At 43.4% G+C, this 72089-nt stretch overlaps 3 protein-coding genes across 6 annotated transcripts; all 3 read right to left on the reverse strand.

Annotated features, from left to right (window-relative positions):
• Positions 1–15778: 15778 nt before the first annotated feature.
• Positions 15779–17795, reverse strand: LOC127317747 (putative fucosyltransferase 10). Its single transcript, XM_051348348.2, has 2 exons — positions 17514–17795; positions 15779–17385 (listed from the first exon to the last, which is right to left on the reverse strand). Exons 1-2 carry the CDS (start codon positions 17695–17697, stop codon positions 15914–15916), a joined length of 1656 nt encoding a protein of 551 aa, XP_051204308.1. The 5' UTR covers positions 17698–17795; the 3' UTR covers positions 15779–15913.
• A 3291-nt stretch (positions 17796–21086) lies between these two features.
• LOC127317745 (protein TIC 22, chloroplastic) lies at positions 21087–28628 on the reverse strand. Of its 4 annotated transcripts, none has more exons than XM_051348345.2 (9): positions 28088–28628; positions 27933–27995; positions 27526–27600; positions 26822–26866; positions 23562–23621; positions 23418–23489; positions 23312–23347; positions 23150–23227; positions 21087–21394 (listed from the first exon to the last, which is right to left on the reverse strand). In XM_051348345.2, the coding sequence occupies exons 1-9, from the start codon at positions 28490–28492 to the stop codon at positions 21278–21280; spliced, it is 951 nt and encodes a 316-aa protein (XP_051204305.1). In that variant the 5' UTR covers positions 28493–28628; the 3' UTR covers positions 21087–21277. The 4 variants fall into 4 exon arrangements, with proteins under 4 accessions (XP_051204305.1, XP_051204306.1, XP_051204307.1 ...); XM_051348346.2 differs by lacking the exon at positions 21087–21394 and adding an exon at positions 22087–22381; XM_051348347.2 differs by lacking the exon at positions 21087–21394 and adding an exon at positions 22087–22404 and having other exon boundaries at positions 28088–28627.
• A 40433-nt stretch (positions 28629–69061) lies between these two features.
• Positions 69062–70930, reverse strand: LOC127317744 (trimethyltridecatetraene synthase). Its single transcript, XM_051348344.2, has 2 exons — positions 69919–70930; positions 69062–69827 (listed from the first exon to the last, which is right to left on the reverse strand). Exons 1-2 carry the CDS (start codon positions 70846–70848, stop codon positions 69195–69197), a joined length of 1563 nt encoding a protein of 520 aa, XP_051204304.1. The 5' UTR covers positions 70849–70930; the 3' UTR covers positions 69062–69194.
• Positions 70931–72089: the final 1159 nt, after the last annotated feature.

Raw genomic sequence — 72089 nt, forward strand, 5'->3', positions numbered from 1 at the left:
AAAAAGAGAAATAAAAAAGGAAAAGAAAAAAAGGGGGCAACATTACTATCTTTTATCCACACTTGTGCTCATGTTTTAGCACCTGCAGTATTCATAGTCATCATTTGTGCTCGTGTTTAGCACCTACACTCCATATGAGAGAGTTTTCATGTTTTACTAGTATAACTATGTGGGGAATTTACACTATAAAACTTGGGTTGTATATTCCAATGATGAGCTTCCTCAAAAGTGCTCTAGGTCTTCGTGAGCAACCAAGTTGGATGCACCCCCACTAGTTCCATTGGAGAGCTTTCATACACATATAGCTCTATGTGCATCCGTTGCATGGCAATCACTACTCCTCGCATAGCTTCGATTATAAGACTTCCTCTTGTCTAATGATCACTTATAGCTTTGTGAGACTTTCTTTCATTGGCCTTCCAAACCCCCATTAACGTTCTTTTTGCCATAACATCCTGGTGCCAATACCAAATGCTTGCGCTCACCGGTTGAGTAGGCTTCGAAACAGTTGATTCATGACGTTCATGTTTAATTTTACTTGACTGAATCCTTCTTTGTTGTGAAAATTTACTTGATGCTTGGAATGAAGGATAGAACTTCTATGCTGGATACTCAAAACATCTCTAATGAACTTTGTTCGGTTTCATGTCTTTGAAGCAATAGTTCATGAAAACTTTTAGCTTGTTTAACTCTTGCATTATCATCTCTTATATCAATTATAGATACTTGCTTTGAATAATTTGATCTCAGCTCATATGCTTTACAATAGTATTGATCAAGATTATGATAGCATGTCACTTCAGAAATTATCCTTGTTATCGTTTACCTACTCGAGGGCGAGTAGGAACTAAGCTTGGGGATGCTTGATACGTCTCAAACGTATCTATAATTTCATATGTTTCATGCTACTTTTATGATGATACTCACATGATTTATACACACTTTATGTCATTATTATGCATTTTCCAGCACTAACCTATTGACGAGATGCCGAAGAGCCAGTTGCTGTTTTCTGCTGTTTTTGGTTTCAGAAATCCTACAAAGGAAATATTCTCGGAATTGGACGAAATCAACGCCCAGGGTCTTATTTTTCCACGAAGCTTCCAGAAGACCGAAGGAGATATGAAGTGGGGCCACGAGGTGGCGACACACCAAGGCGGCGCGGCCAAGGAGGGGCCCGCGCTGCCCTAGTGTGTGGGCCCCTCGTGACGCCCCCAAACCTACCCTTCCGCCTACTTAAAGCCTTCGTCGCGAAAACCCCAGTACCGAGAGCCACGATACGAAAAACCTTACTGAGGCGCCGCCGCCGCCAATCCCATCTCGGGGGATTCAGGAGATCGCCTCCGGCACCCTGCCGGAGAGGGGAATCATCTCCCGGAGGACTCTTCATCGCCATGATCGCCTCCGGATCGATGAGTGAGTAGTTCACCCCTGGACTATGGGTCCATAGCAGTAGCTAGATGGTTGTCTTCTCCTCTTGTGCTATCATGTTAGATCTTGTGAGTTGCCTATCATGATCAAGATCATCTATTTGTAATGCTACATGTTGTGTTTGTTGGGATCCGATGAATATGGAATACTATGTTATGTTGATTATCAATCTATCATATATGTGTTGTTTATGATCTTGCATGCTCTCCGTTGCTAGTAGAGGCTCTGGCCAAGTTGATACTTGTAACTCCAAGAGGGAGTATTTATGCTCGATAGTGGGTTCATGCCTCCATTAAATCTGGGACAGTGACAGAAAGTTCTAAGGTGTGGATGTGCTGTTGCCACTAGGGATAAAACATCAATACTTTGTCTAAGGATATTTGTGTTGATTACATTACGCACCATACTTAATGCAATTGTCTGTTGTTTGCAACTTAATACTGGAAGGGGTGCGGATGCTAACCCGAAGGTGGACTTTTTAGGCATAGATGCATGCTGGATAGCGGTCTATGTACTTTGTCGTAATGCCCGATTGAATCTCACATTACTCATCATGATATGTATGTGCATTGTTATGCCCTCTCTATTTGTCAATTGCCCAACTGTAATTTGTTCACCCAACATGCTATTTCTTATTGGAGAGACACCACTAGTGAACTGTGGACCCCGGTCCAATTCTTTACATCGAATACAATCTACTGCAAATATTATTCTTTACTGTTCTTCGCATACAAACATCATCTTCCACACCATACATTTAATCCTTTGTTACAGCAAGCCGGTGAGATTGACAACCTCACTGTTAAGTTGGGGCAAAGTATTTGGATTGTGTTGTGCAGGTTCCACGTTGGCGCCGGAATCCCTGGTGTTGCGCCGCACTACACTCCGTCACCAACAACCTTCATGTGCTCCTTGACTCCTACTGGTTCGATAACCTTGGTTTCTTACTGAGGGAAAACTTGCCGCTGCACGCATCACACCTTCCTCTTGGGGTTCCCAACGGGCGTGTGCTTTACGCGTCATCAGCTATCCTTGGAATCAGAGCTGAAACCAATTTTTGCTACAAGCTAGTATTTGTGCTGGGAGAGGAGACACAATGCGCATGGCGAAAAGGTACATGAACCATCCATATCGGTAATGTCTATTAATTCACTCATCTCAAACATAATGTCTTAAATTCTCCCAAAGCAAAGGCGAAAAGGGGAGAATGATGCAAACCACCTCCTAATCATGTGAAGGTGAACGTTGATGCTTCGTTAGAAGAAGATTCTTTGATCTATGGGTGAAATAATGCGAGATTGTAATGGGAATTACATTGCAGCAAGTATTACGAAACCAAGCTTTGTCCAAGGAACTTTTAAGCCCAAAGCTTGTGCTTGGAAGCAGGATGTTTTGCTGGCGCAATCGATGAAACACAACATGATTTTTCTTAGTTAAGATTGTATGGACGTGGTGTCAGGCATGCAACTGCACTTCAGTTAATGTACGGTTACATATGTTCTTCTCCAGCTAACATAGATCCAACGATCACAATGTAATAGGGTTCTCATATAGTATTAGCACCAGATACCCACAAGTGTAGGGTTTGTTGAAATATGTGATTTGTAAGTATTAGTACTTGATAGCTCCAAATATTGATGTTTTTTATTGAGGATCCTTCACTACTTATCACTTGGTTGTATTGGGTTTTTATTGGATTTTGTATTTTAACTAATTTTAATATCGCAATTCAGGCGAAAGCTTGTTTTGAATTATGTATTTCAGAAAACCATCACTTATGGAGAATCCCATGGCATTTATGAGCTGATTGCAACAAAATATGAAGATTTACTATTGAAGCTAAATTGTCTTGTGGTGTTTAGCAGACATCCGTACAGGCGGGGCCGACCGTACCACCCGCCCGTACTGTGCGCCGCTGCCTTCCTCATATCAATACAAGCCTCTTTCGTGAAGGGACGACAACAGAAACAGAGAGCAATATCCACCATTCACACCAGAACAGAGGAGATCATATCTGAATAAGGAGAGGACGATCATCGACTCTCGCGAAGATCTGCCCCCACTAGATCATCCACTCATCCATCACACCCCACTTGTACTAAGAGAGAGAGAGATGCATACTTGTATTTGATTTGATCTTCAACTATTGTGGCTTGCTACGGTAATATCAAGATGAACTCCATTTACATTGCTATGATATCATTGTGCTTTTCTCCTCTCATGTGTGAGTAGATCCCATAGTCGTGGGAGATGTAAGGGATTGGTGAGATGTGTTGTGCCTACTCTATACCATCTATTTGTGAATTATGATTAAGATGATTAGATATGAGAATGAATGTTCATGTGCACCTAATGATGTTATATAATTTAAGGCCTCAGGTAACATGATTTCAAGAACTCATAGATAGGAACTTGTTTGCTAGTGAATCGCGCCCCCCCCCCCCCCCCGAGTGACACAACCGATATCAAAGAGGATTTAGAAATACTCGAGGAACAACAAGGAACCACCAAGCTTAAATCTTTGATCTGGTTTAACCACCTTAATAGATGCACTGACCATGGCTTTATTAACAGGCAAAATGATCATTGGAGAAAGATGAAAATCTACCAAGAGGAGTCTTTCTTTCTTTTAAGTTGCTTGCCTACTCAAATATAAATAGGAAGAATCATATTAACTTATCATATTTATTCCACCAAGCACATTTCATATCACCATGAATTGAGTCTCCCCGCGCCTACTCTTTCATATGGAAACTCATTTTATTTCCTAATAATTGTTTACTTTCATGCACCTTCAATACTCAAAACTCCCATATTTATATTCACCATTTTCCATTTCAATCCTTGCAGTCAATTCACCTAAGACTTGTGACACCTTGGGTGCGACAGAAACACTGCAGATAACTATCCTACTAAGCTCCTCGTTAGGATACAATATAAAAACCCGAAATAATAATTTCACAAAAACATGCATGAATGACCATGTGTTCTTGCAGGCCATCAGTATTGCTCCCACGAGGAGCTGAAGGCTTAGTATTTTATTCTTTGAAGTTAGAGTGTCACAAATCTAATTATCTATGCACTAAACAAATTAGGAGTTTTTTGCTTGGTCTTGTCCTATACTCCTTTCTTATGACACCATGTTCATATCAAACATATACATATTTTCATCTCCATGATACTTTTAGTTCCTACAAAATGGTTAGTGCTCCAAACATATGATATAATAATTTCAACCAAGATGCAAGATTGTAATTATAAGGAAACCATACAAGAATCAAATATATACAACAGAACACTCCTTTTATTTTGTTTTGTTATGGGAAAAGTTTAAATGATATGGATTTTGCAATGGTTTCATTGGCTTGAACAACACACACTCAAGATCGACCCTGACTTCTTCATTGCTCATCCTTATCATTTAATTTCCAAATTTTTATTTAAACCGAGGCTCCTTATTTTATTTGTTTAATACCAGTAGGTAAACTTAGTTCCAATATATCGGGGTCCCATGGTGTGATCAAACTAATAAAACCATTTAACACCCATCACAATGAAACACACCACAAAACATAATTAAAATGACAACAAAGTCTAACTTTCTTTCTATGCATTGGTATTTTGTATACGAATGAATCACATCAAATAGAAGTAAAACAATGTGTATTATCATTAGGTACTTTAAATTTATAATTATTAGAAACATAAATATGGCACATATTACCTCCTCTTTCGTAATAGCTACACGTAGTAGAAGCAAATATGACATCATAACTATTAGATTGGTACAAGTTTGTAATCTTTGGGACATGTAGAGGATCTTTAAAATAATCATGAAAGTTTTTAACATACTTCCCTCTCTCAAAATAGTTTCAAGAATTCACACCAATCTCAAAAGCATGGTTGCAAGAAGATTTTTCATAAGATAATTCAAAGCTATGCACATATTTCTCACATAAAGCAAATTTATCATCTATGATGTAAATAGGAGAGGTCAAGAATGATATAGGACTCTCATGAATGAGAGTATCATTACAACCAACAAGAATATAATTTTCATTTTTATCCTCACATAGGCTAGCAATTATTGTTTCACAAGGAGGATCATCAAGAATAATTGGATCTTTACTTGGAACTATAGTTTTATCCGCCCATGGCATAGTTAGTATTGTCACACAAGGCGGGTCATATAAGGCTTTATCATAAAACATATCTAAACCATATTACTAATTATCTAAAATTATTATCAACAATAATCTCATTGGGCATATGTTGATAATCATCATCAGAATGAGAGTCATAAAACCAAAGTCTACCATCAACATAAATAGGTTCATGATTAAGAATGGCTTGACCTTGAGTATCAACCTCATCTATGGATGGTTAAGGTGGAGGTTCCCACTCTTCCTTCTCAGGTTGTTCATCATTTTCCTCTTCTTGTGGTTGCATGTGCATCCCCAAAGTTATACTTTATCACCCTCTTTATGCAAAACATTAGTGCTTTCTTGGGCAGCAGTGCCCCTCTTATTGAAGTCAACAACATATATATTTTCCATGAAGTTGTTTATACAATAAGTAATAATAAGAGTGATTACACCTATAAACTTATTAGCTATAGGAAAAGTTTCATAATTTCATAAATGAAGATTTCCAATTGATATAACGTCGAGTAATCCCTCGCAGATCAAGAGAACATGAGATTCAAAATCCACAATGGCTTGTTCACTGGGATAGCATGCCAGCTGAAGGAGCTACATGAGAAGATGCATATGACATCTAGTCGGCGTTTCCAGAGTTCCAACCTTGAAGTCTGGTCCCGTAGAGGGGAGCAATGCCAGGCCTGCAACGATGCTTCAGTTAATGTATGGTAATAAATGTTCATCTCAAGCTAAGATATATCCAACAGTCATGGATGTTATAGGGTTATCGGACTGTATTAGCGCCATAATGGCAAACCTTGTAATAATTATGAACATCACGTGGCTCTGGGATGGTTATATAAATCCTAGAGAGGGGTGGTAGGGTGGCAAATGATATATCAACCCCTAATTTATCCTTGCACTTTCATTTTCGTGTTGTGTTCTTATGTCCCACTTGCATCCTTGCTTCCAAACATTACTTTGTTAGTCAGGTCTTACTACTTTGCTACCTCTGTTGTTCTACCTATCCTAGCAGTATCCTGACACGTGGTAGATACAAGGATGAATGGTGCACAATCTCACAGTTGGTGTGATACTATATGACAACTTTTACCAATTACCAACTTAATTTTTGGGAATTTAGTTTATTTTTTAGCCGAGGGAAGCAAATGTTATCGCATATAATATTGCTACATTGGAAATTGGGCCTGATGCTTCATTTGGCTAGATTATGCCTAGGCTTCCAATCTACCAGTTTTTTTTTTGAAGCTGTACAGTGAGTGATAAGGGGTGGCCCGATCTTCTCAGTAAGCAACGGTGGTGGTGATGATCACGGGGTGATGGCAGCGGAGAAACACGACGATGTAGTGGATGATAACTTGTATGACGCAACGAGATCTCTCGATTGGTCCCTGTCGCCAATGCAACAGCTCTCAACCCTGCAAGATATTCGCAACTCCACACACTTGCGCACGTAGCCGCCGACCACGAAGCGGTAAGTTGCAACCGTCTAATTCCCAATGGAACAGCAGATCACACAAGACTTTTTCAGGATCTACACAATATCAAGCAATATGGTGTAGGGATTCAATAGTTTTGCATAAGCAAACAACTAAGAACTAGGGTTTATCTTAAACGTGGTCTAAAGCAGCTATGGGGGCGTCCTGGACACTTATATAGGCGTCCGGGACAAGTTCTGGTCGAAAAGATACAAAGAAAACCGACCCAGAATAGATCTGGTCGAGACAGACTCGGACGCGTCCGGTCTGGAATCCGGTCGACCGGGTTGTGGACCGGGCGGGCCGGTCGGTGGTCCGGTCAACCGGGCGGAGACCGGAAACTTCGCAACTTTCCGGTTTTTGCCCGGTACGATAAATCATATCCGGTTGGCGGCCGGTTGCCGCCCGGTCGACCGGGCCAGGGACCGGGCGGTCCGGTCTGGCGGCCGGTCTGACCGGGTTCTGGACCGGCCTGGACGTCGTCTTCTCCTCTCGCGCATGCCTCCCGCTCCTCCCTCGCGCGTTCATGAGATATCTTCATGTCCAGCTTCACGGCCATCTTGACGTCCGTCTTCATGTCCAGCTGCTCATCTCCTCCTCGTGCGATGCTCGTCTCTTCTAGATACCTGATGATACATAAGTAATAGGACTTAGGCAGTATAAAGTTCTCATCAATCAAAGTACCGTTTAGAAACAAGTTCACCTGTTGTTTAAGTAGCTTCGCACGAGCCCTTGTAATTTGTCCAATCCGAACTTCATCGGACTTGAGCTTCACAGCAGGTTCATCTTCAACTTGCAATGACGGAGGTAGTAGTGAGGTAGGGATGTCCTCATCATCTCCCCCCCCCTTCAAAAGGCGTCGACCCCGACGCTCCAAGGTCTTCTCCGTCATATGGTGTCAAATCAGCCACATTGAAAGAATTACTGACACCAAACTCATCAACTGGAAGATCTATCGAGTATGCATTATCATTGATCTTGGCAAGCACTTTGTAAGGACCAGCACCACGAGGCTTCAACTTAGACTTCCGCAGCTTCGGGAACCTATCCTTGCGAAAATGTACCCAGACCATATCACCAGGCTTGAACAACATCTCCTTACGCTTCTTGTTCATCCTTGCAGCATTGCTCTTGCCTTTCTTCTCTATCAACTCTTTAGTCTTCACATGGATCTTTCGCACAAAATCTGCCCTCTTGGATGCCTCCATATTAACTCTCTCATGTATGGGTAAAGGCAACAAGTCAAGTGGAGTAATGGGTTTGAAACCATACACCACCTCAAAAGGACACAGCTCCGTGGTAGAGTGTACCGCCCTGTTGTAAGCAAACTCCACATGCGGCAAACACTCTTCCCACTCCTTCAGGTTCTTCTTGATCATGGATCTCAACAGTTGTGACAAAGTTCGATTCACCACCTCAGTTTGACCATCAGTTTGGGGATGACAAGTAGTACTGAACAGTAGCTTTGTCCCCAGCTTTCCCCACAGCGTCTTCCAGAAGTAGCTCATAAACTTCACATCACGATCAGCAACAATAGTCTTCGGGACTCCATGTAGTCGAACAATCTCCCTGAAAAATAGATCAGCAACATGCGACGCATCGTCGCTTTTGTGGCAGGCAATAAAGTGTGACATTTTAGAAAATCTGTCCACTACCACAAATATAGAATCATGGCCTCTTTTAGTACGCGGCAAACCCAACACAAAATCCATACTAATATCTTCCCAAGGTGTAGTAGGTGCCGGTAACGGAGTATACAAACCGTGAGGCTTCAGCTTGGACTTGGACTTGTTGCAAGTAATACACCTCTTCACATACCTGTCCACGTCCCGCCTCATCTTTGGCCAATAAAAGTGGTCAGCTAGCATGAGTAGCGTCTTCTCACGCCCAAAGTGACCCATCAAACCTCCAGCATGTGATTCCTGCAATAAGAGCAAACGCACAGACGATTCTGGAACACATAGTTTGTTAGCTCTAAACAAAAACCCATCATGTATGTGATATTTTTCCCATGCTTTACCAAGAGCACATAAGCGATATGGTTCAGCAAAATCATGATCAGTAGCATATAAATCACATAGCACTTCTAATCCAGGAATTTTAACATCAAGTTGAGTTAATAGCATATTCTTCCTAGATAGAGCATCAGCAACAATATTATCTTTTCCCTTCTTATGTTTAATAATGTATGGAAAAGACTCAATGAACTCAACCCACTTAGCAAGATGCTTATGAAAAGTAGACTGAGCTTTCAGGTATTTCAAAGCTTCATGATCAGAATGTATGATAAATTCTTTTGGCCACAAGTAATGTTGCCAAACCTCAAGAACTCTAATTAAAGCATACAATTCTTTATCATAGATAGGATAGTTCAACTTAGCACCAGACAGTTTCTCAGAAAAATATGCAATTGGGCGACCCTCTTGCATCAACACACCACCAATTCCAATACCACTAGCATCACATTCAATCTCAAATTGCTTATTGAAATCAGGAAGTACAAGCAACGGTGCAGAAGTTAACAATCTCTTAAGTTCATCAAAAGCATGATCTTGGGCTGCGCCCCACTCAAATATAACACCATTTTTAGTCAAGTCATTCAAAGGTGCAGCGATAGTACTAAAGTTGGGCACAAATCGTCTATAAAACCCAGCTAGACCATGAAAACTTCTTACTTGACTCACATTCATGGGAGTAGGCCAATTTTGAATAGCTTCAATTTTAGACACATCTACTTCTACTCCATGCTTAGAGACAACATAACCCAGAAATATGACCTTATCTTTGCAAAACGTGCACTTCTCAAGATTACCATAGAGTTTATTATCACGCAACACTTGCAAAACATGTCGAATATGTACAGTATGATCAGATTCATTGCGGCTGTAGATTAATATGTCATCAAAGTACACAACCACAAACTTGCCAATAAATTCACGCAAAACATGGTTCATCAGTCTCATGAAGGTGCTAGGTGCATTAGTTAGACCAAAAGGCATTACTAACCACTCATATAAACCAAATTTTGTTTTAAAAGCAGTTTTCCACTCATCCCCTTCTTTCATCCTAATCTGATGATAACCACTACGCAAATCAATTTTAGAGAACACAGCAGCACCACTCAATTCATCTAGCATATCCTCTAAACGGGGAATAGGGTGACGATATCGAATAGTGATATTGTTTATAGCTCTACAATCTACGCACATACGCCATGTACCATCTTTCTTAGGAACTAGAATAACAGGAACAGCACAAGGACTAAGGCTTATGCGGATATAACCTTTGTCGAGTAGCGCTTGTACTTGCTTCTGTATCTCCTTCGTTTCTTCGGGGTTCGTTCTATATGGTGCCCGATTGGGTAGCGAAGCTCCGGGAATCAAGTCGATTTGATGCTCAATACCTCGCAATGGTGGAAGTCCTGCGGGTACCTCATCCGGAAACACGTCGCCAAATTCCTGCAAAACATTAGAAACACCAAGAGGAAGAGGGGTCATGTCGTTAGAAACCAAAACCGTACCCCTGTACAAGAGCACAAGAGGCATGGCTGTAGGATCCTCACTAAATTCTCTCATGTCTTCTTTGGTGGCTAATGAGACTAAGGAATTCACTCTCTCACTTTTCGTTATATCACTCACAACATTACAATTCTCTCGCCTATCTAAAGATGCATCTTCCAAGTTCACTTCAACTTTCTGACGAGACTCATTGACAATTTGCTGTGGTGTCATAGGCTGTAAGTTGATTTTCTTGCCCTTGAACTCCAAGTGATATGTATTGGCACGGCCATTGTGTTGCACAGAACGGTCATAGAGCCAAGGCCGACCCAATAGTAAGTGACACACCGTCATAGGAACCACATCAAAATCAATGCAATCCTTATACGGTCCAATAGCAAATTCAACACGCACCATGTGGTTTACCTTCATCTCACCATTGTCGCTCAACCACTAAATATAGTATGGATGCGGGTGCGGTTGATACTTCAACTTCAGCTTGGTACACAACTCCTTGCTTGCTAAATTGCGGCAACTCCCGCCATCAATAATGACCTTGCAAGCCTTGTCAGGACCAACTAAAGCTTTTGTTTGGAACAAATTGCAGCGCTGAGTAGATGCACTAGGCAACACATTAAGAGCACGCTGCGACACAACAATGGTGCGAGCATCAGACGGATATGCATCTTCACCATCAGTGTCATAGTCATCATCTTCTGGAGCATTAGGATCAACATCATCTCCAGTCTCATACTCATTGTCCTCATTGATAATCATGACTTTACGGTTAGGACAATCCCTCTTGAAGTGACCTTTGCCACCACATGTGTGACAAGCCATATCACGGTTACGCGCAGTAGACACATTAGAGCCACTCGTACTTGCAGCAGATTCGGACTTCTTTGTGTTAGACACATTGGAGACCGGCTTACTAGGCGGAGTAGAGTAAGGGGCGGAGCGCGTTGAAGGCGCCGGCGCCGTAGATGGGGCCGCGCGGGGTGTGAAACGCCCAGCTCCTGTAGCTCGTCCTTTGATCTTTGCTTCGTCAGCCAACTGTGATTCAGCTTCTCTTGCATGATGTAACAATTGATTCATATTGGTGTAGCTGTAGTGACGAACAATGCCTTTGATATCATACTTCAAACCATTCAGAAAATGCTGCATTGTCATCTCAAGAGACTCACGGACACGGCCATGCTGCATTAGCATCTCCATCTCCATATAGTATTCATCCACAGTCTTCACACCTTGTCTCAATAGTGTCAGCTTATCATATATATTCCGCAAGTAATTTGTAGGCACAAAACGAGAAGTCATCGCCTCCTTCATGGCATGCCATGTACGTATAGGTTGCTCACCATCCTTGTCTCGGTTACGAACAAAAGCATCCCACCAACGCAATGCATAGCCATCAAATTCAGAAGAAGCAAGCTTGATCTTCCTATCTTCAGTGTAGTGCGGATGTAGAGTCCATAGCTTCTCAATTTTGAGCTCCCAAGTGAGGTATTCTTCAACATCAGCTCCTCCTTCAAACTTGGGTATAGAAAACTTGGGCTTACCCAATCCGTCTTCCTCATCTTGTCCACGACCATTGCGGCCAAGTGGAGCCCAACCGCGAGGACGATAACCACGTGGCGCACCACGAGCATTGTGTGCGTCATCTTGAAGCTCAGGATCATCATCATCGTCTTGTTGTTGTTGCGCGGTCAAATTCTCAACAGCCAGGCGCAAATCAGCAAGACTACGTTGTACATCCGTCATTTGATCTCGCATTGTAGTGACGGTCACATGTGTAGCATCCAACTTTTGGGAGATCTCTTGGACCGTCCCCTTAAGCTCATCATCCTGAGCGCGGAATTCACGTCGCATCTCATTACGAAGAGCCTCATACTCCCTCCATGTAATGATATCTGCAGCACTCTTGTTTTCCTGGTTAACAAGTTTATGATCACTAGCAGACATCGTTAGTAAATTAGTGCACTAAATCAAAAAAAAATATGGTGGTACTCTCACAACTCACTCAAAACTGATAAGAAAAGGAGATCTTATCGTTCCAAAGTAAATTAGTGTTGCTTACCACTTGTAGTAACAACTAGTGCACGGACGTAGCAAAGCGAATATCAAGGGTATAAGAACAAATCACACGGCAAAGCAGGATATGTGGGGCTGTAGGTGGGCTACCTATTTGCACCAATAACAAGCTCTAGCGCTGACCGTAGACAACCAAAGATACTCACACAAGGCGATATAATGGGGCAATGCAACTATGTGGAGGAAAGGTTGCAATGCACTAGAGAGACGCTAGCAAAGCTCGACGAGACAGGCACAAGATTACTCAACTACGGATGCAGTAAAGTAAACTTAGGCCTTCACTTGATTCAACTAGCACTTGACTTTTCTTTTTGGATTTTTCGTTTTGTATAACACACGCAGCTATGTAGCTCTTTTTGCTTCTTTTCTATTTTCTCTTTTTTTTTTTTTGATTTTTCTGACTCAACTCCTTGATAACACGGCCAACAAAATATGCAAAGCACCAAACCCTAATGAGCAGCCTGACGAGCGGTAAAACTAGTCTCTTCTGGGGAAGTTCCTAGTCACGTATATCGATAGGCTGTGGCTATGGTTGGAAAAAGCACACTGTACGCTATGTGGACTCGGAGTAACAAAAACTAAAACTAGATGATAAAGTAAACACAAGATGATGGTGGATACTCAAACCCTAAAAACTAGATGGAAGACAAAGATACGCAAAAACAACTACGAAAAGCAACTAAAACTCGAAATTAGTGCAATCTAAGGCTATGGCAAACCCTAACCCTAATATTTTTGGCTTTTTCTGGATAGGAAAACACTCACAACTCAACTATGGGGTGGATTGTGGATGGCTTACCGAGGAAAACTGGAAATCTGATACCAAGATGATAAGGGGTGGCCCGATCTTCTCAGTAAGCAACGGTGGTGGTGATGATCACGGGGTGATGGCAGCGGAGAAACACGACGATGTAGTGGATGATAACTTGTATGACGCAACGAGATCTCTCGATTGGTCCCTGTCGCCAATGCAACAGCTCTCAACCCTGCAAGATATTCGCAACTCCACACACTTGCGCACGTAGCCGCCGACCACGAAGCGGTAAGTTGCAACCGTCTAATTCCCAATGGAACAGCAGATCACACAAGACTTTTTCAGGATCTACACAATATCAAGCAATATGGTGTAGGGATTCAATAGTTTTGCATAAGCAAACAACTAAGAACTAGGGTTTATCTTAAACGTGGTCTAAAGCAGCTATGGGGGCGTCCTGGACACTTATATAGGCGTCCGGGACAAGTTCTGGTCGAAAAGATACAAAGAAAACCGACCCAGAATAGATCTGGTCGAGACAGACTCGGACGCGTCCGGTCTGGAATCCGGTCGACCGGGCTGTGGACCGGGCGGGCCGGTCGGTGGTCCGGTCAACCGGGCGGAGACCGGAAACTTCGCAACTTTCCGGTTTTTGCCCGGTACGATAAATCATATCCGGTTGGCGGCCGGTTGCCGCCCGGTCGACCGGGCCAGGGACCGGGCGGTCCGGTCGCAGCGGCCGATCGACCGGGTTCTGGACCGGCCTGGACGTCGTCTTCTCCTCTCGCGCATGCCTCCCGCTCCTCCCTCGCGCGTTCATGAGATATCTTCATGTCCAGCTCCATGTCCAGCTTCACGGCCATCTTGACGTCCGTCTTCATGTCCAGCTGCTCATCTCCTCCTCGTGCGATGCTCGTCTCTTCTAGATACCTGATGATACATAAGTAATAGGACTTAGGCAGTATAAAGTTCTCATCAATCAAAGTACCGTTTAGAAACAAGTTCACCTGTTGTTTAAGTAGCTTCGCACGAGCCCTTGTAATTGGTCCAATCCGAACTTCATCGGACTTGAGCTTCACAGCAGGTTCATCTTCAACTTGCAATGACGGAGGTAGTAGTGAGGTAGGGATGTCCTCATCAGTGAGTTTCCTCACTCCAATATACTAGTTTTGGTCCTTGTATAATTCTTATTCCTAATGAAAAAAGAGATATGGAATTGTGAAGAAAAAACATTTGTGGAGCCACTAAAAATATTGCAAGCATTTGAACGGACAACAAGGACACACTGAAGGCAACCCCGCTCAGGAGTACAACATGGAGTACAAATGCTGCATGGTTTACATATACAAAAAAAATTGCAACATATCTACATAAATTTTAAGAAAGATGCAATGTTTGATAAATTTGAATTCTCTTTTGTTAGAAGCCCAAAAGTTTAACAAGAAAAGAGCAACTTGTGTTGATTCAGATAAAACACATATAGCACCTCTTTCCGATTAAAAAATATTTTATCATTTCTTGGTAAGTGCTACCACATACCGATATAAAAAGGCGCAATTTGAGCATAATCAGACAAAAATACACTGGGAGATCCATTTGCATATTCTAAACAAGAGGAAATTTTACATTGCAAAAAATTGTTGGCTACATTTTTCAGAACCAGGTAGTAGCGTATTTAGGATAAAGTATAATTACAATGTAGCGAAAAGTGCAAATTATGCATACACAGAAAAAAAAAACCAAGTGTGCGAGGAGAAAGACTGGGTCGATTCTAAACCCCTTGTTTTTTTTAGAAGAATTCTCGGCCCTTTGATTGTCATAGAACAAACACGCACACGCACACATATGCACATGCACATAAAAATACAAAAAAGAGCCAACATGCATACCAAACAAACAAGAAGAAGAAGAAGAAAAACAGAAGCTGCTTTATCGACGGAAAAACCCAGCAGCGGCTGCGCCTAGTCAGCACAGGGCGGCATCAGGGGCTAGAATGGGCCATCTTTTTCTCTTTGCTTCAAATCAAGCCACGTACTCCCCGTAACTTAATTCCGTAAGATCAACCCGTAGGTCTAGCATTTTCGCTAGAATAGGGTCGCCAGCCGCTTTGGACGGAAGAGACGTTGACTAAAAACGGTAATCCTAGACGTACGGAAGAATTGTGTTACGGAATGATTACGGACTAACGTGGCCTGCCTTGGTTGGTTGGAATTTGGTCCTCTGCTGAAAACCCGGGCCAGACTAAGGATTTCCACCACTGCTTTATGAGTCCGTAAGAGTTTTTTGTAAAAGATTTTTGTAGGTGTAGCATTACTCGACTAAAAATTAGTCAGGTTTAGCAATTCCGGTTGAAAAGGTCACTTGTAGTTGTAGTAGCAAAATAAATCAGTAATCCCCTCCCTTACATTACACGGTAAACCTCCTGTAGACGTGCAGATCATGTACATTTCAGTGAACTGATGGCCCAGAAACATCACAAAATCAAAATTACTAGGTACCAACTTAATCGACGAGCTTAAGGCCGAAACCCACATCTTCGCAGTGTTGCAGGAACGGCAGGTGCGCCACCGGGTCAAGATCCTTGCCTCCACGGCACACGAGAGACGGCGGCGAGTGCAGGCACGGCTCCACCGACGCCGGCCTCACGCACGCCACGTCGGCGCCCCTCCCGCTCCAGTCCAGCGGGACCAGCAGCCATGGCCGCAGCCCGGCCAGCGCGTGCGCCACGTACCCGAACGTCGACCACCCCGTGGTCACCATCCCGTCGGAGTAGCTCAGCAGGAAGATCTCCGCCAGCGCGCGCTCGTTGTGCGCCCGCGCCTCCGTGTGCTGCTCCCCGTCGTGGCTCGGCTGGTACACCGTCACCACCTCCCCGGACGCCGTCGCGTTCGCGTAGTACGTGCCGTGGAGCTTCTCGTAGTACTCCGGCTTCAGCGACACCACCAGCACGGCCGTCGTCTTCGCCCGCGCCGTGCTGTTCGCCGGCAGCGCGGCGGCGGCGGCAGGCTCGTCGGTCACTTGCGGCAGGAGATGGTTCTCCCGCGTGCACCGGACGATGCGCTCGTACATTGCCTCGAACGGGACCCCGCTCTGCGGCACGACGCGCACCTGCACGCCCAGACGCTCGTCGGCGCCGGCGAGGTAGCCGTCGAAGAACCTCTGCACGACCCCCCACGCTCGGTTGCCCGGGTGGAGGAGGTACCTGCCGAGGTGGTGGAACACGGACCCCTTGGCCGGGAACATCCGGCCCAGCTCGTCCCGGTACGTCGGCACCAGGAACAGCGCCACGGCGAAGTAGCTGTCGGACCTGAGCACCATCCAGTTGAACCGGTCGAGCGCCAGGTGGTCCTCCTCGCAGAAGGTGTGGTTCCGGAGCCGGAGGTTCATGTTCTCCAGGTGGAGGTACACATACGGCGGCAGCGCGCTCCCATTCTCACCGCCGCCGTCGTTGTCGTAGCCGACGACGCCGCTCTCGAGCATGCTGACGTAGCTCTCCGGGCAGCTGGACCAGAAGCCGCGGTTCATGTTGGGGAAGCCCGAGGGGGGAAGCAGCCACGAGGTCCCCGGGAACGGCTCGCAGAAGAGGCTCACCATCTCGGGGGGCTCGTGGACGAGGAGGACGCGGCCGGTGAGCAGCGCGTAGAGGAAGGTGGAGACGAGGCTGAGCATCCGGTTGCCGAGGCCCTGGATGGGGAGCCACACCACGTACCGGCACTCGCCGCGGTCGCCGTTGCGGCCGGAGTGGAGCTGCGCCCTCGCCTCCCGGTACCGCGCCGTGCCCGGCCCGCACCGGCGGTGGTTCGCTTCGTACTGCCTCAGCTTCCGGGCGAGGTAAGATGACACCGGGAACGGCGACGGCTTCCATCGCTTGGACCCTTCGTACCGGCTGCGGCACGTCGCCGGCTCGTCGAAGTCCGGAGACAGGAGGCCGCCGAGGAGCCGGTCCCGGGATGACGACGCGCTACGGCGGGGACCTGATCGATCCGGCAAGAAAATGAATAAACGCATGGAACACGGGGCCCTTAACGTACGGCATCCGGCAGGCATGGGTGGCTAAGGTATGAGTACTTTGCTGAAGAAAAGTAGTAGGTGTCAATCATACTTTGCTGTGTCACCTGCGACCAGAGCTGGGTGTCGGCGGCGATGGAGGCGGCTCGGTCGCCGAAGAGGAAGAGAACCAGCAGCAGCGGCAACGCGGCGAGGAAGACGACCGTGAAGGCGCCCCGACGACGCTTCCCTGCCACCGGTGGATCTCGCGCTCCTTCCATCGTCGCCTTGGGAACCATACACAAGAATGGCACTCTAGTACTCTGCTCCGTTTTCTGGAGCAGCAAGTGGCCGGAGATGTCAACTGTTGCGATGATGGGTTTATACGTTGGCTGTCTGTCATCTACTGTAGTAGAATGCCAGAATGGCAAAACAAGCAGATCCAATAGTAGCGGGGTGGCGGTCTGCTGGTTTTGCTTATCATTGACTAGTAATCGCGCACATGTAGTAAAAGTCCCATCTCACCATAAATTACGGAAGCGTCAGTCTTGCATCTCTAACCCATCCCATAAACGTTTAGGGCATCTCCAGCGGTGGGACGGCGTCCGTTTGGGTCTGCGCGGATAAAAAACACTCTCCAGCGAAGCCACGCAAAACGTCCGCAGTGTCCGTCCTGACGCAAACGTGAACCAAATATGCGCCAGGCGTCTCTGCGGACGCGTTCGCGTGTCCGTTTGTGTCTGTTTGGGCTGCATGCAGCCCTCTCTCTCCTCCTTTAATCACGCATGCGTTCATTCCTAGTCACACAAACAGAATCTTTTTCTCTCTCTCCTCTCTAATCACGCATGCGGTCAAATAAATGCGTCCCTGCCGCTGGAGAAGGGGCAGACGTATGCGGACATGCGGACGTTTTTTTGTGTCCGTGCCCGACACAAACAGACATAAATATGCGTCGCCCCGCTGGAGATGTCCTTAGAGGCGTAAAATTTCTTCATACCCGCAGCTAAACTCATGAGACTAGCCATAGTGTTAATACTATAAGAAGTATCATGCATGCCACCTTGGCAACAATATGATGTGGCGCTATAATTAATAATGAGAGATATGCTAGTGGTATCATAATATGGTACTGTATCATAGCACATGAAACTAGACAATTTAATATCAAATACATCCTATACACACAATTGCATTGAGATTCTACAAATAATTAAATATCATGAGATTATGATACTACTAGATGATACTAACCACTATTAGGGTATCATAGACAGGTATAATATGGATGATACCACTATATGATACTTTGCACTATGGCCAGCGTAAAATATCCTATAAACGATTAGAGGCGTAAAATTTCTTCATACCAGCACCTAAACCCCTAAGGACTCCTTTGATTCATTGGATATGAAAAATATAGGAATAGAAAAAATATAGGGTTAGGATGCCATGCCAATTTGAATCCTATGGGAAGATGACATGTGTTTGATTGTACCAAAGAAATTTTTCCATGATATATGACCTAATGTTTTTTTTCTATAGGATTTGCACTACAAGATTCCTGTAAAATTAGTTCCTATAGGATGTGCTCCTACGAATCAAACAACTTGTATTAGAAGACTTCCTATAAGATCTAAATCATACACAATTCCTTTACAAATCATATGAATTAAAGAGCCCTAAAATGGTTAGAGCAGTAAAAGTTCATACTTGGTCACCGCTCGATTCCCTATATTTACTCAGCTGCTCGGTGGTTGAGTATAAGTTTTCTTCACTCCGCCACCCACCACGCTTCTTCACAATCGCACCGGTGCCCCCACCGTAAACCCTACCTTCCCTCGGACGGCCTTCATGCCTGGAACCGGGTTCCACTGCTCCCCTCTGTTGATTCGGAGTGCCTATAGAGGCGGCTGTTCCTCCCATGGTGCTTTCGTTTCCCGAGGCGCTTCCTCGTTGACATGGTCCCACGATGGCTCATTTGACCTTTCGCCGCATAAAGCAACGAGGAAGTGGCACGGCATGCGCCAGCGAGCGTCGGGCACGTGGGTGGCTGAAATCACCGACCGCAACACTCACGAATGTCATTGGATCGGCACCTTCCACTCGGAGACACAGTTGGCAAAGGCCTACAACATGGCTCCATGGTGCCGACAAGAAGCTCAATTTTCAGTTTGGTGACTTGTGGCCGAAGGATGCTCCAGTCATTGACCGCTGCATGGTCGGCCACCGCGAGGCGCGGGAGGACCAGGAGGCTCGCAAGGGCCTCAAGGCGCAGCGGGCCGACGAGGTGCATAGTGACAACTCCATGAAAAGGGCAATTGACGAGATCTTCTCGAGCAGAGATACAATTTTTAAGTTAGATTTAGGGTACTTTAATCTAGCAGTTAAAATGATGTTGAATGCTCTAGTTTGAGTCAAGTTTATATGAATTTACTTTTAAACTATTTTTAAGGAGTTAAATTTAGGGGTTTGGTTAGAAACAACTTTTCTTTAGAGGAGCAAGTATATTCCTCTAAATGATACTCGGCTGTTTAGCCTTTTTTTCTTCTGGGAACTAAAAGAAAGTCCAAAATCTGTAACTTGTGGCACAACAAAATCTAGGTTATGAGAAAATTCAAGATTTCTTCTTTTTCTCCAATCCCATCTGATCATGGTCTGCATCGGGGGTTTCACGTCCCTATCCTGCTGTCATGAAACAGCGGATTGCCTGCTGTCTAAATCAGCCGGCTGAGACCAAGGGGAGCCGTGTGCGTCCAGGCCCACTTCGTCTTGATATGCACTGAGAGAGACAAACTGTGTATCCCATGAGTTAGCTAAGTTAAGCCAGGGTTCTAGTCAAGAATGTTCGGTTAGATGAACCCCTAGTGTCAATTATACCTCTGCTTGTTTAGTCAGAGATAGAAGACGGATTTTGAACTTTCACTTGGATTTATTTTGTGCCACAAATTACAGATCGCCCACAAAGTTTCTTTGATAGGTTAGGGTTAGGGTGAGGCGCAGTCGAGCTAACCAAACTTGGTAGCAACGTCGACTCCATGGGTACCTGAAGTTAATAGTAGCAATGTCAAGGGAGGTAGCAGGGTTAACTGAAGTTTGTCTTCGTCTGTTCATCACATTACATGTGTTGCCTCGCTTTCAGTTTCAGCTCAGACCTTATCATTGATTCGTTTTGAACGCATATGCAATGTCTTGTCACAGGTTCGTACTTCTTTTCGTTATAAGCAAGATGATGACCTCGCAAATAGTCGATTCCGGCAAGTTTTTGTTGTTTCTGTCAACCTAAAACATACATACCATGACAGGTTCAAACATCACAATCACATACTACCGCTCAACAACCTATTAGAAAATTTTGTAGCATTAAGTGCCAAATGAAAGAGCATAAACATATCTAAATAGATAAATTTTGGATTTGAGTGAATTAGATATTGGTAGCCAACCAAGGATATTATATCCTTTATATTTAAGAACTAATAACTCTGATATATTTCCAAGATCGAGAGCATATTTGAATACTCCCCCGTTTCCAGATTACCACTAATCTGTAAAGTTTGACCAAAAAATTCATGATATTTGGTTAAATTTAACAAAGTTTAATTTTGGCTAAAGCCATGATGCAACGTAATTTGGGATGGAGGCTTAGGAGTATCTGAAATTTCCCCTCCAAAAAAAAAAAAATCTTATAAAGGAAGAGTTTTAACATTGATCTTCTAGCTTTTTTTTATCACGGCTATATGTATACAAGTTAAACAAGAGAATTCATAACATTAATCATCCAAGCGAGTAACATCTCAACGATCATACGACAAAAAACGAGGCCAAAAGGCAAATGAAGGCGCAGAAAGTCCGCCACGGTCTAATCGCCTGCAGGTGTGCCAATTAGTAGCAGAAAATAGCTCCATGACCACGGCCTTTCCCCGTTTCCACCGCTTCTCTGAACTCAGCTCTTTGCAATGGCGCCCAAGATCGCAGTAAGCCACCATATTGCATGTCCATCTGATTTGGATGATAAAATGTTCTTTTGTCAAAGATAACATCATATCATTATGAAAAAATCACCAACACACAGCAAACTCCCCGGTTAGTATTTGTACTTGATCCCATCCCAAGCCCATTGTCCATAATTTCACAATATGTGAGAAATGCTATAGGGCCGAGGTATATGAAAAGCTACTACTATGTCATAAAGCTGGCAACATGGAGATCTGTTGTATGGTCTTATCTTGACCACAAGAATAAACTTTGCTCCCCTGCCACTTTCGTTTAATCATACTCCCTCCATCTAAAAATAGATGTCTCGAACTTTTTCTAGATGTGAATGTATCTATAACTGAAGTATGTGTAGACACCTATGTTTAGACAAAGGTAGTACTCCGTATTATCTATTGTGGGAAGTAGGCTCCTCTGAAGATGCACTAAAAAGTCATATACTTGATGAGGATTTCTGTTTTCCAAATATTTTTATGCCAAAAATAAATTTGAGAATTCATAGGAGATCGATGCCGTTGGATTGAAGACCGCTGTGACGAAGATACCAAGAAAAAGTGTATCGTCATTGTGATGATCTAGCCGATTCCACCTGTTGGACCAGCTTATTCAAAGCCCCCAGTTTAGGCTAAACCATTGCCCGTTGGAATGTCACATTTGGTACTGTCATAGAAAAATCCTGAACCGCTGCGACATTGACATTTTGCTGCCTCATAACATTATATATAGGAGGATAGGATATTGCTGACAAAGTGGCTCATTAGCAGCCCAAGTATCCTAAGCAAATCTGTCCGTCATTCTAGTGGTAGAATCGACCTAGCAACGAACAAATGATTTGCACGCCTTAGGCCGTTCCAAAACCAAGAATCTCCATACAAAATTCCACTTCTTTCGCAGGTATTAGTTTCTTAGAAGATGCTGACAAACCAGTCCTCGTTAGTGAGCTTGAGCCACTTGCTAGGCAGACAAATAATATTTATCTTCAGGCCCTCCTACCTGAAACTCTTTCAGGTTTCAGCCTGCATAAAATATCTTATTTGACGAGCCTTATAAGAGAAAATATTACTGCGGTTTACAAGATCAAAAAGTTGTGAATGATGATATGTTAGCTCCACTTCCACAGTTCCACTACAATCATCATTCTTCTCCTCCATGAACACCACTTCCAACTACTCCCTCCACCCTGTAATATAAGATGTTATTACACGTATTCGTTGTAATAACATCTTATATTATGAGATGGAGGGAGTACATCTCAACCACATACACTGCACTCCACGAAGATCATGTTTTGGTGAAGTTCTTATCCAGATGGCTTGACTAGTGAGTGGGTGAAAAATTACATAGAGAATGGTAGCAAGAGGAAAAGGAGATCTAGATTGTAACAAAGGTAGTATGAGAACAAACTGATTATGGAAATCTAATCATGTTTTCTCTTTTATGACTGCAATCCTGTATAGATATTTTCCCCCATGGAACTAAATCTTGCAAAACAAATATAGCACCATACATAACTTGATGTTTGTGAATCAGAAATAGTAGCAACAGATATATATATCTTCTAGAAAACAAGGGGAAAAAACACAACCATATTTTATCACTTGACATTAAAAAATTCCTTACAAGGCTAACCGTGAAATAATCATTAAGAATAAAAGCTCAGGCAGCGACTTAACATTGATGATAGGCTGGCCATCACAGCATGTCAAGTGGGAAAATATGTGTGCTCAAACTCTATGCTTGCACAACAAACTATGCTGATACCTCATTGATGTGTTGGTTAAGGCTCTTCCCAGGTGGTATGAAGATCAAGTCGTCCCATCCAGAATTTCTATCATTTATCTGTAGAATAAAGAGTTCTACGATGTTAGCAGGCAGTAAGGTACAAGCAGTCCTAAGTGTATGGCATGTTTTTCTCTGTCCTACCTCCATTTTCTTCAGGACATCCTCCAAACTCCCAACCTGAAGAAACCAGAAGGCTGAGTTTTCAGGAGGTCTTACAAAAGAAATAAGAAATATATAAATCGCATACCATGATTTGCTTAGATAAGGCTGATCCTTTCGAAGCTTTAGATGTCTTTCTAAGCTCTCTTTCTATGTCCTCCTGGACAGAGAAGGAAACGGTGACAATTTGACCAGACTGTCAGTAAATGAAAGAAAATGGATCCTGACAAACCTTTTGGAAATATATTGGGCAATAGCGCTTCTTCTGCTTCTTAAGAACCAGTAGATCTGACTGCGCATGCAAATCAGGCATTTTCATCACAGCGAAGGACAGTTCATTCAAAGTTCAAAATGTCACTTGAAAGAAGTTAAACATCCAAATGGTATGTACAAAAACTGTAAAGCATGCATCTCCAGGAAAGAGTTATGCAAACACCTATGTCCTGCTGTAACAATGCCAGCATGAGGCTGTACCCTGGTTCTATTGTAAGGTACTTCGCTTTCCTTTGGAATCCACTGAGTAGCTGCTCTTTGGTTCAATCCAGTAAACCAAATATGCTCAGTTTGTTGGATAAACAACATAACAATAAAGGATGCCTTTTTTTTTGGTGGGGATGGGGGAGATGTCTTCCTGTTGTGCATGCTAGTAAGATGGATGCAGCCAGCCAGACGGCAATAACACCAGGATGGTTGTATTGGACCAGGAGATGGTCATGTGTTTGGCAAAGACTTGCATCACCAAATAAAAGAGGAGAGTCCTTTAGAAAAGTATAGGTTTAGGAAAGAGTTCAATTGTATTAGGAAAATCTAATAATTCTAGTTGTATTAGGAGAGGTCCGAGGCCTGAGCTCCATTATATAAGGATGACTTGTATCTACTTTTGGATCAAGCAATAACAATTAATCTATTCTATCCCTGCTTATTATCTCTTCCCAACCTATGTCTACCCAATCCCTAGCAGACACGCCGCCTGGCTATCTTCTGCATGGTATTTATCCCGTTGTGGATCTAAGTCCACAACTTTTGGTATCAGAGACGGCCACCATGGCTTTCAATGCTGGCTCTTTCATGGAGAAAATCAAGGCCTCTGTTCAACAAATCTTTGACGAATTCAAGGTGTCCATGCTTGAGATCGTTGCAGAAAAGGGAAGGGGGGTAGCAATGGTTTTAGTCGCAACCATGCCTGCGCAGCCAGAAGTCGAGGCAGCAACGGTGACGTATCATCAAGAGGCAGCATTGGAGGAGCAGCAAAAATCAGAAACAGTGAAGCCAAACACAATGGCTGCCAGACTCTTCACGGCTGTGGAGCTCATTGGATCGATGGAACTGAACCAGCGAACTATGACAGCTGCAGCATGTGATTACACTGTGATAGACATAAACAAGCCACATGTGTATCAGATTTGCAAGAAGGGTGAGCTGCTGGGAAGCGATAGAAAGCAGTGTCGACGAAAAGCATTAGAGCCAAATTCATGTGCAGCAGATTGCATGAAAAAAAATGCATATGCATGCACATCAATTCCTGATCAATCCAGGAGAAAGAGTTGGAGATAAGAGAAGATCTATTATATTCAAGCGTCTAGCAAATCAGGAAGGCCAAGAGATAGACAAGTTCTACATGAGAGAATTGGGCAAGGAACTAGCAAATTGTTGAGCTGGAATATTAGAGCCACATCAAAGTGGGGATATGAAGGACTTCAACCCTTGGCCGCCACCGTGCAGCTTGAGGACAAGGTTTATCCAGGAGGGTGTAGTGTTGTGGACGATAGTAAGATGGACGCGGCCAGCCAGACGGCAAGAACACCAGGATGGTTGTGTTGGATCATGAGATGGTCATGTGGCAAAGACTTGCAGCACCAAATAATAGAGGAGAGTCCTTTAGGAAAGTATAGGTTTAGGAAAGAGTTCAATTGTATTATGAAAGATCTAATAATCCCAGTCGTATTAGGAGTGGTCCGAGGCCTGAGCATCCCTTATATAAGGATGACATGTATCTACTTTTGGATCAAGCAATAACAATGAATCTATTCCAAGGATTACGAGTCGAGGAGTCGAGCCGAGTCGTTGGGGTACCGACTCATAGACTAGTCGTGACTAGTCTAGACTACTGATCGACTAGTCGATACGTACAGCAGCAGTAGCTAGTACAAAATACTCAACCAGATAGGAGATTTAGAAACTAAATCGACATAAGTTCAACACAAGTTACATAACATAATAATGCTAGAACCCATAAGTTCATGGCATAGGCCTCAAATTATCTTGTCTAGATGATGAAACAATGTCTTTGAACTTCAGCTTCATCCTCCACGTCCAGATATTGCTCCATAGCTCTAAACTTCATTGTATTTAAGAAGTTGTGGATCTCATTCTTAATTCCCACCGACACCTCTGGACAGTAGTCCACCCCGAATTGAGTCGATCGACTCGAATACCACGACTAGTCTGGACTAGTCCACAACTAGTCGCTTGACCGCTCCACCCTTCAAAAAATTATTCGAGTCAAACAAGCTAGTCGACAGTCAAGTTAGGACTCATAGACTAGTCGTTAGACTCGTAATCCATGATCTATTATAACCCTGGTTATTCTCTCTTCTCAACCTATGTCTACCCGATCCCTAGCAGCCACACCGTCTGGCTATCTTCTGCACGGTATTCATACTGTTGTGGATCTAAGTCCACAACACTGCCTTACAATTTAAAATGCACGCCAACCAACTATTCCAATTGATGAGATAGGACTATCACAAGATGAGGCACCTTGGTGAGAGTGGGGAAATCATGACAGGACTGTCCATTCATTCAGTATTGGAAAGTAACTAACGATGGCAGGACATGTAAACAGATTTAGCTTTAAGCAATGGGTTCGTCCACCTATTTCTCTGTTGTCCATTCAGTTGTGGATCTGAGCAATATTTCTGATGGAAGTTAGCCCATATTAAATTAGTTTTTCCTGTTAGAAGTCAAGGTATGAATCAACCAATCAACTAGTGCATACGCTACCACGCCCATTATTGTTATACTGATCAATAGATGTAAAAAGAATTATTTGACAACTGCAGAGGTATATTTCACTCTTACCAGCATATTAATCAGTTGATGTAAGGTTCTCAACAAAGAGTTTAATTTTTTGCATTCCAGATTTTCAGGACAGATAGAAGTGAGATTTTCCGTTGGCAACTAGGCATGCTAGTAACCGGCAGGGTTTTAACAGGGTTGATGTCTCAGGTTATTATCAGGGTTTTAGAACATGAACTGTCCCCAAAACTGAAGGTGGTCTAGATGAAGATGGTTTGGAAGAGGAGGAATACAAGGGTGGCCAGACAATCTGGTTTCTAGGACAGTAAAAGCAGTTTGTGGAACCCTGGTTGATAACGCATATAACTGAACTTGACACATAAACTCCCAGTGTCCGGCTGTCAATGAGCATATAAATCTAACTGCTTTCGACGAAAATAAATTTCTTGGTACAGCAATAAAACCAGAAGTTACCTGAAAAACTGGAACACCATCAAAGCCAGTTAAACCAGATTTCAACTGAAAAGCCAGATAGTAATAATCATTATTGGGCTGAAGAAGTCCACTTGCATTGCTTATATTAGAGTACTAGTGTGGAAGTCCATTTCCAATGCTTATATTAGAGTACCAGTGCAGAAGATAACGGTAACCCAGGGAACTACAATAGTGCCCAACAAAGCTAAACCAGCCCGAAAAGACTACAAAACTTGATATCAACATATGCTGACAAATGTATGTTACCTGACAAATCTGAATAGAAAATAAAAACAATACAGTATATTACAAGGATTCAGACACACATGTGGATGATACATTGGAATGATCGGTGGTCATCTAACCTTTATATGCCTGATGCAGACAAGGAAGTTGAAATTAAAAGCTTTGAGTAGTGTTTATGCAAAATTGGGCATTCAAGAACTAACCCTAGCTCATGGGTATTTTCTTTTGGTTAAAAGACAGAAATAGAATGATATATAAGTTGATACAAATGGCAGCCAAGTGGACCTTGAAACACATACTTGCTGCATTGCTGCTTTGAACAATAATTTGGTTAATATGATAAAATTGACTTTCTTTCTGGTGAGAACGACAAAGGGGTGGGGGTGCTTAAACTGGTACACATATATATAGATGATATATAATAGAAGAAGGAGACACAGTTCCATCAAGGTGCAAACCTCGAGTGCATTCTTTATTTGAAGAGGGTCTGGTAAGAACCGGAAAGCAATACCTTCGGCCTTCAACATATAAACCTGCGTTCGGAAGGGTGGCGTAAGGAATATTTACACTCGAAAACATGAAACAATATCAGTAACATTCAAGATGTACAATTATAATGATCCACCTAATTAGAGGTTCGTTTTGTGCACAAGTCCAACACCACCCAACTTGCTCCGTAACAGCAGTGTCAAGTGAGAAGTTGCAATAGGGCTAGCCTAAGCTCATAATAAATGTTCAAAAGTATGTAGAATTTAGCTACTGAGACGATCCTAATCTGGAAAAAATTGGCCACACATAAGCAATCAACAACATAAAGTACGACATGCTGGCGATCGGAAGACACACCACACCAAGTTAAGCTCACCTGATCAAGCGTAATGGGAACTACTTTTGCCCCCTTCCCTAGCATCGGCTGCCGCTTCCTCACCTACACAAAAGCACCATCAGTAAAGAAAACATATAAACGCAGGCATGGAAACCAGCAGCAGATGGCGAGGGAGGGGCAGGGAAGAGAGGTACATGGGAGAGGAGTGAGTCGGCGTCCTCGGATCGGAAGCAGAGGAGGCCGAGGGAGCGTAGGCCGGTGGCGGGGTCGGAGACGAGCACGAACTCGTTGCTGGAGTTGCAGACCGTGAACACGGGGGTGCCGATGAGCGCCCGCGCGACCTCGTCGGGCGCAAGCGCGAGGGATTGGGATTGGGAGTGGGAGGCGCCCTGGGGCCCCGGCGGGCGCGCGGCGGCGAGCGCGGGGCGCGGGACGGCGAAGCGCGAGGCGAGGTTGGAGAGGTGGTGGTGGAGGAAGGAGGAGGCGGCGGCGAGGGGGTTGGGAGGCGGTGAAGGGGAAGGGGAAGGGGAAGGGGAGGGGGAGGGCTTGGACATGGCGACGGCGGCGAGTGGCAGGGAGGAGGAGCTGGGCGGCGGCATCGGGTTTGCTTTGCTTGGTCGCTATCGCTCACGTCGGCGTTGTCGCCGAGGAGGTTGCGTCGAGGCGTCCAGCGCGAGCCCGTGTTGTGGTGGTGCGGCTGCGGCCTGCTCCGGTTCAGTTCTCCGCGCCTACCGTGGCAGTTCTGTCTTCTGTGCTCGTTTCAACCTGTGTAAGCATGCATCAGTCAAAATTTCAGGGTCTCTGGTGATGGTTTGGAACTTAGTTTCGGGAATATTTCATCCAGTAATGAAACAATTTCAGTGATTTTGGTTTTCATCTTGGCCAAAGTGCCGAAATTTTCTCTCAAAATTCATTTAAATATTAAAAATTGGAAAGGTATTTGAATTATGTGTACTAGTACTGAAATATTTGAAATATTTTGACTGAAAGAGAATTATTTTCAGGTCTACTGATTGGAGACTATGAAAACTTCGTAGAAAATTGATAATAATACACTACTTCTAACCATGCAAAAAAATATTCCCGAAACTTCATTACTGGATGAAATATTTCCGAAAATTCCAGTGTCTCTGATGAAGAGATTGGCTAAGGACCACAAGCCCCAAGGGAAGCTAGGGCTGCAACGTGGTACCTGAGACCTAGCCTCCTTTATAAGGACTAGGAAGGACCTTCGGGGAGGACGACCAAACCTTACACACGATCTAGACATCACCGTAGCCAGTCTCGACGACATTGTAATCTTCATCAAGCAATCAAGATCAAACAAGCAACAAGTAGGGTTTTACCATCCAGGAGCCGGAACTTGCGTAAATCTCGCCTCCTCCTCCTTTGTTTGATAGCCAATGAATCTACCAGGGCAACTCTTTTCCTAAGACCCAAGTCCATCATCCGTGGGCATTGCAGTGGAGACCTCACGTCACCATCAACGGAAGTAATGCTCGCATCGCTTCGAGGTGAACGGATTAGACCAACTCACGAACTCTGTCTCCAAAGAGGGATCCATCCCTATCACTCAGTATTGAAGAGCGCTACACCGTCGATAGGTAGAGAGGTCCCCCCTCCCAAGAACACTCCAAATCAAAGTCCAATAGATCAAGACTAGTTGTCCCGCCAGATAACTCGCCACAAGCACCTTCAACCTGCAACACCACCACCAAGAACATGCAAGTTGTTGAACGAAGACGCATCAGGAAGGTAGGACAACATGAAGCATCAACCACCACAAGACTGGAGTTTGACAAGCAACCTCCGGACCTGACTCATCGCGGCAGATGAAGCATCGCCAAGAACCATCACCGACCAACGGAAACTCACCAACCATCCCAGCAGCCTTGAACGGTGCCTTCAAGAAGGGGAACGATGCGCGACGCCGCCACTGCCCAAGTAGGGGTTAGGGTTTTCACATAGAGCAGGGGTGGGTGGGTGAGAGGGGACCTCAACGAAGGCTCAGAGGAGGGAACATGTGCCAAGGGCATCGATGACGTTGTGTCCACTGCTAGCCAGGGTTTCCCCCAATCCCAAATACCCCACCACCATCCACCCGACCAAATCGCAGGTCCAGCCGGGAACGAGAGCTTCACCGGTCAGGGACAGAGAACTACCAGACCTGACGACGCAGGCTAGCGGAGAGACCAACACGCCATGCCATCCGCTCGCCGCCACCTTGCTGCTCCCACGGCCGTACGCGGGCTCGCCGCAAAGCCGACACTGTCACCACCACCCTGAGTTGCCGCCCCGCCGTCCAAAAGCCCCCACCTTGGGCACAACCTGCAGCACCTCCGGCGCCAGAGGCCGCATCCAGTCTATCATCCCACGAAGCACCTGCCGCCACGAGTGAAGGGGGTGGCCGCTGGGTACAGCCTATGGAGAGATGCAGAGGAGCAGGAAGAAGCCACCGAGCAGTGTCCTCAATCACAGCGAGCTCAATGCGGCAGCCACCCTCCATGCGAACGCGTTGAGGAGCCGAGGGCGGAGTGCCAGGAGCCTAGGCCAGATCCCCGCCGCCCTCTTTCACCGGCGTCGCGGTCTTCGATTGGCAGCAGCTCCGGGAGAGACGACGAGGAGGGAGAGAGGAATGAGCGGGGCCAACAATGGGCTAGGGTTCGACTCCTGGGTCGCCTGGAGAAGACGACGAGGTGAGCATTGTGTCTCCCAAAGTTCAACTTTGAGTGACCTACATTCGTGGGATGAGTATCTCACAGGATGATGGAAATACTGAGATTGTATATTTTTCTTGAGCTTGAGACTCTTTGGCAGCTTAATTTATCAAAATATTTGTTAGAAGATTCACGAGTCGCTAGCTGGAGCAAACACAAAACATATATTAAATGGTTTGAATTATGCACATCAGTGGAAAGTGCTGGCGTAGCGTTACTAGAATGTCCCATCAAATCAATAGCCTACTCTACTTTAACGTTTGAAGAGATATTGGAATTTTCTGGAAAAAAGTCCATTTTGAACCTTGAACTCGTAGAAGTCCGCCAAATGGAACCCTCAAGTCCAAATCCCTGTTGTTTGAACCCTGCAATCAGAAATCCCAGTCCTAAACTAACCTTGAGGTGCTTAGCGCTGGGAACCGATGACGTGGCTAGGTTGGTGTTAGTGGTGGGGCCAGCCTCATCGCTTAAATGAACCCATCGGCTATCTCCAGAGCACGCGCTGGCGATAGAGGAAGTTAAATTTGGGGAAAAAATTAGGGTTTATCCCGGTGGCGAGAGGGGATTCGTTTCGGGGCGGCGGAGCGCGTGGCCGGCGGCGAGGGCAAGATGAGTTGGTCTTCTAGTTCTTCTGCTCCTGGATTCCGTGCATCCACTGGTCGTAGGAGAAATGTGATAGAGGGCAGGTCACCTGTGGCGTATCGGGAGAACCCCATGGTGTACGAGCCTACGAAGCTGTGCTATTGCAATCCTCGCAGGAAGGCGCCAAGATGGATCTCATGGAGTGAGCAGAATCCTGGCATCTGCGTGGATGCAATGGTGAGTAAGATTTTGGTCCTGCCGTATTTGATTTTCCCCTTTTCTGATTTTTCCCCTTTTCTAATTTCCCCCCTTTTCTGACTTTAGGACAAAATTGAACAGCATGGGCGCGGATGTGGCTACGTAGAGTGGCATGATGAACCATTGCCACCATTCTGGAGTGACCTGCTGGGAGATTTGCGGGATGAAGTCTGGAGGCTGCGAGCTGCAGCAAATTCAGCTCCTGGTGAAGAACAAGCTACTATCCAAGCTATGCAAGATGAGCTGAAAGAGAAAGATGCGCAGATAGCTGGATTGAAGGCTAAATATGAAAATTTCATCTTTGTTATATTTGCACTTGTCTTCGGTTTAGTGGCAGGGAGGATGCTCATGCAGTAAAATGATCAATGCTTTAGTATGTTAGCTTTAGTGGCACTTGTGTTAGGTTTAATGGCATGATGCATGGTTATGTATGTTTCCTTGTAATGACTGTTGGTGAAGTAATGGAAATGTGGTCTTTGTGCACATATTTGTAGTAGTGATCATCTCTATCATCTGATAGCACTGACATTTGACAGCATAATTCATCCACAACATCCATAGCATAAATCATATGTATCATCTCTAGCATTTGATAGCACTGATATTACACAAAATCCACAGCATAATTCATCCACAACATCAGATTCACAGGTAAACATAACAGCTATGATATTATATCATGCACAGCATCAAATTCATCCATTGGTTCATCAGCACAACATGAGTAGCATACCCAAAAGGAATATCATCCATAGAATCCACAACAAGTTCACATAATTCTTGATGAAACTAAACTAATGTTTGCAATATTACATGCCATGGTTTGCAGCATTGCAACATGATCAAAAGCAGTAAGCAGGAGCTTGAGCTTGACTAGTAGTTTCCAGAGCAAGTGAAGAATGAGTAACTTGGATGAGAAGAGGCATGTGCCCTTCTACCCCTCTTTGCTCTAGTTCCTCCATCTCTACCAGCTTGAGCTGATGGTCCAGCATCTGCAGATGTTTTCCTTGGTGGTTTGAAACTTGGAGTGCAGATGTTTTCCTTGGTGGTTTGAAACTTGAAGCAGCTCTACCTCCAGGTTGTGCAGATACTCCAGGTTGTGCGTGACTTGATGGTTGACTGCTACTGCATCCAGGTTGCTACAATATTTGAGAGACACATGGGTGAAAACCTGGACAGTAATATGAGGAATTCCATTATGCAATCACAAAGATGCAATATTTACCTGAGGAGTATTTTTCTTGCTTGTCTTAGTTAGATGTGCATACTTTTTCTTGCCTCTTTCTGGATTACCACCACATCTAGACTTGTTATGTCCTGTTTTGCCACATATGGAACATGTGATGATAGTTCCATGTTTGCTCATCTTCTTTCCCTTGGGCTTCTCATGTTCTTCCCTTTTCCTGTCATTTTTCTTTGGCCTTCCTGGCATTCTGACATAGCCAGGAGCTTGAGGCCTAGGCTTTGTAGAGATAGGCCACAATTCCTCACCTTCCACTGGCTGTAGACAGTAGGCCTAGGTAAATGATCTTTAGCAAATCCTTATACTTCCTGAAGAGAAAGTTTGTCCCTCTCAGTCTGACATTGCTTCGTCCCCTCCTACATAATCCAGATTGGGACATATTTGATGAACTCCCCACCGTAGTGAAATCTCACATTCAGTATCTCAGATGGATCCAACATTTTCACTTCAAAAACACAGAATTCGCACTACCATAAGGCAACCTATCTTTCCAGAACCTCAGAAAAACGAAAATCCAAACCAAAATCCTATCTTTACTATGACCGAAATCGCCTACAAATATGTGCTGCAAACCCTAACCCTATCCGCATCAAAGAAAATTACAACAATCGATGGCGGCGAGGGTGCGGAATGTTACTTGCATCTCCGACGCGTCGTTGCACCGTCAGAATCGTCCCACCACCGCCGATCAACCGCCGGTCGCCATTGCTGTCGCCAGAGAAGGTAAAGAGTCAAGGATAGGAAGCGGCGGAGACGACGTAATGTTGCCGGGCATGCCTGTTAACTGGGACGACGTAATGTTGCCGGGCCTGCCTGGGCGGGCCCATTATTCCTTTTGACTCATGCGCACGAGCGGACCCAACTCTCCAGCCGTCCCTCGCCACGTCAGTAATCCCTATTTGGCTAAACACCTCAGGGTTACTTTTGGACCGGGATTTCTGATTACAGGGTCCAAAAGACATGGATTTGGACTTGAGGGTTCCATTCGGCGGACTTCTACGAGTTCAAGGTTCAAAATGGACCTTTTCCAATTTTCTGCCCTCACCTGTTTATGAGTCGTGGCCACATGCGCTCTAAAAAATTTCAACGCCACTTCCACTAAACTCGCCACGAAACACACACGAACTCCACGCACACACGCACGCAGCCCCAGTTAAGCTCTTTCCATTGTTGTAGGCGTAAATTACTCTACAAATCAAACGGCCGTCTAAGCTCTTTCCATTGTTTCCTCTCTGTTATACTTAAATACCCTACCCCCTTTTCTCCTCCTCCCCCAGTTTTGAAACACATCGATCGGAGCAAGCCCCAGGCCCCTGCAGGAAGATGCAGGGTTCCTCCTTCCAGAGTCCAGTCATGGTGATCGATGCAAGTTCCTCAGTCCCAACTCCAATGCATCCATGTGTATCCTCCGCATCTTAGTATCCTCTGTTTACTTTATTGTTATTCATCTGATTCTTCTCTCGGTCCTTAGGTTAATGGAACATTGTAGTTTATTGTTAGTTTGTTTTGCTAGTTTAGTTAGGGGGTTCTTGCACAAGAAGGAGATGCAGTATTGTCTACCTTGTACCATCTGATCTTGCATTGCTGAATTTAAGGCATATCCGTTCTTCCATTATCGAGAGTATCAGATGCAAGTTGTCATACAACCTGAGTGCATCACTTCTGATATATAGATTATTGACATGTGTTGTAGAATCATTATTTTTGAAGGACCTGTGAACCCATGTGATGGGGTTGTACGTCCATTCCCCGATCCTCAACCAAGTGAGCAGGACTTGCTTCCTGTGATGTCACGTTACTGAAAGTTTCGACTGACATTTTTATGAGGCCACTTCAGTAATGTTTTATGTCAGAAATCTCACTACCCCATTCCCTTCTTTTTCTCCGATTATTCAGTTATGCATACCTTATCGTACTGCCCAACAAATTAAAACCTATATGTTTATCTTTTTTTTTCTAGTGCTCAACCAGTACAAGTACACGTGTTTCCTTTTGGTCTATTCTAAATTTGAACCTTCGTTTGACACAATAAGTAATTTGGTTATCACAGTATGAGGGGGTCGTTAATATTGTCGGTGAACAGTCTGTGGGAATTGATGACTGCGATGAACCAGACGCCGAGTTCGATTATGCTCCTTTGAATGTAAGTGTTAATTTATTGAGTTTGTACATGCATTAGATAGACAGAAATGGCTCCATTCAGAGCATCACTACCTACCGATGGAAGAAATGGTATCTTCATATTGCTACAATAGTAATTCCTTTCCATCTTGGTCATAATAATTTTATAAAGCATATAACTTGCTGATCTCATCTCATTATGGCAGGTTGTGAGGCCAGAGAGCATGGAGAGTGGGCCAATAAAGCGTCCGGGCGGTTGTGTTAAAGTGTGGGCACAGAGAACCAAACCTTACAAAGTAAGATAAGATACACATACTAATTACATCTATGTGTTTATACTTCTGTTATGAACATGTCTTGTAAGGGGAAATTAGAAAAATAAACAGATCTTCCTGTTTTCATTTATCAACTCATAATGCTTGATCTCGACTCATCCACAAATCAGATTATTTTCTGTCTTCAGTCACACATATAATTAAATTCGTTGCTCTGCTTTGATCGGTCGTGTTACAGAGGAAGAAAATGTGGCCAGAAGCTTCCAAATCTACCAAGAGTGACAAGGGTGATAATTTTGTTCCGGCTGTAAACGCTACACTAAATATAACGAACTTTAATAAATTACATGTCCATATAAGTGTGACAATACATATTTATCTTCTTACACTCGATTATGGAAGTACTTCCATAATCGAGTGTAAGAAGATGAATATGTATTGTCACACTTTGCATTGAAACAGACTAAATATAAACAATTTTCTCTGGTTTGATTGCTTGTATTACAGAGGAAGAGAGGGAGGCAAGCAGTTTCCAAGTCTGCTAAGAGCAAGATGGGGCGGAAATCGGCATTGGCTTACATCAGCAGCAGTGGTAGTGAGGGCGAGTGGAACGAAGATGATGATTTCGACCCGACAGTAAGGGTCCTACATGAAATATTTTTACATTATTTGATAACCACATATTGACATATATAAAATTATTAAATTCATGGCTTTGCTCTGATTTATTGTGTTGCAGAGGAAGAGAAGTTGGCCGGCAGGCTCCAACTTTGCCAAGAATAACAAGGACAATAATTTTGTTCCAACGGTAAGGTCCTGAACGAAATAATCAAACTAGAAGGAATCACATGTCCATATCGCACTCAATTATATTTTTGAAAATATTCAAAATTATCATACTCCCTCAGATCCAAATTAATTGATACAGATTTACGTAAAATGTTGCCCAAAATCTATATAGATTCATAATCTGCGTCAACTAATTTGGATCAGAGGGAGTAGCATAATTGAGTGTAAGCAGATCCGTATATACTGTCACACTTGGCATTGAAAAATAGACTAACTAGGAATAAATTGCTCTGATTTGATTGCCTCATTACAGAGGAAGAGAGGGAGGCCAATAGGTTCAAAGTCTGCTAAAAGCAAGATGGGGCGAAAACCAGCATTCACTCACATATGCAGTAGGAATAGTGAGGGCGAGAGAGGAAAAGATGATGATTTTGATCCGGCGGTAAGGATCCTACGTGGAAACATTTCAAATTGCTTCATTTAAGATATATTTTAATTCAAAGCTTGAAAGAATCATATATACTCATGTACATCCATTCTGTGAAAATCATCTCATTGGAGCAATAGATTAACTAAGATATGTTGTACTCACAGGTCCCCGATGCTGATGGCCAAAAGAAACATCCAAGGTACTTCAGTATGATGTTAAAAACTTCAAGTGTGTCTGAATTATGCACCTGAATCTTCACAAAAATAATAGGGTTCAGGGCAGATGCGGCCCTGCTTTCAAAAGAGTTTTGGAGGTACAGGAGAAATTTCCAGGAGAATATCCAAGCTGCACCAAGTGTATGATGCCATCGAATGTCCTTAGAGTTTTTTTGGCTTGTAAGTCTATGTTTACTATGTGTTTGTATGTTACAGTATCACCAGTTAATTTAGCTTATTTTTTCAGTTCTTCCTCATTTAACTTTGAGAGCTCTCTGACATTTTTGTTTTTTTCCAGCATCTCTCGAGTGACTTCTGCAGAAGCTATCTTCCAGAGAGTGATGCCTTAATGACATTAGAAGATGAGGATGGGCAGACAGATTATGCAAACTACAAAAGTAAAAGGTGCGGTCTCAGTGGTGGGTGGGGAAGATTTGCGACGGATCATAGACTTAAGGTCGGCGACATCGTGGTCTTTGAGCTCGTGGAGAAGACAAAATTCAAGGCAGAGTTTTCCTTGATAGTATTTTTTTTCAAATGCCGGAGCACTACCATGAATTCATTGATCTTATTATCATTTGACTATTGTTTTCAGGTGTATATAAAAAGACAAGAGTTGGCAACTACTGATGATGATGTCAGGTCCAGGGAGGATACAGGCGTTACCACCAGAAGCAGCAGCTCAGTACCCGGGGATCATGCCGACAACCTAGCTGGTGTTGAAGCAATAGGTGATGTCAATGATGGCATGGTATCTCCGGATCAAGTCATCAAAGATCCTGACGACATCACTGCTCGTTCATCGACAGATCAACCGTCGGTGCAGCGTGAGGGGTACGAAGAGGTCCAGCTCGAGAAGGACCAGGCATCAGAGAAGATGAAAGCCCTCAAGTTGGAGATGGCGGCTCTGACAGATGCTCTGAAGGCGGTGGGTGTCGATTTGGAAGAGTTGGAGTCGAGTGTGAAGAAGAATGCCCAGGCTATGCAGCAGATAGCGAATGCTCAAGTGTGAAAAAGAATGCCCAAGCTATGCATCAGATGGCAAATGCACGATGGTGACTGTCAACAATCTGTGCACGTCTTCTGTAACATTTTGTAATTTTGTTTTGAGAACATCTTTAGGAACTTTTTTTTAGAATATCTTCAGTAACTAGGTACTGTTTCTGGTGCACATCAATATGAATCAATTGTTACATCATGCAAGAGAAGCTGAATCACAGTTGGCTGATGAAGCAAAGATTAAAGGTCGAGCTTCAGGAGCTGGGCGTTTCACACCCCGCGCGGCCCCATCTACGGTGTCGGCGCCTTCGACGCGCTCCGCCCTTACTCTACTCCGCCTAGCAAGCCGATCTCCAATGTGTCTAACACAAAGAAGTCCGAATCTGCTGCAAGTACGAGTGGCTCTAATGTGTCTACTGCGCGTAACCATGATATGGCTTGTCATACATGTGGTGGCAAAGGCCACTTCAAGAGAGATTGTCCTAACCGCAAAGTCATGATTATCAATGAGGATAATGAGTATGAAACTGGAGATGATGTTGATTCTAATGCTCCAGAAGATGATGACTATGACACTGATGGTGAAGATGCATATTCGTCTGATGCTCGCACCATTGTTGTGTCGCAACGTGCTCTTAATGTATTGCCTAGTGCATCTACTCAGCGCTGCAATTTGTTCCAAACAAACGCTTTAGTTGGTCCTGACAAGGCTTGCAAGGTCATTATTGATGGCAGGAGTTGCCGCAATTTAGCAAGCAAGGAGTTGTGTACCAAGCTGAAGTTGAAGTATCTACCGCACCAGCATCCATACTATATTTAGTGGTTGAGCGACAATGGTGAGATGAAGGTAAACCACATGGTGCGTGTTGAATTTGCTATTGGACCATATAAGGATTGCATTGATTTTGATGTGGTTCCTATGACGGTGTGTCATCTATTATTGGATCGGCCTTGGCTCTATGACCGTTTTGTGCAACACAATGGCCGTGCCAATACATATCACTTGGAGTTCAAGGGCAAGAAAATCAACTTACAGCCTATGACACCACAGCAAATTGTCAATGAGTCTCATCAGAAAGTTGAAGTAAACTTGGAGGATGCTTCTTTAGATAGGCGAGAGAATTGTAATGTTGTGAGTGATATAACGAAAAGTGGGAGAGTGAATTCCTTGGTCTCATTAGCCACCAAAGAAGACATGAGAGAATTTAGCGAGGACCCTACAGCCATGCCTCTTGTGCTCTTGTACAAGGGTACGGTTTTGGTTTCTAACGACATGACTCCTCTTCCTCTTGGTGTTTCTCATGTTTTGCAGGAATTTGGCGACGTGTTTCCGGATGAGGTACCTGCAGGACTTCCACCATTGCGAGGTATTGAGCATCAAATTGACTTGATTCCCGGCGCTTCGCTACCCAATCGGGCACCATATAGAACAAATCCCGAAAAGACGAAGGAGATACAGAAGCAAGTCCAAGCACTACTCGACAAAGGTTATATCCGCATAAGCCTTAGTCCTTGTGCTGTTCCTGTTATTCTTGTTCCTAAGAAAGATGGTACATAGCGTATGTGCTTAGAGGATATGCTAGATGAATTGAGTGGTGCTGCTGTGTTCTCTAAAATTGATTTGCGTAGTAGTTATCATCAAATTAGGATGAAAGAAGGGAATGAGTGGAAAACGGCCTTTAAAACAAAATTTGCTTTAATGAGTGGTTAGTAATGCCTTTTGGTTTGACTAATGCACCTAGTACTTTCATGAGACTGATGAACCATGTTTTGCGTGAATTTATTGGCAAGTTTGTGGTTGTGTATTTTGATGATATATTAATTTACAGCCGCATTGAATCTGATCATACTATACATATTCGACATGTTTTGCAAGTGTTGCGTGATAATAAACTCTATGGTAATCTTGAGAAGTGCACATTTTACAAAGATAAGGTCATATTTCTGGGATATGTTGTCTCTAAGCATGGAGTAGAAGTAGATGTGTCTAAAATTGAAGCAATTCAAAATTGGCCTACTCCCATGAATGTGAGTCAAGTAAGAAGTTTTCATGGTCTAGCTGGGTTTTATAGAAGATTTGTGCCCAACTTTAGTACTATTGCTGCACCTTTGAATGACTTGACTAAAAAGGGTGTTATATTTGAGTGGGCGCAGCCCAAGATCATGCTTTTGATGAACTTAAGAGACTGTTAACTTCTGCACCGTTGCTTGCGCTTCCTGATTTAAATAAGCAATTTGAGATTGAATGTGATGCTAGTGGTATTGGAATTGGTGGTGTGTTGATGCAAGAGGGTCGTCCAATTGCATATTTTTCTGAGAAACTTTCTGGTGCTAAGTTGAACTATCCTATATATGATAAAGAATTGTATGCTTTAATTAGAGTTCTTGAGGTTTGGCAACATTATTTGTGGCCAAAAGAATTTATCATACATTCTGATCATGAAGCTTTGAAATATCTGAAAGCCCAATCTACTTTGCATAAGCGTCTTGCTAAGTGGGTTGAATTCATTGAGTCTTTTCCATACATTATTAAGCATAAGAAGGGAAAAGATAATATTGTTGCTGATGCTTTATCTAGGAAGAATATGCTATTAACTCAACTTGATGTTAAAATTCCTGGATTAGAAGTGCTATGTGATTTGTATGCTACTGATCATGATTTTGCTGAACCATATCGCTTATGTGCTCTTGGTAAAGCATGGGAACAATATCACATACATGATGGGTTCTTGTTTCGAGCTAACAAACTATGTGTTCCAGAATCGTCTGTGTGTTTGCTCTTATTGCAGGAATCTCATGCTGGAGGTTTGATGGGTCACTTTGGGCGTGAGAAGACACTACTCATGCTAGCTGACCACTTTTATTGGCCAAAGATGAGGCGGGATGTGGACAGGTATGTGAAGAGGTGCATTACTTGCAACAAGTCCAAGTCCAAGCTGAAGCCTCACGGTTTGTATACTCCTTTACCGGCACCTACTACACCTTGGGAGGATATTAGTATGGATTTTTTGTTGGGTTTGCCGCGTACTAAGAGAGGCCATGATTCTATATTTGTGGTAGTGGACAGATTTTCTAAGATGTCACACTTTATTGCCTGCCACAAAAGCGACGATGCGTCGCATATTGCTAACCTGTTTTTTAGGGAGGTCGTGCGACTACATGGAGTCCCGAAGACTATTGTTTCTGATCGTGACGTGAAGTTTATGAGCTACTTCTGGAAGACGCTTTGGAGGAAGCTGGGGACGAAGCTACTGTTCAGTACAACTTGTCATCCCCAAACTGATGGTCAAACTGAAGTGGTGAATCGAACATTGTCACAACTATTGAGATCCATGATCAAGAAGAACCTGAAGGAGTGGGAAGAGTGTTTGCCGCATGTGGAGTTTGCTTATAACAGGGCGGTACATTCTACCACAGAGTTGTGTCCCTTTGAGGTGGTGTATGGTTTCAAACCCATTACTCCACTTGATTTGTTGCCATTGCCCATACATGAGAGAGTTAATATGGAGGCATCCAAGAGGGCGGATTTTGTACGGAAGATACATGTGAAGACTAAAGAGTTGATCGAGAAGAAAGGCAAGAGCAATGCTGCAAGGATGAATAAGAAGCGTAAGGAGATGTTGCTCAAGCCTGGTGATATGGTCTGGGTATATTTTCGCAAGGATAGGTTCCCGAAGCTGCAAAAGTCTAAGTTGAAGCCTCGTGGTGTTGGTCCTTACAAAGTGCTTGCCAAGATCAATGATAATGCATACTCGATAGATCTTCCAGTTGATGAGTTTGGTGTCAGTAATTCTTTCAATGTTGCCGATTTGACACCATATGACGGAGAAGACCTTGGAGCGTCGAGGTCGACGCCTTTTGAAGGGGGGGGGGGAGATGATGAGGACATCCCTACCTCACTACTACCTCCGTCATTGCAAGTTGAAGATGATCCTGTTGTGAAGCTCAAGTCCAATGAAGTTAGGATTGGACCAATGATACGAGCTCGTGCGAAGCTACTTAAACAACAGGTGAACTTGTTCCTAAACGATACTGTGATTGATGAGAACTTTATACTGCCTAAGTGCTATTATTTATGTATGATCAGGTATGAGGAGGGAGCAAGCATCGCACGAGGAGGAGAGGAGCAGCTGGACCGGAAGATGGACGTGAAGCTGGACATGGAACTGGACATGAAGACATCCCATGGATGCGCGAGGGAGGAGTGGGAGGCATGCGCGAGAGGGGAAGCTGAAGTTCAGGCCGGTGCCAGATCCGGTCCAACCGGCCGTGCCGCCGAACCATCCGGTCCTAAGCCCGGTCCGACCGGATCCTGAGCCGGGTCAGCCCGGTTTCCAACCGGACGCAGCGCTTGTGCCATCCGGGCACTGTCCAGTATGCTCGAGAGCATCACCCGGTCACCACCCGGTGCCAGGTCCGGTTTGAACCGGACTGGCCGGTCCCAGACCTGGTCGACCGGCCGTCAGACCGGCCGACTCCGAGTCTGTCTCGACCAGATCTATTCTGGGTCTGTTATTTTCGTACTTTTTCGACCTGAGGTCGTCCTGGACGCCTATATAAGTCCATAGGACGCCCCCAAAGTTGCTTTAGACCACATTTAAGATAAACCCTAGTTCTTAGTTGTTTGCTCTGCAAAACTATTGAATTCCCTACACCATATTGCTTGATATTGTGTAGATCCTGATAAAGTCGTGTGTGATCTGCTGTTCCATTGGGAATTAGACGGTTGCAACTTACCACTTCGTGGTCAGCGGCTACGTGCGCAAGTGTGTGGAGTTGCGAATATCTTGCAGGGTTGAGAGCTGTTGCATTGGCGACAGGGACCAATCGAGAGATCTCGTTGCGTCATACAAGTTATCATCCAATACATCGTCGTGTTCCTCCGCTGCTATCACCCCGTGATCATCATCACCACCGTTGCTTACTGAGAAGATCGGTCCACCCCTTATCATTTATGATCTATGCAACCAGTTTCACCAAGGTGCACTGTGTCTTGAAAGCATTAATAGTTGTTTTATCACACATGTGCCAAAAAGAGATGATGCATCTACTTTACATGATTTTAGGCCTATATCCCTTCTCAACTGTACTCTTAAGCTCCTCACAAAGCTCTTGGCAAATAGACTGCAGACTGTCATTATGCAACTTATCCATGAAAACCAATATTGATTTATCAAATCTAGAACTATACAAGATTGTCTGGCCTGGTCCTATGAATATATTCATCTTTGTCACAAATCCAAGAAAGAGGTAGTTCTGCTTAACCTTGACTTTGAGAAGGCTTTTGACAAATTGGATCATTCTTTTATTCTTGAGGTTCTAAGAAGAAAGGGATTTGGCGACAAATGGTGTGCTTGGATTATGCAGATTCTTTCCTCAGCTACATCATCAGTTCTACTCAATGGAGTCCTGATACGTCCAAAACGTATCTACTTTCCCGAACACTTTTGCTATTGTTTTGCCTCTAATTTGTGTGTTTTGGATACAACTAACGCGGACTAACGCTGTTTTCAGCAGAATTGCTCTGGTGTCTTGTTTTTGTGCAGAAATTCAACTTTCGGGAAAATCCTCGGAATTTATATCAATGGGCCTATTTTACCAGAAGACTTGGGGAGCCAGAAGGGCAAGCCAGGTGGAGGCCCGAGGGCCCCACACACCAGGCCGGCGCGGCCCAGGGGGGGGGGGCGCGCCGCCCTAGTGTGTGGCCCCCTCGGCCGGCCTCCGACGCCCCCTCTGGACTACTTAAAGGGTTCGATCTAAAAATCGCGACCAAGAAGTCGAAGTCGCCAGAAACCCTCCAGAACGCCGCCACATCGCGAAACTCCGTCTCGGGGGCCAGAAGTCTCTGTTCTGGCACTCCGCCGGGACGGGGAATTGGAGGAGATCATCGCCATCATCACCACCGACGCCTCTCCATCGACCAGCAATGTTTCCCCCATCCATGTGTGAGTAATTCCCCCGCTGTAGGCTGAAGGGGATGGTAGGGATTGGATGAGATTGGTCATGTAATAGCATAAGATTGTTAGGGCATAGTGCCTAGTGTCCGTAATTGGTACTTTGATGATATTGTTGCAACTTGTTATGCTTAATGCTTGTCACTAGGGCCCGAGTGCCATGATCTCAGATCTGAACATGTTATTGTTTCATCATGATATGCATTGTTTTATGATCTTACCTGCAAGTTGTATACACATGTCGCTGTCCGGAACCGAAGGCCCCGAAGTGACAGAAATCGGGACAACCGGAGGGGATGGTAGTGATGTGAGGATCACATGTGTTCATGTAGTGTTAATGCTTTGCTCCGGTACTCTATTAAAAGGAGTACCTTAATATCCAGTAGATTCCCTAGAGGCCCGGCTGCCACCGGCTGGTAGGACAAAAGATGTTGTGCAAGTTTCTTATTGCGAGCACGTACGACTATATATGGAACACATGCTTATTGATTGCTTTGTACTTGGACACCGTTTTATTATTATCTGCAAATGCCCTGCTTTGATTGTTACATGAGTTTCTCTCATCCATGCAACGCCCGTCATCCATCCCTGTGCCTACAGTATTTTAATCCTGCTGTTTACTATAATTACAACTGCTGTCTCTGTTACTCTACTGCTGTTATTTCACTACTGCTACTGCTATAAAACTGTTACTACTGATAAACTCTTGCGAGCAAGTTTGTTTCCAGGTGCAGCTGAATTGACAACTCCGCTGTTAAGGCTTTCAAGTATTCTTTGTCTCCCCTTGTGTCGAATCAATAAATTGGGTTTTACTACCCGCGAAGACTGCTGCGATCCCCTATACTTGTGGGTCATCAAGACTGTTTTCTGGCGCCGTTGCCGGGGAGCATAGCTTTATTTGGAAGTTCACTTGGATTGATATTGTTCACTGCAAATTCTCAATCATGGGTAAAACTCGCGATCCTAAAGTCGCCATATTACCATCCACTACAAGAAAAGGTACAACTCTGAGTACCTCTGCTACTCTTGATTCACCATCTATGATAAGTCAACTTGTTTCACCGCCGCAAGCTTCACTTGCTGGTACTTCTGCTGAATCTGAAAATTCTCATAATATTGATAATGTTTCTGCTGTGCTTGATGATAGTGGTTCATTGGGATCCTTTCTAGATGCTACAATTGCTAGGTCTAGACAAATTGAAAATACTGAAACTCCTAATGCTGCTACACCTGTTAATTCACCTGAACTTGATTATTCTAGTGATGATCCTGATGAGGATTATGTGGAGCTTAATGATGATTTTATTAATAGATGCAATGCTACTGCTGATGCAAGAAAAATTAAAAAGTTTCTCGCACAATATACTGTTAGGCATAAGCTATCTCCTGATCCTAAATTTGCCACATCTCCTATATGCATTAAGGATAAAGATTATGATTTTTCTCTTGATCTATCTCATATAGCTATTGTTGAGAAAACACCCTTTTGTGGTACTGAAAAAGAAAGTCCTGTAGAACACATGAATGAACTTTCTTCTATGAGTAGCTTGTTTTCTGATGATGTCAAGATGCGTACTTATTTTGTTGCTAAAATTTTTCCTTTCTCATTAAAGGATGATGCTAAAACTTGGTATAATAATTTGCCTCCTGGTTCTATTAAAAGTCCAGGTGATTTGCTTGATGTTTTCTTTCGGAAATACTTTCCTGCTAGTGCTCAACATGCTGCTTTACAGAAAATTTATAGCTTTGACCAGGAAGATGGAGAGAAATTGCCTGAAGCATGGGCAAGATTTTGCTCTCTTATCAGGGCTCGACCTAGACATGAATTGGAAAAGCATGATTTACTTCATATATTCTATAGTGGACTAACCGTTGAGTCTAGGGCATATTTGGATAGTTGTGCTGGTTGTGTTTTGAGGAAAAGAACTCCAGACGAAGCTGAAGAATTATTGGCTAAAATAGGCCGGAATCATGATGATTGGACTACGCCTGAACCAACTCCGACACCAATATTGAAGAAGATGGGTTTAATTAAATTAAATGATGAAGATATGAGGGAAGCCAAGAAGTCTCTCAAGGAGAAAGGTATTAAATCCGAAGATGTAAAGAATCTACCTCCCATAGAATATATATGTGAGATAATTCCCCCTTCATCCATGATTGAGGTAAACTCCCTTCAACGCTTTACTAGGGAAGATATTCCGTATTCGAAACCTCCTGCTCAATGCTTAGATGAGTTTGATAATTATATTGTTAAGCAAGAAAATTTTAATATGAGAGTAGAGAATCATCTAATGGAAAATTCTCAAGCTATTAGCAATTTGCATGATATTGTGGAGAGAACCTCCAATGATGTTAAGATACTTGTTAAACATTTTCAAATGGTTCAAACTCAAATTGATCAACTCACTAAAGTGCAAAATGACTTGTTAAAAAATAATTCTAAAGAGAAACATGCTTATGAAGTAACAACTAGAGGCGGTGTCTCTACCCAGGATCCTCTATATCCTGAAGGGCATCCCAAAAGAGTTGAACAAGATTCTCAACGAATTGAAACTAGTGCTCCTTCTAAGAAAAAGAAGAAGAAACATAAAAATGTTGTAGAATCCTCTGAACCTGTTAATGATCCTAATAGTATTTCTATTTCTGATGCTGAGACTGAAAGTGGTAATGAACATGATAATGATAATGATAAGGATAAGAATGATGCTTCTGATAAAGAAGAGGTTGAAGATGAACCTGAAAAGCATGCTAAAAATAAAAAGTATACTAAAGAAGATTTTATTGCTAAGAAACATGGTAATGAAAGAGAACCTTGGGTGCAAAAGCGAATGCCTTTTCCTGCTAAGAAACTAAAATCAAAGGAAGAAGAACACTATAATAAATTTTGTGATTGGATGAAAACTTTATTCTTGCAAATCCCTTTGACTGATGCTATTAAATTGCCTCCTTATTCAAAGTATATGAAAGATATTGTCACTAACAAGAGGAAAATCCTCAATGAGGAAATTTTCACTATGCTTGCTAATTACTCTTTCAATGGCAAGGTTCCAAAGAAGTTGGGCGACCCAGGTATACCTACTATTCCTTGTTCTATTAAGAATAATTATGTTAGAACTGCTCTATGTGATTTGGGAGCCGGTGTTAGTGTTATGCCTTTTTCTCTTTATAAGAGACTTTACTTAGATAAGTTGATACCTACTGATATATCTTTGCAAATGGCTGATAAATCTACTGCTATTCCTGTTGGTATATGTGAGGATGTTCCTGTTCAAGTTACTAACAACTGCTTGATATTAACTGATTTTGTTGTGTTGGAAATGCCTGAAGATGATAATATGTCTATTATTCATGGGAGACCTTTTCTTAACACCGCAGGGGCTGTTATTGATTGCAATAAAGGAAAGGTTACTTTCAATGTTGATGATAAGGAGCATACCGTCTATTTTCCCAAGAGGATTGATAAAGTATGTGGAGTTAATACTATTTCTAATGTGAGAACTATTAAAGTTGGAACTATCGATTGTCCTATATATGAGCCTAAAGAAGGATATCAACATATTATGATTGGATCCATATCAATACAATTCAAGGTAACATGATTGATTTGAGGTTTATTTCTTCTTATGCTATGTAAAATTTATTTGGTGGCAAGACTTGATCAACCTTGTTAACAAATACTTTTTATATGCATAGAGGAGGTAAACAACATCTCTTTCTTCCTCCACTTGCTTTACTTGCTGTAGCACTCTTGAGTTGCAAAGTTCCTTAGTTAATTAGAGATTTCAAAAAATTTCCTGTCCAGTAATAATAAACTTAATACCCAGAAATATGCATTTTTCAAAGTTTTCAAAAATTCACAAAAATTATACCGTTGGTCCTATTTTTCGAAAATGCACCTGGGAGCACCTGGGGATGACCAGTGGGGCACCCCAGGGTGGCACCCCACAGGCCGGCGCGGCCAGCAAGGGGGGCGCGCCACCCTGGTGTGTGGGTCCCCCTTTGCCCCACTTCAGCATCTCTTCCTCCCACACTCTTCTCTCTCCTGAAAAAATCAACACCAGCTTTCTCTCACTCGAGTTTTTGCTCAAGAGCTCAGGATTTCTCGATCTCTTTGCTCAGCCCAGATTTCTGTCTAAAATTTGACACATTTGCTCTCCGGTATGTGACTCCTCCGATTATCCAAGTAGAATTTTGTTTGGTTGAGTATATCTTGAATATTTTGCTGCTGTAGGTAACATGTTTAGTGAGCTTGCATGCTTGTTCTAAGTTGTAGAAACTAGTTTTGATGCATGATTAGCACTCTAGCAAGTTCATATAGTAGTTCCCCTCAATTATATGTCACCAAATCAAATTTTATATCGTTTGTTGAAAAATTTCAGAGAAGGAAGATGTATAATTTCAACTTTGGAGAAGTGTTTGAGAGAGAGGCGACAAGCACCGGAAGGCCCTCTAGGGCCGCCACCCGATTTAGGCGATCCTACAATGAGGATGTCATTGCGCCAAGCTTCGAGCCCGAAGAAGACAATGGAGTTCCTAACGCTTCATCTTTCCCATGTTATGACTTTTTGAGTAATGCAGGGTTGCTGGATGATTTCTTTACCCTCGTTAACAAGGCGGGCTTAGCTGCCTACGTGGGAGATGAAAGGGAGCAATACTTCATGCTCACCAAAATCTTTGTTGAGAGCTTCAAGTTCAACAACAAGCACTATGGCCCGACAGTTGCATTCAAGATTTATGGTGATCCTATTACTATGGAATTGGAAGAATTTTGTGTTGCATTGGGTATTGCCCCTGTAGGTATAGCAAGGAGGATTGAGGACAACCCCAGGGTCTTGTTGGAGCTCTATCGAGGGATCACTAATGATGATTGTCGCACCATTCAGCGTGGCAAGATAAGAAACATCCAACTCCCCGCCATTAAGTATTTTGCCTATTACATTGCTACTAGCATTCTTGGTAGGGAGAACACTAGCAATATTTCTAGCTACCATCTTGCTTTCTTAATTGCTGCACTTACTGGAGAGACACCTTATCATCTTGGTTCTCTTATTGCTCGCCGTTTGTCTAACAAGGGGCCTATTTTTGGAGGAATTATTGCATCACGCATTTTAGCACATCTAGAACTTCCTCTTGACCCTACTGATGTGCAATTAACTCCTAGGAGGCTTGATATTGCTGCTATGAAGAGCCATCATTTTATTACCGCTGATTCTACTTCAGATAATTTGGTCTATAGAATGTTCTTTGCTGATGGATGAGAAGGAAATCCCTTTGCCCCAGCCAGATTTGTTCAGTATTGACAGGGAACCATGGTCGCGCTCTAAGGAGGAGGTGGAGGAGAAAATGAAGATACAAGGCTTCCACCAGCAGCATGACTCCGAGGACGCCGAGCCCTCCTACGACTACACCGTCACGTATCCGGGTGCTTCTTCTAGCACATACCCGGAATATGATCCATCTTCGTCGTACTACGGAGGTGCTACTTTATGGGCACCATGGGATTGAACTCCACTTAGGCCAAAAGCCTAAGCTTGGGGGGAGGTATACCGGCATCACTCATTCTTTGCATATTATGGTTGCTGGATACTTGTATATACTTGTTTAGTTTCTTTGAGTGGTTTTCTAATGAGAGGGAGATGATATTTGGGGAAGTGCTGCCTGAAAACAGATTCTGGACTGTTACCGAAAAAATTCCCAAAAATAGCCAGAATGGTATTTTGCGAAGCCAATTTTTTTGCATGTTCCCCAGGTTGTTATATAACTTTCATTAGTTTAACACTTTTCTATTTGAGCAGTGGAAGAATATCTTAAAAATCGAGTACTGTACTGCTGTCAAGTTTGACGAATTCCTGCTGCTTTGTGTTTATGTGACTTTTCTAGTTTGCCATTTCTTGTTTTTGCTTTGTTTCTTTCCTAAAACACAAAAAGACCAAAAATATTTCTGTTGGTTCTCTTCACCATTTGTTTATTTTGGTTTCTTGCTTTTAATTTGCTTTATTTGCTATTGTTGGTGTGCTATAAGAAAATCCAAAAAGATTTTGCTTTGTTTGCTTGTTTCCTTTTGTTCTTGTTCTCAAATTCGAAAACACCAAAAATATTTGCTGTTCTTCTTTGGTTTGTAAAGTTCATCTTGAGTTCAATGGTCTTTGGTGGCTGGAGCGTGGTTTTCATTTCATATTATCCAAGCTACACAAGTGAAAGGCAATAATGACGATCTACGATAATTGGATTGTGGTGAGAGGCTGGTATGAACTCTATTTGTTTTCATTTTTGTACATATACTCATCCATGTGAGCATGCTTAGTTGGTTCATGTGAGGTATATGTCATTTAAGAAAGTCTAGTTGTTCATGATCTCTCATGTTTAGCTCCAATTTATTAATATGAGTAGCTTGTCATGGATGTTTGCTTGCATTGTTTTATTCATAAGTAGGTATGACATTGTGGTATCCTCCTCTGAATAATTCATTTGAATTAACTTGGCACATGCTCACGCATGCATATGACTGAACAAAAGTCAATTAAGCCTCGATGATTTACATTGCTTCAGAGTTCTTGTATCACTTTTATGCCTCAGTTAATTTATTTTGCCGCAAGCATGATTATGACAGTTACTGCTCTCTTGATTTGTCGCTCCCTAGTCTATTGCTAGCCTTCACTTATACTGAGCGGGAACGCTGCTCGTGCTTCCAAACACCTGAAAACCAAGTTGTTCCAAAGTGTCCACCATAAATACCTATGCATGGCATTTCAAACCATTCCAAGTAAATTCTCATGCGCTACCTTTAAAACCTTCAAAATGCTTCTCAATTTGTGTTAATGTTTCATAGCTCATGAGGAAGTATGTGGTGTTTAACTTTCAACCTTGTCATTTACTCTTGACGGACTTTCATTATGGACTAGTGGCACATCCGCTTATCCAATAATTTTGCAAAAAGAGCTGGCAATGGGGTTCCCAGCCCCGATTAATCAAACTTCATTAATAATTCTCTTCACATGTTTTGCTCTGATTCATCAGTAAGCAACTTAATTTTGCAAATAGACACTCCTCCATGGTATGAGATTGATGGAAGGCACCCGAGGATTCGGTTAGCCATGGCTTGTGTAAGCAAAGGTTGGGGGAGTGTCGCTCATAATAAAACTAAAATACGTGTGTAAACAAAAGAGAAGAGGGATGATCTACCTTGCTGGTAGAGATAACGTCCTTCATGGGAGCCGCTCTTGAAAGTCCGGTTGGCGAGGTAGTTGGTGTACCCATTACCATTCGTTGACAACAACAAACACCTCTCAAAATGATTTTACTCCTGTTTTAAAAATGAAAAGCTCTAGCGCATGTTAATCCCTGCTTCCCTCTGCGAAGGGTCAATCTTTTACTTTTATGTTGTGTCTCCATCCTTTCTTTGAGCACTTTCTTGAGAGCACAACTGTCATTCTTAGTATAATATGCTTGTCCCAAAATATGATTGATTGTGGTATAACTTTGATGCTTTTATCTTTGACAATCTCTATTTCTAGTCTTTCTATGAACCTCAGAGGTGCCTGGGCATTTATGTTTTGCTGTTCAAATTCGGGCAAGCGAGATACCACTTTATCATATCCTTTTATGAACATTGCAATCCTGCTTATAGACATGATTCATGATGCTTATTATTAATTGTTGGTACCTTTCCATGATTGACATAGCTGTTAGATAATCTTATTTGCATGTACCTTATTATGAACCACCTAAGTGTTAGCCATATCATGAGAATATTTACATCATATGAGCAAATGTGTTCGTGAAAGTTCTTTTATCGCACTCAGTTGTTAACTGAATTGCTTGAGGACAAGCAATAAGCTAAGCTTGGGGGAGTTGATACGTCCAAAACGTATCTACTTTCCCGAACACTTTTGCTATTGTTTTGCCTCTAATTTGTGTGTTTTGGATACAACTAACGCGGACTAACGCTGTTTTCAGCAGAATTGCTCTGGTGTCTTGTTTTTGTGCAGAAATTCAACTTTCGGGAAAATCCTCGGAATTTATATCAATGGGCCTATTTTACCAGAAGACTTGGGGAGCCAGAAGGGCAAGCCAGGTGGAGGCCCGAGGGCCCCACACACCAGGCCGGCACGGCCCAGGGGGGGTGCGCCGCCCTAGTGTGTGGCCCCCTCGGCCGGCCTCCGACGCCCCCCTCTGGACTACTTAAAGTGTTCGATCTAAAAATCACGACCAAGAAGTCGAAGTCGCCAGAAACCCTCCAGAACGCCGCCACATCGCGAAACTCCGTCTCGGGGGCCAGAAGTCTCTGTTCTGGCACTCCGCCGGGACGGGGAATTGGAGGAGATCATCGCCATCATCACCACCGACGCCTCTCCATCGACCAGCAATGTTTCCCCCATCCATGTGTGAGTAATTCCCCCGCTGTAGGCTGAAGGGGATGGTAGGGATTGGATGAGATTGGTCATGTAATAGCATAAGATTGTTAGGGCATAGTGCCTAGTGTCCGTAATTGGTACTTTGATGATATTGTTGCAACTTGTTATGCTTAATGCTTGTCACTAGGGACCGAGTGCCATGATCTCAGATCTGAACATGTTATTGTTTCATCATGATATGCATTGTTTTATGATCTTACCTGCAAGTTGTATACACATGTCGCTGTCCGGAACCGAAGGCCCCGAAGTGACAGAAATCGGGACAACCGGAGGGGATGGTAGTGATGTGAGGATCACATGTGTTCACGGATTATTAATGCTTTGCTCCGGTACTCTATTAAAAGGAGTACCTTAATATCTAGTAGATTCCCTAGAGGCCCGGCTGCCACCGGATGGTAGGACAAAAGATGTTGTGCAAGTTTCTCATTGCGAGCACTGATACGTCCAAAACGTATCTACTTTCCCGAACACTTTTGCTATTGTTTTGCCTCTAATTTATGTATTTTGGATGCATCTAACACGGACTAACGCTGTTTTCAGCAGAACTGTTCTGGTGTCTCGTTTTTATGCAGAAATCCAACTTTCGGGAAAATCCTCGGAATTTATGCAGAAGGCCCTATTTTCCCAGAAAACTGACGGAGCCAGAAGGACAAGTAAGGTGGAGGCCCGAGGGCCCCACACCATAAGGCGGCGCGGCCTAGGGGGGGCCCGCGCGGCCCTATGGTGTGGCCCCCTCGGCCGGCCTCCGACGCCCTCCTTCGGACTATATAATGCCTTCGACCTAAAAACGCACGGGGAGAAGTCGAAGTCGCCAGAAAGCCTCCAGAACGCCGCCACATCGTGAAACTCCGTCGCGGGAGCCAGAAGTCTCCGTTCTGGCACTCCGCCGGGACGGGGAATTGGAGGAGATCATCGCCATCATCACCACCGACGCCTCTCCATCAACCAGCCATGCTTCCCCCATCCATGTGTGAGTAATTCCCCCGCTGTAGGCCGAAGGGGATGGTAGGGATTGGATGAGATTGGTCATGTAATAGCATAAGATTGTTAGGGCATAGTGCCTAGTGTCCGTAATTGGTACTTTGATGATATTGTTGCAACTTGTTATGCTTAATGCTTGTCACTAGGGCCCGAGTGCCATGATCTCAGATCTGAACATGTTATTATTTCATCATGATATTCATTGTTTATGGTCTTACCTGCAAGTTGTATACACATATCGCTGTCCGGAACCAATGGCCCCGAAGTGACAGAAATCGGGACAACCGGAGGGGATGGTAGTGACGTGAGGATCACATGTGTTCACTGAGTGTTAATGCTTTGCTCCGGTACTCTATTAAAAGGAGTACCTTAATATCCAGTAGATTCCCTTGAGGCCCGGCTGCCACCGGCTGGTAGGACAAAAGATGTTGTGCAAGTTTCTCATTGCGAGCACGTACGACTATAATTGGAACACATGCCTATTGATTGCTTTGTACTTGGACACCATTTTATTATTATCTGCAAATGCCCTGCTATGATTGTTACATGAGTTTCTCTCATCCATGCAACGCCCGTCATCCGTCCCCGTGCCTACAGTATTTTAATCCTGCTGTTTACTATAATCACTACTGCTGTCTCTGTTACTCTGCTGCTGTTATTTCACTACTGCTACTGCTATAAAGCTGACCATTATCGATAAACTCTTGCGAGCAAGTCTGTTTCCAGGTGCAGCTGAATTGACAACTCCGCTGTTAAGGCTTCCAAGTGTTCTTTGTCTCCCCTTGTGTCGAATCAATAAATTGGGTTATACTACCCGCGAAGACTGCTGCGATCCCCTATACTTGTGGGTCATCAAGACTGTTTTCTGGCGCCGTTGCCGGGGAGCATAGCTTTATTTGGAAGTTCTCTTGGATTGATATTGTTCGCTGCAAATTCTCCATCATGGGTAAAGCTCGCGATTCTAAAGTCGCCATATTACCATCCACTACAAGAAAAGGTACAACTCTGAGTACCTCTGCTACACTTGATTCACCATCTGTGATAAGTCAACTTGTTTCACCGCCACAAGCTGGTACGTCTGCTGAATCTGAAAACTCTCATAATATTGATAATGTTTCTTCTGTGCTTGATGATAGTGGTTCACTGGGATCCTTTCTAGATGCTACAATTGCTAGGTCTAGACAAATTGAAAATGCTGAAACTCGTGATGAAAATGCCACTACACCTGTTAGTTCACCTGAACTTGATTATTCTAGTGATGATCCTGATGAAGATTATGTGGAGCTTAATGATGATTTTATTGATAAATGCAATTCTATTACTGATGCAAGAAGCATTAAAAAGTTTCTCGCACAATATACTGTTAGACATAAGCTGTCTCCTGATCCTAAATTTGCCACATCTCCTATGTGCATTAAGGATAAAGATTATGATTTTTCTCTTGATCTATCTCATATAGCTATTGTAGAGAAAACACCCTTTTGTGGTACTGAAAAAGAAAGTACTGTAGAACACATGAATGAACTTTCTTCTATGAGTAGCTTGTTTTCTGATGATATCAAGATGCGTACTTACTTTGTCATTAAATTTTTTTTCCTTTCTCATTAAAGGATGATGCTAAAACTTGGTATAATAATTTGCCTCCTGGTTCTATTAAAAGTCCATCTGATTTGCGTGATGTTTTCTTTCGAAAATACTTTCCTGCTAGTGCTCAACATGCTTTTTACGTGAGAATTTACAGATTTGATCAGGGAGATGAAGAGAAATTGCCTGCGGCATGGGCAAGATTTTGTTCTCTTATCAGAGCTCGACCTGGACATGAACTAGAAAAGAATGATCTACTTGATATATTTTATAGTGGACTAACCATTGAATCTAGAGCATATTTGGATAGTTGTGCTGGTTGTGTTTTCAGGAAAAGAACTCCAGAAGAAGCTGAAGATTTATTGGCTAGAATAAGCCGGAATCATGATGATTGGGAAACACCTGAACCAACTCCAACGCCAATATTGAAGAAGAGGGGTTTAATTGAATTGAATGATGAAGATATGCGGGAAGCTAAGAAGTCTCTCAAGGAGAAAGGTATTAAATCCGAAGATGTGAAGAATCTACCTCCTATAGAAGATATATGTGAGATAATTCCCCCTTCACCCATGATTGAGGTAAACTCCCTTCAACGCTTTACTAGGGAAGATATTCCGTATTCGAAACCTCCTGCGCAATGCTTAGATGAGTTTGATAATTATATTGTTAAGCAAGAAAATTTTAATATGAGAGTAGAGAATCATCTAATGGAAAATTCCCAAGCTATTAGCAATTTGCATGATATTGTGGAGAGAACCTCCAATGATGTTAAGGTGCTTGTTAAACATTTTCAAATGATTCAAACTCAAATTGATCAACTCACTAAAGTGCAAAATGATTTGCTAAATAATAATTCTAAAGAGAAACATGCTTATGAAGTAACAACTAGAGGTGGTGTCTCTACCCAGGATCCTCTATATCCTGAAGGGCATCCCAAAAGAATTGAACAAGATTCTCAACGCATTGAACCTAGTGCTCATTCTAAGAAGAAAAAGAAGAAGAAACATAAAAATGTTGTAGAATCCTCTGAACCTGTTAATGATCCTAATAGTATTTCTATTTCCGATGCTGAAACTGAAAGTGGTAATGAACATGATAATGATAATGATAATGATAAGAATGATGCTTCTGATAAAGAAGAGGTAGAAGATGAACCTGAAAAGCATTCTAAAAATAAAAAGTATACTAAAGAAGATTTTATTGCTAAGAAACATGGTAATGAAAGAGAACCTTGGGTGCAAAAGCAAATGCCTTTTCCTGCTAAGAAATTAAAATCAAAGGAAGAAGAACACTATAATAAATTTTGCGATTGGATGAAACCTTTATTCTTGCAAATCCCTTTGACTGATGCTATTAAATTGCCTCCTTATTCAAAGTATATGAAAGATATTGTTACTAACAAGAGGAAAATCCCCAATGAGGAAATTTCCACTATGCTTGCTAATTACTCTTTCAATGGCAAGGTTCCGAAGAAATTGGGCGACCCAGGTATTCCTACTATTCCTTGTTCTATCAAGAATAATTATGTTAAAACTGCTCTATGTGACTTGGGAGCCGGTGTTAGTGTTATGCCTTTTTCTCTTTATAAGAGACTTTATCTAGATAAGTTGATACCTACTGATATATCTTTGCAAATGGCTGATAAATCTACTGCTATTCCTGTTGGTATATGTGAGGATGTTCCTGTTCAAGTTACTACTAACTGCTTGATATTAACTGATTTTGTTGTGTTGGAAATGCCTGAAGATGATAATATGTCTATTATTCTTGGGAGACCTTTTCTTAACACCGCAGGGGCTGTTATTGATTGCAATAAAGGAAAGGTTACTTTCAATGTTGATGATAAAGAGCATACGGTCTATTTCCCCATGAAGATTGATAAAGTATGTGGAGTCAATACTATTTCTAATATGAGAACTATCAAAGTTGGAACTATCGATTGTCCTATATATGAACCTAAAGAAGGTTATCAAAATCTTATGATTGGATCCATATCAATACAATTCAAGGTAACATGATTGATTTGAGGTTTATTTCTTCTTATGTTATGTAAAAATTATTCGGTGGCAAGACTTGATCAACCTTGTCAACGAATACTTTTTATATGCATAGAGGGGGTAAACAACATCTCTTTCTTCCTCCACTTGTCTTACTTGCTGTAGCACTTTTGATTTGCAAAGTTCCTTAGTTAATTAGAGTTTTCAAAATATTTCCTGGCCAGTAATAATAAACTTAATACCCAGAAATGTGCATTTCTCAAAGTTTTCAAAAATTTAGAAAAATTATACCGTTGGTCCTATTTTTCGAAGAGGCACCTGGGAGCACCAGAGGATGACCTGTGGGGCACCCCAGGGTGCCACACCACCTGCTGGCGCGGCCAAGGAGGGGGGCGCGCCACCCTGTGGTGTGGGCCCCTCCTTGCCCCACTACTTCATCTCTTTCTCCCAGCATCTTCTCTCTCCCGAAAAAACTCGAACCAGCTTTCTCTCACTCACGTTTTTTGCTCAAGAGCTCAGGATTTTTCGATCTCTTTGCCCAGCCCAGATTTCTGTCTGAAATTTGGCACATTTGCTCTCCGGTATGTGACTCCTCCGCCTATCCAAGTAGAATTTTGGTTGGTTGAGTATATCTTGAATATTTTGCTGCTGTAGGTAACATGTTTAGTGAGCTTGCATGCTTGTTCTAAGTTGTATAAACTAGTTTTGATGCATGATTAGTACTCTAGCAAGTTCCTATAGTAGTTCCCCTTGATTATATGTCACCAAATCAAATTTTATATTGTTTGTTGAAAATTTCAGAAAATGGAGTGGAATAGATATCAACTTAACCAACAAGAATTGGAGGTCCAACAAGTCATGAGAGTGAACCATGAAGAGGGAGTATACCCCTCTTACTACCCGTGCGCGGATTTCATGAGAAGCGCGGGAATATTGGAAGATGTTCAGAGTCTAATTTCTCGTGCAGGGCTGAGTGATTTTGTTGATGGAGAACCAAGCCAATATGCAAAACTAACTATGTCTGTTGTGCAGGACTTTAAGTTCAATTGGTCGCAATCTAACCCCATGGTTCAATATAAGATTTATAATAAAACTGTCAACTTGGCATTCGGTGATTTTTGTGCAGCAATTAGAGTACCGCAATGGGGATCATGCGAGAAGATAAGGGGATCGCCGCAAGAACTCTTAAGCCTCTTCAAGATGATTTGTTATGGAAGGAGTTTTTCAGAGGATAGTGGTAAAATCACTAGCATTCAGCTCCCGGCTATCCACTACTTTGCCTATTTCATTACTAAATGCGTTCTTGCTAGAAGGATTGGTGGTAAACTATCTATCCCGGATTTAGCTTTTCTAGCTGCGGCACTGCAAGGTAGTAGGACTTATAATTTGGGAGCATTGATAGCTTATAGACTTGCTACTAACCGTGAGAAAGGTGGAATTTGTGGAGGTCTCATCGCCTCTCGTTTACTAGCTTTGCATAATGTAGAACCTCATCATCTTGACATTCCACTTTCCATAGAAAAACTTGACATAGTCTCTATGATTAGACATGAATTTGTTTCTGACTCCTCCAACTTGGGTAACTTGTTTTACAAGATGACATTTTATAAGAAAGTCTGGAGAATAACTAAGAAAACTGAGAAACAAGTAAGATTGCCTGCGCCTGTTCTGTTTAACCTTGATTCCAGGGAAGATTGGTCGGTCACAGAAGGTGCATTGAATGCACACGTAGAGGGAGGAGGCCATCATGCAAGAGACAACACGGAGGAGGCCGAGGAACACCTCGACTCATCATCCGATGCAGCAAGTTCTTCACATCAACATGTTGGGCATGTGGAGCCTCCACGCTTTTCTTCTGCACAGGAACTTTACTATGACTACGCCATGAATTATCCACCGGCGAGGAACAACGACCCTCATTGGGGTTGAACTCCACTTAGGCCAAAAGCCTAAGCTTGGGGGGAGGTATACCGGCATCACTCATTCTTTGCATATTATGGTTGCTGGATACTTGTATATACTTGTTTTGTTTATTTGAGTGGTTTTCTAATGAGAGGAAGATGATATTTGGGGAAGTGCTGCCTGAAAACAGATTCTGGACTGTTACCGAAAAAATTCTCAAAAATATCCAGAACAGTATTTTGCGAAGCCAATTTTTGTGCATGTTCCACAGGTTGTTATCTAACTTTCATTAGTTGAACACTTTTCGATTTGAGCAGTGGAAGAATTTATTAAAAATCGGGTACTGTACTGCTGTCAAGTTTGACGAATTTCTGCTGCTTTGTGTTTACGTGACTTTTCTGGTTTGCCATTTCTTGTTTTTGCCTTGTTTCTTTCCCAAAACACAAAAACACCAAAAATATTTCTGTTATTTCTCTTCATAATTTGTTTGCTTTGGTTTCTTGCATTTATTTCGCTTTATTTGCTATTGCTAGTTTGCTATAAGAAAACCCAAAAAGATTTTGCTTTGTTTGCTTGTTTCCTTTTGTTCTTGTTTCCAATTCGAAAACACCAAAAATATTTGCTTTTCTTCTTTGGTTTGTAAAGTTCATTATGAGTTCAATGGTCTTCGGTGGCTGGAGCGTGGTTTTCATTTCATATTATCCAAGCTACACAAGTGAAAGGTAATAATGACGATCTACGACAATTGGATTGTGGTGAGAGGCTGGTATGAACTCTATTTGTTTTCATTTTTGTACATATACTCATCCATGTGAGCATGCTTAGTTGGTTCATGTGAGGTATATGTTATTTGAGAAAGTCTAGTAGTTTATGATCTCTCATGTTTAGCTCCAATCTATTAATATGAGTAGCATGTCATGGATGTTTGCTTGCATTGTTTTATTCATAAGTAAGTATGGCATTGTGGTATCCTCCTCTGAATAATTCATTTATATCGACTTGGCACATGCTCACGCATGCATATGACTGAACAAAAAGTCAATTAAGCCTCGATGATCTATATTGCTTCAGAGTTCTTGTATCACTTTTATGCCTCCGTTAATTTATTTTGCCGCAAGCATGATTATGACGATTCTTGCTCTCTTGATTTGTCGCTCCCTAGTCTATTGCTAGCCTTCACTTGTACTGAGCGGGAACGCTGCTCGTGCTTCCAAACACCTGAAAACCAAGTTGTTCCAAAAGTGTCCACCATAAATACCTATGCATGGTATTTCAAACCATTCCAAGTAAATTCTCATGCGCTACTTTTAAAACCTTCAAAATGCTTCTCAATTTGTGTTTATGTTTCATAGCTCATGAGGAAGTATGTGGTGTTTAGCTTTCAACCTTGTCATTTACTTTTGACGGACTCTCATATGGACTAGTGGCACATCCGCTTATCCAATAATTTTGCAAAAAGAGCTGGCAATGGGATTCCCAGTCCCGAATTAATTAACTTAAATAGACACTCCTCCATGGTTTGTGATTGATGGACGGCACCCGAAGGATTCGGTTAGCCATGGCTTGTGTAAGCAAAGGTTGGGGGGAGTGTCATCATCATAATAAAACTAAAATAAAAAGGCACTCCTTCATGGTATGTGATTGTTGGCAGGCACCCGAGGATTCGGTTAGCCATGGTTTGTGTAAGAAAGGCTAGAAGGAGTGCCACATAAATATGCAAATAATTCATGGGAGCCGCTCTTGGGAGTTCGGTTGGCGAGGTAGTTAGTGTACCCATTACCATTCGTTGACAACAACAAACACCTCTCAAAACAATTTTACTCCTGATTTCAAAAATGAAAAGCTCTAGCGCATGTTAATCCCTGCTTCCCTCTGCGAAGGGTCAATCTTTTACTTTTATGTTGTGTCTCCATTATTTCTTTGAGCACTATCTCGAGAGCACAACTGTCATTCTTAGTATAATATGCTTGTCTCAAAATATGATTGATTGTAGTATAACTTTGATGCTTTTATCTTTGACAATCACTACTTCTAGTCTTTCTATGAACTCCAGAGGTGCCCGGGCATTTATGTTTTGCCAATCAAATACAGGAAAGCGAGATACCACTTTATCATACTCTCTTATGAATATTGCAATCCTGCTTATATACATGATTCATGATGCTTATTATTAATTGTTGGTACCTCTCCATGATTGACATAGCTGTTAGATGATCTTATTTGTATGTATCTCATTATGAACTGCTTAAGTATTAGCCATAGCATGAGAATATATACATCATATGAGCAAATGTGTTCGTGAAAGTTCTTTTATCGCTCAGTTGTTAACTGAATTGCTTGAGGACAAGCAATAAGCTAAGCTTGGGGGGAGTTGATACGTCCAAAACGTATCTACTTTCCCGAACACTTTTGCTATTGTTTTGCCTCTAATTTGTGTATTTTGGATGCATCTAACACGGACTAACGATGTTTTCAGCAGAACTGTTCTGGTGTCTCGTTTTTGTGCAGAAATCCAACTTTCGGGAAAATCCTCGGAATTTATGCAGAAGGCCCTATTTTCCCAGAAAACTGACGGAGCCAGAAGGACAACTAAGGTGGAGGCCCGAGGGCCCCACACCATAAGGCGGCGCGGCCTAGGGGGGGCCCGCGCGGCCCTATGGTGTGGCCCCCTCGGCCGGCCTCCGACGCCCTCCTTCGGACTATATAATGCCTTCGACCTAAAAACGCATGGGGAGAAGTCGAAGTCGCCAGAAAGCCTCCAGAACGCCGCCACATCGCGAAACTCCGTCGCGGGAGCCAGAAGTCTCCGTTCTGGCACTCCGCCGGGACGGGGAATTGGAGGAGATCATCGCCATCATCACCACCGACGCCTCTCCATCAACCAGTCATGCTTCCCCCATCCATGTGTGAGTAATTCCCCCGCTGTAGGCCGAAGGGGATGGTAGGGATTGGATGAGATTGGTCATGTAATAGCATAAGATTGTTAGGGCATAGTGCCTAGTGTCCGTAATTGGTACTTTGATGATATTGTTGCAACTTGTTATGCTTAATGCTTGTCACTAGGGCCCGAGTGCCATGATCTCAGATCTGAACATGTTATTATTTCATCATGATATTCATTGTTTATGGTCTTACCTGCAAGTTGTATACACATGTCGCTGTCCGGAACCAATGGCCCCGAAGTGACAGAAATCGGGACAACCGGAGGGGATGGTAGTGACGTGAGGATCACATGTGTTCACGGAGTGTTAATGCTTTGCTCCGGTACTCTATTAAAAGGAGTACCTTAATATCCAGTAGATTCCCTTGAGGCCCGGCTGCCACCGGCTGGTAGGACAAAAGATGGTGTGCAAGTTTCTCATTGCGAGCACGTACGACTATAATTGGAACACATGCCTATTGATTGCTTTGTACTTGGACACCGTTTTATTATTATCTGCAAATGCCCTGCTATGATTGTTACATGAGTTTCTCTCATCCATGCAACGCCCGTCATCCATCCCCGTGCCTACAGTATTTTAATCCTGCTGTTTACTATAATCACTACTGCTGTCTCTGTTACTCTGCTGCTGTTATTTCACTACTGCTACTGCTATAAAACTGTTACTACTGATAAACTCTTGCGAGCAAGTCTGTTTCCAGGTGCAGCTGAATTGATAACTCCGCTGTTAAGGCTTCCAAGTGTTCTTTGTCTCCCCTTGTGTCGAATCAATAAATTGGGTTATACTACCCGCGAAGACTGCTGCGATCCCCTATACTTGTGGGTCATCAAGCACGTACGACTATATATGGAACACATGCCTATTGATTGCTTTGTACTTGGACACCGTTTTATTATTATCTGCAAATGCCCTGCTTTGATTGTTACATGAGTTTCTTGTAGGGATTCGTTGCATAGAAAACAAAAAATTTCCTACCGCGAACACGCAATCCAAACCAAGATGCAATCTAGAAGACGGTAGCAATGAGGGGATTATCGAGTCTCACCCTTGAAGAGATTCCAAAGCCTACAAGATGAGGCTCTTGTTGCTGCGGTAGACGTTCACTTGCCGCTTGCAAAAGCGCGTAGAAGATCTTGATCACGGCGCCACGAACGGGCAGCACCTCCGTACTCGGTCACACGTTCGGTTGTTGATGAAGACGACGTCCACCTCCCCGTTCCAGCGTGCAGCGGAAGTAGTAGCTCCTCTTGAATCCGGCAGCACGACGGCGTGGTGTCGGTGGTGGTGGAGAAAACCGGCGGAGCTTCGCTAAGCGTGCGGGATGTGGTGGAGGAGAGAGGGCCGCTAGGGTTTGGGAGAGGGGGGCGCCGGCCACTAGGGGGTGCGGCCACCTTGTGGTCTTCGGGTGGCCGGCCCCCTCCCCTTGGCCCCTCTTTATATAGGTAGAAGCCCCAAGTGTTGGACTACAAGTCTCCGAATAAGACCCGAACCCAAAACCTTCCATGTGATAGGGAAACCTACCCAAGGTGGGAATCCCACTTGGGGTGGGATTCCCCCTTTCCATGTGGGGGGGTGGCCGGCCCCCTTAGGGGAGTCCACTTGGGACTCCTCCCCCTTTAGGGTTGGCCGGCCATGGAGGTGGAGTCCCTTTGGGACTCCGCCTTCCAAAGTGGTTTCTTCCGGACTTTTCTAGAACCTTCTAGAACCTTCCATAGAACCTTCCGGATCATTTTAAATCTTATAAAATGACTTCCTATATATGAATCTTATTCTCCGGACCATTCCGGAACTCCTCGTGATGTCCGGGATCTCATCCGGGACTCCGAACAAATATTCGAACTCCATTCCATATTCAAGTTCTACCATTTCAACATCCAACTTTAAGTGTGTCACCCTACGGTTCGTGAACTATGCGGACATGGTTGAGTACTCTCTCCGACCAATAACCAATAGCGGGATCTGGAGATCCATAATGGCTCCCACATATTCAACGATGACTTTAGTGATCGAATGAACCATTCACATACGATACCAATTCCCTTTGTCACGCGATATTTTACTTGTCCGAGGTTTGATCATCGGTATCACTCTATACCTTGTTCAACCTCGTCTCCTGACAAGTACTCTTTACTCGTACCGTGGTATGTGGTCTCTTATGAACTCATTCATATGCTTGCAAGACATTAGACGACATTCCACCGAGAGGGCCCAGAGTATATCTATCCGTCATCGGGATGGACAAATCCCACTGTTGATCCATATGCCTCAACTCATACTTTTCGGATACTTAATCCCACCTTTATAACCACCCATTTACGCAGTGGCGTTTGATGTAATCAAAGTACCTTTCCGGTATAAGTGATTTATATGATCTCATGGTCATAAGGACTAGGTAACTATGTATCGAAAGCTTATAGCAAATAACTTAATGACGTGATCTTATGCTACGCTTAATTGGGTGTGTTCATTACATCATTCATACAATGATATAACCTTGTTATTAATAACATCCAATGTTCATGATTATGAAACTAATCATCCATTAATCAACAAGCTAGTTAAGAGGCATACTAGGGACTCTTTGTTGTTTACATATCACACATGTATCAATGTTTCGGTTAATACAATTATAGCATGGTATATAAACATTTATCATAAACATAAAGATATATAATAACCATTTTATTATTGCCTCTAGGGCATATCTCCTTCATTTCTCTCATCCATGCAACGCCCGTCATCCATCTCTGTGCCTACAGTATTTTAATCCTGCTGTTTACTATAATTACTACTGCTGTCTCTGTTACTCTGCTGCTGTTATTTCACTACTCATCGCTATAAAGCTGTTACCTCTTGATAAATTCTTGCGAGCAAGTTTGTTTCTAGGTGCAGCTGAATTGACAACTCCGCTATTAAGGCTTTCAAGTATTCTTTGTCTCCCCTTGTGTCGAATCAATAAATTGGGTTTTACTACCCGCGAAGACTGCTGCGATCCCCTATACTTGTGGGTCATCAAGTCCCAGGGTCTGTTTTCAAATGTAAAAGAGGAGTTAGACAGGGAGATCCTCTCTCCCCCCTTTTATTTGTGCTTGCTGCTGACACCTTGCAAACTTTGGTTAATCATGCTTTGCTTACTGGGCATCTACACAGACCTATTTCTCTCAACTGTTCCCCAGACTATCCAATTGTCCAATATGCTGACGATACCCTTGTCATCATGCCAGCTGATGTCTCACAATTGGTACATCTGAAAGAGTTGTTGCATGCTTTTGGAGCAGCTACTGGTCTGAAGGTTAACTATGAGAAATCTAATCTTATCCCCATCAATATCCCAGATGATTCTGTAAGCCAGTACACGCCTGCCCTTAATTGCCAGCTAGGAAACCTTCCTCTGCTCTACTTAGGGCTTCCCTTAAGTATTACCAAGCCTCGAAAGGAGTACTTTATGCCTCTTATAATGTGTATACAAAGAAGATTGCCATCATGTGTCATGTATCTGAACTATGGAAGCAAACTCAGATTGATCAATTCAGTTCTCTCTTCTTTACCCATTTTTGCCATGAGTACTTTGAAAATATACCAATGGGTGTTGAATGAATGTGATAAATATCGAAGACATTGTTTATGGAGGAATAAGGACTTGGATAGTAAAACACCACCACTGGCTTCCTGGGACCTTGTATGTCGCCCAAAGGATCAGGGAGGGCTTGGAGTCTTGCACCTGTCAGTACAAAATGACTGTCTTTTAGTGAAGCATTTACATAAGTTCTATAACAAGGTCACTATTCCTTGGGTGAGCCTTTCTTGGGAAGCATATTATCAAACTGTTTTGCCACCCCTTCAAGCAAGAGATATTTCCTTTTGGTGGCGTGACTGTCTCAAATCTTTGGACACTTACAAGAACTTGGCTTCATGCACATTACAGAATGGCAGGTCCATTTTATTTTGGACTGATAACTGGGGGCCAGAGATATTGGCACAAAAATGGCAGTTTCTTTTCACCTCTGCTAAGAATGTTTCTCTTTCAGTCTGGGATGTTATCAATACTCCTAACACTGCTGAGTTATTTCATCCGCCCTTATCAATACAAGCTATGAATGAATATAATGTTTTACTCCATTTGGTGCACACAACACAACTCTCTCAGGATAAGGATAGCTGGCTAGTTACTAATAATTGGTCAGGCTATCAAGTCTCGTCAGCATACAGATCTTTGACCAAGCATGATCCTATTATTCCTGCTATCAAATGGCTTTGGAAAAGTTGCTGTCAAGATAAACATAGAGTTTTTTTCTGGTTACTGATCCACAATCATTTAAACACAAGAGCCCTCTTGCAAAGAAAGAATTTCTTTATGACTGACTACACATGCATCATGTGCAATCAAGCAGTTCTTGAGACTAGAGATCATCTATTTTTCACTTGCCCATTTGCAATACAATGTTGGAAGTACATGTGCCCTCCCTGGAGTCTTTCTCAAGTGACTATGCCAAATGATATCTAGAGTTATATACAGAGTATCAAAGCACATATTCGGCAGCCTTTCTTCATGGAAATCATCATTCTTATTTGCTGGTCGATTTGGACGACAGGTAATGATTTTATCTTCAAAGGATTGACTCCTAGTCTATACCGAGCCAGGCGCAATTTAAAGGATGAACTGCATCTCCTTACTCACAAGGCTAAGAGGAAGTCTTATGCGGGACTGCAGGTTTGGGCCGGTAGAAAATTTTGTATAATTTTGTAGGATCTTTTCTTCTAGCTTCTTTTTTTTGTTCCAGTGCTTTTCCCTAGCACTGTTTGTACAGTTCTTTGTTTTAATAAAATATAAAAATATGCAACTCATTGTTCAGCTTCAAAAAAAAAACTGATTAATCAGTGTGATAATAGTACATTACAGTTCTTCTTGTTGATGTGAATGTCGAAACGTAGCACCCTGTACGGTCCACCAATGAGCATGTACCGTGGAGGAACCCGGGGAGCGACCTGAGCTCATCAAAAGTGACATCGCCCAGCAACGCACTACTCGACGCCTCCGATTCCACATGCATGGTGTATGTCCTGCTCATGCAGTATGCGAACGAGGACTTCCTCGCCGGGCCATTCACCAACATCCTCACCGTGTACAGCAACCAAACACGCGCGGTCGCCCCTAATGCACACAGTATACAAGATGACGGTTGGGACAAGCACGCCGGTGGTGACGATGAACACGACGCCATCCTTCCCTTCAGCGATGAGCCGACGGCACGACAAGCCCGGTACCGACACCGGATTGGATGTGGTGATTCTTGACATTGTTTTGCTTCGGTTGCTCACCACATATGCAATGTAGATGTGATGGTTTTCTTGTGAGCATCTGTAATCAAACTTTTTGGCTCCTACCAACGGGATATCGTGTAAGCTTAGGTCTCAAACTTTCAGCTTGTGGCGCACTTGTGGCGTTATTCTATCAACATGCTTTCCTAAGAAATTAAGCCGTTCGTAGCTGCTCATGGTGACTTCACTTTGCAGCAGTTCATCGGATTATTAGATATATTCGAGCTTTTCTCGAGCCGTCCTTTTTTCCGTCATCGTCTTCTTTAGAGTTGCGTGCTACTACTGATGCCGATTGGGCCTTCAGATAGGTGCTCAACTACAGGCTTATCTATTTTATGGGGAGACTCTCCACTATCTTGGATGAGATAAAAGCAATAGATAGTTTCCTTCTAGTTACGCAGAAATGCAAGCACATAAGCGGATGACTGGACCTTACCAACATACTCAAAAAGTATTCTATACTGGGTATGTTCTCTTGATAAGCAGTGTTTCTAATCTAGCTGGATCAAATCGGGTGGATCTATTAACGCAAACAAGTGCAAGAGTTGGTCAAGTGAGTCCTTCTACAAAACAAATTGCCAGGTAATAAGCATGTTACTGTTGCAAGTGTTCTGTCATATGTCCCCGTAAATATGAACGAGACAACTAATAGGTAATAAGTGGATTTCTTGGATTCACTTATGTAAACGCTTGATTGGGGTATTGTTAAATAATGAACAGGGCTTTTTTTATGTGGAAATTAACATCCTTGCGTGTGTTTGCTGCCAAATCATTGTACGTGGATTTAATAAATGATCATACATGTTATCTTAAAAAGTATCTCTAGAAGTTGAAAATCCCACTAAAGATAAAGATTTTCATGTGGTTCCTAAATAAAAAAGTTCTACTCACACGCTCATAATTTAGCTAAAAGGAATTGGAATGGGAGTAAGAAATGTTGCTTTTGCGATTCAGATGAGACCATGAATCACATTTTTATTTTCTGTCCTTTTGCTAGATTAATTTGGAGAGTTGTTTATGCCACTTACGATATTCCACCATCTAATATTACAAATATGTTTCAAAACTGGTTGAATGGTATCGGCAAGAAAACTAAAGTTAAAATTCGCATTGGTGTTTTAGCTTTATGTTGGTTGATTTGAAATTGTAGAAATGATATTGTATTTAACAGGAAGGAGTCTACAATTTTTTTGAAGGTTATCCATATGGCTGCGCATTGGATTCAGCTATGGTGTTTCCTTTTCCCGAAGGATCAGCGGGAATGCATGGTTACTGGATGCAACCGCCTATTGATGGTTGCGCATGATATTTTCTATCGGGTTACCTGGTGGACTATTAGTAGATTGCAAGATGTTTAGACATAGCATTACTTGGCTTCTTTTTCGATTGTTGATTTTTGTATCAACCCTCTCGGATCCGTGATTTCTAAACTTTGATTTTTTAATACTTTTTAATAAATGGATGTGTGTATCTATTGATGCAGATGCCGGGTATTTCCCATTTCAAAAAAAAAAGAACAAATTGCCCAAATCTTGCAGAAATGGCATCTCCCTACCCCCGTGTTAAGCAAATAGCTAGGAATGAGGCAGATGCTTTAATGGCATTTCCAATTCAACAATGTTCTATTTATCACACAGCTCCAAACATTTTTTTGGATATTATGGAAGACCAGCTTGAAGTGTTGAAAGCATCTATATATGCTTCCCGATTTACTAGTCCGCACTTCTGGCTATGCGCACTTGGGTGACTGCCATCTCACCTCTTTCATATGAACCTTCAGGTTTAAGAAAATGCAAAATATCTCAAAACAAAAATGTGAGGGAAGAAAAGAAAAAGAATGTGAAGCAATATTTTTGCAGGAAAATTTCGCTTATGTTTCGGCCTCGACCTTGATGTTAGGACACTTTACATCATTACTTTGCAACTCATGACTCTAAGCAGTAAACCCAAGGTTTAAAATAACAAGCTATTTCTCCGCTAATAGCGCGCTATACCATATATAGAGTGTCCACGCTTAGTAATTTTGCTCGCCGTGGCGCTATTTGCGAAACAGCATGCTATATCGTTCTAAACTTCATAGCGTTAGCGCGCTATGTTTTTCAGGCAAGTTGCTTTCACTTTTTTTTGGTGATGAACTACAATCTGTTGGTTCCACTTCTAAATCAGAAGATAATATCGCTAATGCTAATATTTTTTAATAAATAATTTATACTATGTTGTTGCATTCTGAAATATTGATGTTAGCCTTCTAAAATACTTGAGATCTATTTCTATATGTGGTTATGTATGTATGATTCAGTCACTTTTGGACTATATATATATCTATTCATTTTAGTAAAATTATTTTTTAAGCTATATTTAGTATTATTTTAAAAATGCTATTTAAAATATACCACGCTATTACCACGATATAGCGTCCATATCGTTTGAAGGAGGCTGTCACTAATTCATTTAGCACGCTATTTTAAACCTTGAGTAGACCATACAAGAAAAGATGCAAAAAATACATCAAAATGTAGCAACATAGGTAGTAATAATCACTCAAACACAAGACTGGTCGATCTTGCGTGTATGTATCAAGCCTCATTGTAAAGGTGAGCCGGAAGCTTGGGCTCCACGACGGCCTCCAGCGGGAACTTGCGGGGCGTGGAAAGCCCAAAGATCTCCTCCATGCTCAGCTCCTCCTTCGTCACGCCGTCGGGAAGCCTCCACTCGAAGCCGTGCAGGAGGTTGGCGAGGCTCACCTGGATCACCTTCAGCCCTAGGCTATACCCGGGGCACATCCTGCGCCCCGAACCGAACGGCAGCAGCTCATAGTCGTGCCCCTTGACGTCGAGTCTGCTGCTGAGGAACCGTTCTGGCATGAACTCTTCCGGCGCGTCCCACAGCTCCGGGTCGCGGCCGATGGACCACACGCTGACGAGAACGCGTGTGCCGGCAGGGATGTCGTAGCCATCGATGGATGTGTCCTCGCGCGACAGCCGGGGCACCAGCATCGGCGCCACCGGGTGCAGCCGCATGGTTTCCTTGATGATGGCCTGGATGAAGGGGAGGCTCGGGATGTCCTTCTCAGTGACCCAGCGGCCTCGACCCACCACGCGGTCCAGCTCCTCGGTCGCCTTGGCGAACACCTCCGGCGTCTTCAGCAGCTCCGAGAGAGCCCACTCAACCGTCACCGCCGAGCTTTCCGTACCCCCAGCAATGAGATCCTGCAGGTGTCACGGTGGCGGTTAATACTGGAAACAGAAGCGAACGTGGAAGAAGAAAGTGAATTCATTGTTAGGGAAGGAACGCACTCACCTGAGTGAAAGCCTTGACGCCCTCCCTGTTGAGCTTGACCTCGAGACTGGGGTCGCTGGCGAACTCCAGCAGCACGTCCACCATGTCCTTGGCCACGAAGCACTCCCCGTCGCGGCGGCGGCGTTCACTGTGCTCTTCCACCACGTGTTCAAGGAACCGGTCAAACATCTTGCTCAGCTTCTTCATCCTCTTGATGTATCCCTGCAGGTCCATCCAGTCAAGCCAGGGGATGGAGTCGCCGATGTTCAGCACGCCGTTGAGCAGGAACAGCTCGTCGATCATCCACTTGAACTCGTCGGGCGTGGTGATCACCGACCCGGCCTCGTCCCTCACCTCCTTCTCCAGGTACTTCTTGCCCATCACCATGCGCGTGATCACATTCAGGCTCACCGTGGACAGGTAGTCCTTGAGCACCAGGGCACGGCCGGTGCCGGCGGCGCTGGCGCCTCGACGCAGGTCGCGGAGGAGCGCGAGCACCTCCTCGCTGCGGATGTACTCGTACGACTCGAGCCGCTTGGCGCTGAAGAGCTCGGTGAGGCACATCTTGCGGGCCTGACGCCAGTATGCGCCGTAGGGGGACCACGTGATGTCGCTGTAGTTGTAGGTGGTGTACTTGCCGGCGGCGGTCTTGGGCCGGTCGGTGAACACCACGTCGTGGGTCTTGAGGAAGAACTTAGCCATCTCGACGGAGGAACCGACGACGACGGGGAAGGAGCCGAACTGGAGCTGGGTGAGCGGGCCGTACTGCTTGGAGAGCGCATGGATGGAGCGGTGCGGGAGCGTGCCGATGAGATTGAGGTTGCCGATGATCGGCCATGGCTTGGGGCCCGGCGGGAGGTTGTACTTGCGGCGGCGGCGGAGGACGGCCTTGAGGAAGAGCACCGTGGCGAGCACGACGCCCAGGAAGGACGCCCACTGAGGAAGCTCCATCCGGATCAAGGTGGCGGCTTGCCGGACAGGTACGTTGACGATGCTCGGGATGGTGATCGACGCAAGTGCTTGTGGCTGGTGAGATGGTGCTGCACTCAGAGTGCGCGCACTCTACTTATAGATGTCTTGGAGGTGGAAGAGCGCGTGCGAAAGCTCGTGGGAAAGGACGAAGAAGACTTCGGGAAAACTTGACGAGCAGGACGTCCACTTCAGAAACATGCTGAGAATTACTGCTGCTCAGCGGCATACTAGTATGTCAGAATATGCGAGATCACCGTTTTATTCTTGACTATAATTTTCTTTTAGCTCAGCGGGGCAAATATGTTTTGTCACCGCAGAGGTAAGCATGTATATCGGTCTGACCTCAAAACATATATCCAGTTCAAGAGAAAAGGCAAGAAAAACGCATCCTCCCAGGTAGTGAAGTGAGCGAAAACTTGTTTTTACAGTAGCCGGTACCTACCGGAGTGATGTCAGCAATGACGTCATCCATGTGCTGATCAATTTTTTCACAAAATTGTGAAACAAATTTGAAACATAATTGAAACATAACTGAAACACTAATATTTTTGTGAAACAAACTGTAGTGACATCAGCAATGATGTCATCAGTTTCACTTTTTGTGAGACTGTTTCACAATATTTTCCATGTATCACTTTAGTTTCAAAAAAGTTTCACTTGTGTTTCAATTATTAGTTTTATATTAGACAAATGTCAAAAGCCTCACCAATCTCAAAGCAGAGAGTGAATGGTAGATGTGACACCGACACCTACCGGCTCCTTTAAAATCGTCGCTCTCGTGAAGTGAGCTAGTACTGCAAGGGTGGTCTCAAAAGAGAGAGATGTATCCCAAGTTCCCAAGGGCTATTACTCTCGTGTAAAGGAGAACCAACCTGAGGTTGGGTGGTTAGGAGGGTGGTTGTACCTCCAGCCCACCAGAGTTCAAACCCCAGGTTTGACATCTGTGTGTCTCATAAAGGCGGAATATTCTTTCAGTGGGAGGCGACGTTCCCGTCGATAGCGAGGCGCCTGTGGTGACTTCGTCAATTTCAAGATCCAATCCGCCGGCTCGGTCTTCCGGAGGTGCTCATAGGGGTAGGGTGTGCGTGTGTGCGTTCATAGGGGTGAGTGTATGCGCGTGTATGTGAGCGACTGCGTTTGTACTGTGTTTCTCAAAAATTACTCTCGTGTAAAGATTTTTTTTTTACCCGATAACAGCCCACGCCACCTTTATATACTTG

The sequence above is a fragment of the Lolium perenne genome, chromosome 7 (genome assembly GCF_019359855.2).
Source record: "Lolium perenne isolate Kyuss_39 chromosome 7, Kyuss_2.0, whole genome shotgun sequence".
NCBI classification, from domain to species: Eukaryota; Viridiplantae; Streptophyta; class Magnoliopsida; order Poales; family Poaceae; genus Lolium; species Lolium perenne.

Coding starts and splice junctions, on each gene's coding strand:
- LOC127317747 (XM_051348348.2), bottom strand. CDS start 17,697: ATGGTTCCCAAGGCGACGATGGAAGGAGCGCGAGATCCACCGGTGGCA. Junction 17,386..17,513: donor GTCGCAGGTGACACAGCAAA/GTATGATTGACA, acceptor CGGATCGATCAG/GTCCCCGCCGTAGCGCGTCG.
- LOC127317745 (XM_051348345.2), bottom strand. CDS start 28,492: ATGCCGCCGCCCAGCTCCTCCTCCCTGCCACTCGCCGCCGTCGCCATG. Junction 27,996..28,087: donor CCGACTCACTCCTCTCCCAT/GTACCTCTCTTC, acceptor GCTTTTGTGTAG/GTGAGGAAGCGGCAGCCGAT. Junction 27,601..27,932: donor TTCCCATTACGCTTGATCAG/GTGAGCTTAACT, acceptor TTCCGAACGCAG/GTTTATATGTTGAAGGCCGA.
- LOC127317744 (XM_051348344.2), bottom strand. CDS start 70,848: ATGGAGCTTCCTCAGTGGGCGTCCTTCCTGGGCGTCGTGCTCGCCACG. Junction 69,828..69,918: donor GCGTCAAGGCTTTCACTCAG/GTGAGTGCGTTC, acceptor TGACACCTGCAG/GATCTCATTGCTGGGGGTAC.